General features: G+C 35.8%; 1 protein-coding gene across 2 annotated transcripts; it reads left to right on the top strand.

Moving 5' to 3' along the window:
• Positions 1-17790: 17790 nt before the first annotated feature.
• Positions 17791-71378, top strand: LSM14A (LSM14A mRNA processing body assembly factor). Of its 2 annotated transcripts, XM_001362307.5 has the most exons (10): positions 17791-18222; positions 51835-51998; positions 53964-54093; positions 60772-60894; positions 63136-63312; positions 63599-63664; positions 65127-65309; positions 65485-65656; positions 66498-66729; positions 69453-71378. In XM_001362307.5, exons 1-10 carry the CDS (start codon positions 18102-18104, stop codon positions 69474-69476), a joined length of 1392 nt encoding a protein of 463 aa, XP_001362344.1. In that variant the 5' UTR covers positions 17791-18101; the 3' UTR covers positions 69477-71378. The 2 variants fall into 2 exon arrangements, with proteins under 2 accessions (XP_001362344.1, XP_007474819.1); XM_007474757.3 differs by lacking the exon at positions 63136-63312 and having other exon boundaries at positions 17803-18222.
• Positions 71379-72089: the final 711 nt, after the last annotated feature.

The following is a 72089-nucleotide window of genomic DNA, read 5'->3' as shown; positions in this document are numbered from 1 at the left end:
TTTCCCTATTGTCTTCTGTACTGGGCTGCTCCCCTTTGCCCTTTCATTATCTCAGGCCACCTGGAAGCACTACGGCTGGCACTGGACTGCTCCCCACTTTGCTAATTTGTTGCCTCAGGCTATTTTGGCTGTTCCCCCTACTCAACCCTTTACTTATCTCAAGCAATGTGAAAGTGGAGGGCTGGTCCTTATTCTGTTGGATCCTTCTGATGCCACACTCCCTAGACTACTCTCCCTTCTGTAAAAATGGAGATTTGAACCCCAGAATTCAATCCCCAGAAGTCCTTGGTACTTCCCAGAATTCCCTATAATCTCACCTGGGTCTCCACCTGGGCAAGAACACAATTGAGTATTTAACGGACTCTCTGCCTCCCAAGAGCCTTTTCCTCTACTCAGACCTGGCATGCAAGATGTAGTAAGTAGCTGTGAATGGGCTAATGTACCCTAGGCATGTTGCTTTTCTTATTTTGTATTTCTTTATCCTTGATTTCTAATAATCTTTAATAAACCTCATATAAAATATAATACTTTTAGTAGAGAAACTAATTTAACTGTTACAGTTAATGGCAACCACTAGATTGGATGAGAACTTCTCAAAAAAAATTTTTTTAAACAGCCTAGATAATGATTTCTAGGCCACGTTTCTCCAAGGCTTTTTTGCAAAGCCTCTTGAATCAGTTCGAGCCTGTGCTCCTGTGCTCCTGCCTGCAGCCATCTGCTTTGGACTTTCTTGATTCAGATCGCTCACCTGGTCCCAGCCCCGCCCAGCCCGGCTCCTCTTGCTGCCTGATTCTGCGCTCCTGCAATCCGGACCCAGATAGCTCTCCCGGTCCCAACCCAGAAGGCTGCTAGTAGCAGATCCAATTTCTTCAGGATCAAAAATCAGCTGGTAAAAACAGGAGTGTTCTTTCCTTAGCCTCCATGTGGCAGGGGACAGGGGACAGGGGACCACAGGTGGGGAGAAAGAGGAGAAGGAAGAAACTTTCCCAAGCAGGAAATTACAAGCATGGCTGCTTTAAAAGGATATCTTTTGAATGCATTGATCCTTTTATTTATATCACCTGAGATTCAAGGGAGAAATTCAACTCCCTGCAATTCTTTGGCCCAATTTGAGATTCCAAAAACCCACCCTCACTATGGGGAAGCAGCTCAGTGGCTCAGTGGATTGAGGGCCAGGCCTAAAGATGGGAGGTCCTGGGTTCAAATCTGGCCTCAGACACTTCCTAGCTGTGTGACCCTGGGCAGGTCACTTGAACCTCATTGCCTACCCCTTACCAATCTTCTGCCTTCTGACAATAGGCATCTAAATGGATAAAACCCAAGGAACTTTAAAGAGCCTGGAGGGTATATATTTATGGCTTTTCAGACTCCAATGTTTTATAAAAAAATCTGTATTTTATTGCATTTTGCTGATTGTTTTGTTTAAGATTTAATTTTGTTGGTTTTAAGTTCATATATTAATGTGTTCAATACTATTCTGTTACACTGAATCATTTTAATGTAGTGGGTTTTAACTACTGTTATATTCTGTTGCTTTTCCCTTATAACTACACTGAAACAAATATTGAATAAACCTATATAAAAACAGCTTTTCTATTTTTAACTTTGTAAATTGTCACAAAGAGGATAGATGGACTCCATCAGAACATTGCTACAATTGTATAACAACCTTTGGAAAATTTAATGAGCCAAATATCTCAAATTGATTTTAAGGGGTCTTTTAGACATGATTTTTATATTTTTTCCCCAAGAACTCTGGTCATTTTGCCTACCCCTAACAGGAGGTAAGATCCATTTTAGTAGCTGAAGTGAAATACAATATTAATCCCCACCTCCCACATTTATAACAATGTGAACAGATGGGACATCACAGTCTTATACCAAGGAGTTGGGAAGTTAATCCCAGGGCATATAGTACCCCAGGAGCACTCCCAAATGAGGAGCATCTCTCATTTATAACTCTTCAGTTCACTTTACCCAACATCAACAGTACAGAGGTTTGAGTTTTTCCTAGACTCCTCTGCCACATTTCTGTAATGATATCTAGATTTCTTGATGATGTTCTAAACCCAAAATGAGTTTTACTTTGTTTAAAAAATATGTTTACAAGATTTGCTACGTTTGTAAAAATTGTGACAAATATCCATCAGTTCATAGGTTTTAACAGCAACTTATGTGAAATATGATAGTAGGTTTATTTGTTATTGTAATTAACTGGACTATTGAGAAATTTGGGGATATTGATACCTACATATTTGTACTACTGTTCTTTATTTTTAAAAAACTGTTACTTTGTAAAATTCACTTGCGTGTATTCACAGTGGATCATGGCCAGGCATGAAGAAGAAATGGATCTAATTTTTGGTGAGAAAGCCTTGTATTCTATATTTCCTTAGCTGACACAGTGTGTCAATGAATATAAGCTACATTTTTGAATTTTAAAACTCTTTTATTATTATATTTTTATTGCATGTGCAATATACTATTTCAGTCTTTTTTATTTTTCTCTCCTTTTTATATTTGAAGCACATGTCACCAGTATTAAGATTTTCTTTAACTTTTTGATTTAGCAGTAATATAAGTTTAAAATATATTTGCTATAATGTCAATGCATGTGCCAAAAGCTTGAGACTATAAAAATGATGCCACTAATTGTTTTTTTTTAATTATGGGACTTTGCTTAATGATTCTGTCTGATTCCAGGGCAAGATATACAAAAGAGCCATTGCAGAGGCCAAAGAAACCAATCCAGGAAGGATTGATGCACTTCTAAGCCAATACGAAGGGCTTGAACCTAGTTTGAAGACTCAAGGTTGCGATGCTTAACATACATTAAGACATAAGCCTTCCTTGTATCCACACTGAAAATACTTACAGACGAGTATCCCAAACTTGGCTCTTACCTGGCTCCTATAATCTAGTCCTTTTCTGTCTTTCATAACATGGCAATTTTTTATTGTCCTGGCTACTTACTGGAAAAAATGCTTAGTTGCTTATTAATTGGTCCCTGATTCAAGGACCTGTTATAGATTTATTTTTCCTTTACTTTGAATTTTTACACATAAGACTTTTGATAGTCTATATTTTCATCCAGAAATTATCTGTTTTTTATTTGGGTTTTTCTGATGTCTTTTTAATTTCTCTTGCCAATTGATTCATATACCTCATAACTCAGCCATGCATCCCTAAGTGATCCCTGTGTTTTTCAATCACCCTCTTCAAGGGGGGAATGTAAAAATATTATTATTTTAAATTGCAAAGTTTAAATTCCTTTTGAGAAGAATTTTAGGTTAAGAAACATGATACCTCTCCAAATCCAGAAATTGAACTGTTTAGAGAAGACACCATGAAGATGCCTCCAGACCACAAGCTGCACAAGATGATCAAGAATGAACTTTGGGTGTGGTTGATTGAACATTTATTTGTATGTATACTTTCATGCCAAAGGGGACTGCCCCCTAACTGGTTTTTGATCTTTTTTCCTCTTATCCTCAAATTATTGTAATCTGTAAATTTATTATGTTTTTATGATCCTTTTGGGGAAACTGGTTTCCCAATAATGATCAAAGGGGAAATGTAAAAATGGAGATTTGAACCCCAGAATTCAATCCCCAATAGTCCTTGGTACTTTCCAGAATTCCCTATAATCTCACCTGGGTCTCCACCTGGGTAAGGACACAAGTGAGTATTTAACGGGCTCTCTGCCTCCCTAGAGCCTTTTCCTCTACTCAGACCTGGCATGCAAGATGTAGTAAGTAGCTGTGAATGGGCAGAAACTAATTTAACTGTTACACTTCTCACCCCAGTGAAGCATATCTCTCCTGCTTTTCTTTGTTTTGAGGAACTTTATTTTCTATTTTTGTGTGTTTGGGGGGTTTGTGCACACTCCACAATCTTAGCTCCCACCATCCCAATGATCTCTTAATTATCAGATTCAAGGACTTTTTCTCAATCCTCTTTCTTCTTAACCTATATTTAAATGTCCAATTGTTAACTACCCTTTCCTCCTAGATATTCTTTTCTCTATGGAAATGATCCTTTATGAGTCTGAGAAGTGATTAAATCTCCAAATGAAATAACAGAGGGAATTTTTGGTGACAATGATCTCTCTTGGTTTTCCTATTCATCTGAATGTTTCTTTTTATTCTCTTTTGCTGAAATAGCATTCATATTACACTCTCCTATGCAACTATGGGTATACCATATGGTGCTTTCAGCTCTACTTCATTCACCCCTTACTTAATAGTTCAAACTGGATATCCTTCAGGGAACTTAAAATCACCATAGTCAAAAGTGAATCCATTAACATTAACAGCCCACACCTCTTTCTGAATTCCCTATTTTTGCTGAAGAGACTACCAACCTCCGAGTCATCTGAGTTTGCAATCTTGGAGTCATCCTTGACTCCTCACTCTCTTTCATCCCCTATTGTCAGTCAATTCATTTACCAAATCTTGCCCACTCTAGCTCCACAACAAGTCTGCCATTGGACCCCTCCTCTCCAATCCCAAAACTATCACTCTAGTTCAGGCTCTTGGGACTTCCTATTTTAACTACTACAAGAGTTTCCTAGTTAGTCTCTTTGGCTCAAGTTCCTCTCCATTCTAATTGATCCTCCACATAGCTGCTAAAATGATTTTCCTTTTAAAGTCTATGTCACTCCAGTAATCAACAAACTTTAATAACATTTTGTTATCTCTAGACTCAAACTTATCCTCATGGTTGGCATTTAAAGCCTTTCATAACTCCCTCTCTTCAAAAGCTATTCTGGGTCCTCTTTTCCCTCTATGTTATTCCACTTGGTAACCTAATCACTTCCTATAAATCCAACTTTTTTCTCTATGCAGATGAGTTTCAGGTTTACTTTTCCAGCCCTAACACCTGACCTCTAGCCTCAGAGCTAAAATTGCCTATTGTGAAAGGAAATTCTTGGTTCTCTTTGTCTATTCTGAGTTTACACTAGTGAAAAGGGAATTTTTATTCTCTTTGCCTAGTTGGAGTTAAAACTTTGCTTAACACTAATCAGTACTTCACTAGATTGTGAATACAGGATTAATTCTCCTTTGTCTACCTTTTGATTGAATCAACACAAGCCTGAACTCGGTCAGTGATGGGCAACCTTTTGAGCTTGGTGTGTCAAAATTTGCCAAACAACCAAGCATAACTCAAGTGGTGTTTCTCTTTGAGGAAAAAAACACATAATTTTACAATATTTATAATTTAAATAATAAAAATGTATAATTGAAATATATAACTGTATTTAATAAACCAAAAATGAATTATTTCACTTACCTGCTTAGTGACTTCTTTGTTCATCTGTCAGTTGGTTTCTTTTGTTGGTCTTGATATCATTTAACTTGTGTGGGGTGCCATGAACTAAGATAAGTGAGGGTGAGGGGAATTCTTTAACTAACCTGCCTATTAGTGACTTTTTTGTTGCTGAATTTCATTGGCTAAATCTTCAATTGGAGGTTGGTATTTTGTACACTTCAAGCCCAAGTAAGTGCTACTAACTTCACCGGTCAATATTTCCTTTGTTGGTTTTGATATCATTTAAACCTGAGAATAAGGTCTCACAAAAGTATGTAGAGGGAAAAATTGTGAGTAAAGCCATTGCTATATTTTTCAGGGTGCTAAAAGTGTCTGGTAACCAGTTCCAGGCACTCCTCTGTTGCACATGGGCTGGAACCCCACCCAGTCTTCCAGTGGTCTGGCCCTGCCCTGCCCCTCCCCAGCTGGCTGGCCCAGGGGGCACTATGAGAGCAACGGCTGCTACCCACCAGCCTGCCTGCTTGCATGCTTCCCTGCCCCCATGGGAGCTCCACATGCCCCACCCACTTTCTTGCCCCTCACTCCTGTGGCTCTATCCATGCAGAGCAGCCCTCCCCTTGTCCCTGGGCCCGGCCAGGGCATGGCCACAGCCATGGCTGTGGGTGGCTCCTTGGACAGCTCCTGGGCCCCGAGGCACACTGAACCTGCATGCAGCCATATATCATTGAAAATGGCTATGTGTGTTAGTGCTGACACATGTGTCATAGGTTCACCATCACAGAGGAGCTTACAAACCACTTAGTGAATTCATACCCTACTTAGTGCTAGGTGAGAAGCCAGTAAGATACTTGAGAGCTCCACCCTTTTTTCTAACTCAAATAGCCAGAAACTTTTCAATTCTTTTAAAGAGTTCACCCACTCAGAAACATGTGAATCCAAAGGTGACAACTCAGAATCCTGTGAATCCTAGGAAGAGAATTAATACCTTTAGAGGTGAGAAGTCAATCCCACAGAGACTAGCCCTGGGCAGTGCTGGACCATTTGGAAACTGTGATTGGCCCCTGGGAAAAGGGGCAGGGACAGGAAACCACCATAAAAGCCACAAAATCCTTTGGCTGGGGCAATCTCCTGAAGTTGAGTCTCATGGAGAGTGTCTCCTGGAGATTGTCTTCCCGTGAACATTAGAGACTGGGGCATGGATTGTGACTTCAACTTTGACTCTTGGACTACTTCACTTGGTGAGTGAAAAGGCTGATTCCCTTCCTAATTTCCTAAGAGACTAGCTTACATCTTGGAGGAGGCCAAGCAGTTACTCACTACTGGCCCTCCTGGCTGAGGACTAGTATAGGTATTTTCTCCAACCTCTTTCACATTTCTCTACTTTATTGTTTCCCCTCTATTTTTGTAAATAAACTTTTGACTTGAGATATAATCATTTCGGTGACCACATTATTTCATATAAGTCCAATCACTAAATTTATCCCTTACACTATTGGCCATCTCAACTTGGATTAAGTAGACATCTCAAACTCAGCATGTCTAAAACTGAACCCATATTCCTCCTTAAAACTTTCCACTCTTCCTAAATTCCCCAGTACTATTGAGGGTACTACCAACATCCCGGTTACCTAGGCTCAAAACCTAGGTATTATACTTGACCCCTCACTCTCAGGCTCTATAGATAACCAGTTGCCAAACCCTGTCATTTCTCTCTTTGTAATATCTCTCATATACATCTCAATTCTCTTCTCTGATACTGCCACCACCCTGGTACAGGCCTTTATCATTTCATATCCACATTACTGTAACAGCCTGCTAGTTGGTCTCTTTACCATAAATCTATCCCCACTCGGGTTCATCTTCCACTCAGCTATTAAACTGATCTTCCTAAAGACTAGGTTCTACCCATGTTGCCCTCTCCCAGTCAACCAACTTTAGTGACTATTGCTTCTAGGATCAAATATAAAATTCTATTTGGCTTGTAAAGCCCTCTATAATCTGTTCCTTTCCTACTTTTCCAGTCTTATACTTTATTCCCTTCCAACTACTCGACAGTCCACGGACATTGGCCTCCTTGCACATGACATTCCACTCCTATTCCAAATGTTTTTACTGACTGTCTCTACCATTCCTGGAATTTTCTCCCTTATCTCTCCTTCCTATCTTCCTTGGTTTCTTTCAAGTTGCAGCTAAAGTAGCAGTTTCTGCAAGAAGTCTTTAATGTTAGTGCCTTCCCTCTGCTGATTCTCTGAAATTTAGCCTGCATAGAGCTTGACTATACATAGTTGTTTTCATGTTGTCTTTCTCATTAGAATAAGCTCCTTGAGAGCAAAGAATGTCTTTTGCCTAGATTTTCTTCCTTCAACTCTCAAGGTGGCATCAAGGAACTCCGACTTCCTGTGAAGGAATGAAAGATGGTATACCTCCCCCTTTCTGGCCACATGACAACTACTCCTATTTGATAGTTAGAATAAGACAACTCAAGTAAAGCAAGCTTATGCCTAGGATCATGCCTGACCTTTCCATTTTGTGCTTTTTTCCTAATTAGGTGACAGATATCAATCTTCTTAATTATATATTTTTTCAATCAGTAAAATCTACTATCACTCCTTCTCACTCCCCTGCCACTACCTCAGTTGTGACTTTCTCATCACAACTGAGAAAGAAAAATAAAACCATTACAAATATGTATAGCCAAGCAAAACAAATTTCCACACACTGGCAATATCCCAAAACAAAAAAATAAAACAAAACAAAACTCTCAATCTTTCACCTATCAGAAGGCAGACAGCATATTTAATCATTAGTTCTCTGGAACCATGAAGTTGACTACTACTGATCAGACTTCACATCAGTTTATACAACTCTTCCCAAGCTTATCTGAAACCATCCCCTTCATCACTTCTTATGATACAACAGTATTCCATCATATTTATATTCCATAACTGGTCCAGCCATTAATAGGCACTCCTCCCTCAGTTTCTGATTCTTTGTCACCAGAATAGAGCTATAATTTTGTATATCTTAAGTTAAAGGATGCTTAGGACTAATCCCTCCCATAATCTACCCTTTAATTTCCCCTTCTCTCCTATTTTCCTGTTGAGTAAAATATATTTTTGTGCCTGAAATGTTCTTCCTTCCTTTACCCCATTTAGATGAATGAGGTTCAAGTATCAGTAATTCCCCCCAATCCTTTCTTCCTCTTTCATGTAGCCTTCTACTTGCAAACCCCAGATAAATCTTCCCTAACTTTCCTTTCCCCTCTTCCCTCCAACATTACCCCCTACCCCCACAACAGTGTATGTCTCTTCCTATCATTCTCCATTCTTCTTTTAAGGTCAAGACATAATAGAACCACTCCCAATCTTTCTAATTAGATTCCTTCTACTACCACTGATAATAGGGTTCTGAGAGGACACATGCATCATCTCCCATATTAGAATGTAAGCGGTTTATCCTTTTTTAGTCCCTTGTGATTAACTGGACATCTATCCTGAGTGGCTATATTTAGGTGTGGAAATGACACTGTGAGTTCAAGAGGTCCAGAAATATAGGTACAGCTAATTGGCAGTCAGAAATTCCTACTTCAGAAAAAATAATAGCAGGGAAAGCAACTCAATTCCTGGCCTGACTTACTAAAAGACATGGACTTCGAGGGAGAGTAAAGATTTGAGGTGAAATATGCAATCTCCAATTAGCAATCCCACAATAACATTAGTTGGTATTGTCATTTATTTAAGTTTATTCTTGCCAATTACATGCTTGTGGGTGTTCTATGTACAGCATTTCTTTCACATATAGCAAATAAATACCCAACCCATTCTGGATTCTTACTGTACAGAGTATTTTTCTATACCTCTCTTTTGGGGAGATCCTAGACATGAGCCAGAACCTTAATTTTAAACTATTTTTTCATAGAGCACAAAAGTGGGGGGTTTAATGAGTCACTGAATGAGAAAGGGGAATCTAATCCCTCTCACTAGAGGCCATGCTCTCATAGGACTGAATCCTATCTGGCCTACATACCTGAGAAGCCATTCAATGGAGAAATGAGAAAGGCAAGTGTCCCATTTCCTTTGCCTGAGAAGTGGTTCTTAATGCAATAACATCATATGGTACAAAGCAGCTGAAAGAAAAATTTCAATATTCAGATACTACAAAAACCTTTGAACAGATAGTTTGCTAGTATTTGGGACAATAAGTCTATGGAAAAGCAGCTCTATTCTCTGGAGAAATTGTCTTATATTGGGAGAATAGAGGCAGGATGCTTGTTTCACTTTATTTTGTATTTAATGATTTATAATGTAATGAACACTACATTGCTCAGCTGCAATTATGTTCAACTCAGCAAACAGAGAGTATCAACTCTGAGGCTCAAACTCTATGCTTGACACACAAAGACTAAATAAGAGTTCCTGGTGTCAAGAAGCTTTTACCATTCTATTGATATTCACCAGGTTTCATATATATATATATATATATATGTTTATATATATATATATGAATGTATGTATATATGTGTGTGTATGTGCAACATGTATGTGCACAAATAAGGACTAGATAACCTGAAGGGAGAGGGAGAACTAACAACTTCAGATTGTAAGAAAGAGCTGAAAGTAATGTGTAAGGAATTATTCTCCTTTGTTTCTTTTTAACTTAATCAATCAGGGTCTTGGACTTCCCCTCCCTCTGTTTTAATTTAATTAATCAGGGACCTGGAGGGTCTTTTTACCATTGAGATGTACAGAGATAGACCAGCTCACATTGAAATGAAGTAGAAACCAGAGACAGGAAATGACTTGGGGAAAGGGGCTTATAAAAGGCTTGACCAGAAAGGTGAACATTCATTCCGCATTGGTGATTCTGTATTGAAGATTCTGTCCTTGGTAGCTCTTGCTGAGAGAGGAATTCAGCTTCAGTGACTCACTTGGGTTGAGGAGACTCTGACCAGAGACACTGGCTTTTCAGCTCTTCTCCTGTCTTCAATGGGACGCTCTCTTCCGTGAGACTCTCTTCAGCGGGACATTCTCTTGGGCATGAGACTCTCTTTGGCAGATCAGGCTTGGCAGCATCAGACTCTCTTTTAGTTAGTTGATGAAATGCTTGGCTAAAGACACTCTCATGGGCTGGTGAGATTCACATTTGGATTCACACTTGCAATCTGGAGGCACTTGGATCTGAACTTAGGGTATTTAGCTAGGCAATATTTTCTACTTCCTACATTTCCCTTTCTTTACTATCTCTACTTTGCTGTAATAAATTAACAAACTAAAGTTACTAACAGACTCATAGTTTAATATTTAATTATTATAAATGGTAACTACAATTTTTTGTAACTCTTACAATTTGATAACCTTTTAAACTATTACAGTAGGTAAAAGCTGACCTAAGCCTTATGTAGCTAGGGGTTCTAAGAGGTAAAGGAGCAAGGAGTCCATCCTATGCAAAGGACACAAAGCCTGCAGAACAGCTAGAAATCCTATTCAGTTGGAACATAGAAAATATGAAGGGGAATTATCAATCAAATATTGTGGTAGGTACTAGGAAAATAAGTACAAAGAACCAAACAATCCCTATTCTCAAGGAATTTACAATATAATGGAAAGTATTTATAAACATATATACAGTGTAAATATGAAGTTAAAACTAAAAATACATACACAGTATATACACTTTGTTACAAGGTAACAACCCAAGGTAATTTAGATGGGAGAACACTAGCAGGAGGGGAAAATCAAGGAAGATTTCTTGAAGATGGTGCCAATGATGTACATTAAAGGAAGAGAGACCAAATGAAGCTGAGTGAGAAATGCATTCAAGGCATGTGGAAAGGTCAGAGAAAAGGCAAAGATGAGAGTATTGTGGTCAGGTAACAGAGAGAAGACCACATAAGATCAAAGTATAGGAGTAGGAGTAATGTTTAATAAGGTTGGAAGATAATTTTGGGCCAAGTTATATAGAGAACAATTTCATCTGAGTTCTACAGCTGAGTTATAAATTAGCAGAATGCAAAGAGCTAAAGACTATATGAGAAGAGAGGAAGTAAAAGTAGTGAACATAAAGAACTATTTTAAGAAGTCTGGCAGAGAAAGAAAGGAAAGCTACAGAGAGACAATCTGAGAGTACTGTAAAGTCTAGTAAAGTTTTTATTAATGATGGGAGTCATTTCAGAGTGTGTGAAGTCAATAGGTAAGAAACCACTTAATACATATATCATAGTCAGAGGAGCCTGAGGAAACAGTCTGATGAAGATGGGAATAAAGAATATCAACTACACATGTAGAGGAGTTGAAATTGGCAAAAAAAAAAGGGCTACCTCTTTGTCAGAGAGTGGGAAATAACATGGGATTTTAAGATAAATGGAAGGGAGGGCTCACATTCAATCATTTCAATTTTCCTAGTAAAATAAAAGACAAGGTCCTTAAATCTGGGGATAGGGTATGGTATGAAGGTATAGGAGGCTTAAGGAAAAGAAGAAAAGGTCTGGAACAGTTTTTGTAAAGCAATTGAATAGAAAAGAAATGCTGCTTTGCTACAGAGATAACCCACTTACAATATAAATTGCAATGTTACAATTTAACATGATTGTGAGATTTTTTTCTCCAGATATGTTTAGCAAAAGCTGATTAAGAGTTAAAGAGGTAGATGGTGGGAGTGATCCAGGTTTGATGTTTAGCAAGAGAAAAGAAGTGATAAGACAAGAACAGAAGAAAGTCTAGAAATAACTACTCATTGAAGTTGTAGATGAAAGTGAAAGTGCAAGCACAATAGCTTGAGTAAATACTAAGGAGTAGAGAAGCTGGAGGTCTTAAAAAGGGTTAAAAACTGGTTCATGAAGGGTTGTTGCTTGTCCATTTTCAGAGGACCAGTGACAGCATGGGGTGATGTCTTGACTTGCACATGAATTTAATTTTAGTGAGGCAGAATTGCACAAAGTCATCAGTCTCACTCTCTCTTCCACAATCATCAAAGTCCAGTGTGGCAAGCCCAAAGTCAGGAAGAATTGTGATCATCATCCTGGTGATTATCCAGGATGCCCATTGGATGACCCTGGCATCTTCAATGTCTGACCAAGCTCTAAGTACTCCAGAGCACCTGCTTCAGCTATCTTCATGGCTATTGGAACAAATTGTTATCTGTCCATTCCATTAGGGTAAGTCCTCACATGCCTGGAGTAAACACCCTCCTAACTCCCTGATAGGCTTGTGATCAACTGATTGCCCTCAACCTGGTTTAGCCCACCTTTGGATACAGTTTTACCAGTGTGTGGGCCACTGTGCATGTGTGTGGCTCCAAGAAGCCACAGGTGAGAGATAGTTGAGTGCCAAGTGGGCACCAAAGGTGAATAAGCAGCCCTAAAAAGGTTCGGCAAGCCCTCACACCAAAGATACTAGTCCTCCTTGAACACCCATACAGTTAGGTAGAACTGGAGTCAGGAGGACCCGAGTTCAAATTTGACCTTAGACACTATTTGTACGTCTTTAGACAAGTCATTCCATGAGAGGTAAAGAACAGGGAAAGATGGAATGACAGGTTACGTTCTAATAGGAGAATGTTAAGGTTTATGAATTTCATAATATGCTAAAGTGAACTTTAGGTGTAAGTCATTGGACTTAAGGAAGCTTATGAATTGGGAAGTTAAGGATTTGGAGAATGCATCTCCATAGCAGGGGAGAAGAGGAAGATATTGAATTCCAGAGATGTTTCCATCTATAATGAAAATATTGTAGAGGGCTTTCTTTATATGTCAGATTGAGAAGTTTATATTTGTGGTATAGTGGATTTGAATCCTGCTTCTGGTATTGTAAATCACTTAATCTCTCTCATCTTCAAGTCTAAGTAGAAACTCAGAAGAAAAACATATGCTTGATCACATGGTTCAATGGGTATATGATTGGAAATGTTGACTTTAAATGATCACCCTATTGCAATATTAATAATATGGAAATAGGTTTTAAACAATGAAAAAGATGTGATATTCATACTTGCAGTACCTACCTTGGGGGTTCTTGTGAGGACCAAATGAGAAAATATATGTAAAATGTTTTGTGACTTAAAGCACCACACAAATGCTAGTTGTCATAGTATACTAAACTCAATAGGAAACTACTGAAGATCTTTTAGCAGTTACTTTGGCAATTATGTGGAAGACAGTTTATGGAGAAGGAGAAGAATAATATAAGTATCTACAAATTTAACCCATTCCAAAAAAGTTGCATTAAAATCTTATTGTTCCCTAACTATGTCTTTATATTAAAAATTTTATCAAAAAACTTAACATAGTCTCAAAGGGACCGTTGGGAAAAATCCTAAGGAAGACAATTTCCATTCTTCCAGAATAAATAAAACAGATAAGTGCAGTATTAAATCTCTAAGGGATTTGCAAATATATACTGGAGGCAAGGTGGGATTTTTTTTTTAAGTTGAGTGTCTAGGGCATCCATATTCTGCATCTCTAAACTGTGGGCATACCTTGATGTTCTATCCTTGGTCCTCTCTCAACTCTCTTCATCCTTCTTTCTTTAAAGAAAAAAGTTGTGTTGCTGTCTGTTGTAACACATTTTCAAATATACTTCTCTGAAAGGCTTTCTTGTAACATAAAAAAGTTAAGCAAAGCAAACCAATACAACACAGCAATACTCCACATCCACTGTCCTATACCTTTCAATGGGGAAAAAGCAGTGTTTTATCAGCTAGAGACAAAATGGATCATTACAATTTATCAATGTTTGCCTGACTTTAAATGGTATTATAATTTATATTATGGTTCTCACTGTCCATACCTTCTCTTTGAGATCTCACCAGCTTTCTTCACTCATCTTCTCTCTGTTAATAGCTTCCAAAATGAAATATCTAGTCTTAATCTCTTTTCTGCGCTCCAGTCTGACATTACCAAATGTTGGAAATCTTGACTCAATATATCTAAAGTGGAACTCAATACCTTCTACCTTATGCTGGCCTGTCCTTAAAATCTCATTTCTGTTAAGAGTATCACCATTCTTCTTTGGATCCTTGGTTCTCAGCATCAGAGCCACCTTCAACCACCCCATACCTCTACCTCCATAAGCCAAGTTCTACCTCCTATTGCCAAGACCTGGTGATTATACCTTAATCTTACCACTTCACTTCATTTACATATCCACTATCCTAAATTAAGCTCTCACTTCACTGTTTTTTGAGGGATTTCTTTAGTACCTTCTTCTCCTATTCATCCTCCACACAACTATAATTCAGTTCTAATGTCTGTATGATCTCATTCAACTGGATGATGCAACCAATGATGCCCATTGCAAACCAACCATGCCTGATCTCCCTGTGGGCGTCTATCCTTGTCCTCCCATAAATTTACCACAGAGGGTCCAACCTATATCCTGGGTCTTCCTTGTGTTCTCTTAACAGTATATGATTTACATTTGCCACATGACCAGTTTATCTTTGTTTATACTTATACATTTCTTTAATTATATTTTTTACACAGCTTCTTCATAATTCTTTGTTTTAATGTATTCCAACCTGTTCATACCCACCATACACCTCCTCACTGCCCTTTAGGTGATCTTCAACTTAAAAATGTATGGAAACTATAGTATCCTATGAATTCCAGTCATTATCACCACCAAAAGAGTATTGGTCTTAAAAAGGTAAAACTTTTGTTTCTGGGAGAAACTTGGGGTCATAGCTGTACTGGGCTATATATCACACAAATCCAATTTCCTGCTCTTTTCAATTCAAAAACTAATTTTCCATTTAAACTGTCTGCTCCAGAAATACATATATCCCAAAGGGCAAGCTCCATAGGTTGTCCATGCAAATAAACATAATCTGAGTAAAAATCATTTATCTACTTAACTATTCCCAAGTGGATAGAAAAACTTTTTTTTTTTAATAGATGTTATTTAAAAGGCTTTGCGATGTTCTGGAGCATAATACATTTAGCACAATGTCAAATACAAACAGGACATCTGGAGTACATCACCATCTCTATAGAGACTCCTTTTCAATTTGGATCTCTTTCCATTACAGTGTTGAACACCTTTGGCAAGCAAACATAACTTATTTTATGCTTTACTTGATAACTTATTTTATGCTTTACTTGATATTTCCAATCAGGCTTCTCAAGTAAGATTCTAATGTCAAAGAATTTTGTATAATTCTGACATATACATATTGTTGGAAGAAAAACTTTTAATGTTTAATTTTGCTCCATCAAACAAATCAATCAATCAATATGCATTTACTCAGCATTTAATTTGTGGTGGGTACTAGGATGACATGCTCAGTAGTGACAGAGAAAATTTTGAGGACCAATAGATAACAACTATAGAAAATAGTAATTCCATTTTCGACATACTGAATTTGAGATGTCATCTCTAAACATTAAAGACAAAAATGAAACAGTTCCTGTCCTTGAGGTAACTTAAGATTCTCAGTGGAAACATATACACCTACACAAAATAAACAGAAGATAATTAAAGGGAGGAGACACTCAAAGGAAAGACTTCATGCTAAAATAGTTCTTGAGTTTGATACAAAGACAAAAATAAAATAGGCTTTGGCCTTTTTTCCCTCTTTTTTTTTGTTAAGAAATCAAAACTAACACAATACAAGAAAAATAAAAACTAGAAACGCATACAACTAAACAAAGAGAATCTGATGTTTAAAGTTGTGGATGCAAAAAAAAAAGGAATGGATAGAGGAAATCGACAATGATAACACTTTTCAAAAGAAGTTTAACTAATATAAAGTATCTGCCAAGAAGCATAAGGGATAGTGGAAAGTTGACCTCCCAATCCAAGCTTAAGTCCTGACTGAGACAGTAGGCAAGTAACAACCTGAAGAGATACCAATCCACCTTAGTAGAATTTACTGGCTCAGGAGCTATATCAATCTAGCAATGAAATCATGGCCAAGTATAATTTAATTAGTTATCATAAAGAGAAGAACAACATTTGATCTACTTGCCAGGTGAAGAAAGATGCCAGCACATTACAATTATTTAGAATAAAAACTCTTTTGTAAAATCTCACAGAAAAGAATGGCAGATTATGTGCTGGGTTCTCATAAAAGAAAACTGGAAAGAAAAAGAAATCTAAAGAAAAACTGGTGAGAGATTGAACCAATCAATCATATACACAGCTAACAAATTAATTTTCCTGAAACACAAGTCTAATTCACTTTTCTACTTAAGTGTCTTAATTCACTTTTCTACTTGAGTGTCTTCACAAACTGCCTAATACCTAAAGGATAAAATATAAAGTGTTAGCTTGACATTTTAGGCACTGCACATTTTGGATCTAGACCTACCTTTCTGGATTTATTTAATACTAATCACCTTCAAATCCTTTTATTTTCTGGCAAGCTGATCAATTTTGCTTTTCCCCAAATTTGTTGAGTCTGAACCTTTGCAAAATGTTTCCCCACGGCAATGCTTAGTTCCCGTATCTCAACATCTTAGAATCTTTGGCTTTCTTCAAACCTGGGTTCTATAACCCATAAAGGCTCCCTACCTTGTCTAAATAATCCTCTACATGATTACAGGTTTTATTTCCCGAAGAAGACAAAAGCTTCTAGAGGGTAACCTGACAGGTAGTCCCTTTTTGGTTTTTCCCCTGCCCTCTAGTATAATGAAAGCACACCGTAGACATTTAATAAATACGTGAATCAAATGTCCGGTGTGAACACAGGCAAATCATTTCTCATCTATCCCAAGTCTGTTTCCTCATTTCTAAAACAAAGGTCTCTTCCAGTTCTAAATCCTACCAATCAAGCCATTGAATGAAACATGCACTGCACACAAGCTTACATTCTACTAGGCGGAAAAGAGCACAACATGTACATAAGTATATTCCAAAACGCACGGTAATTTCTTTTTTTGAGAGCAGGCACTGGCAGCTGAGAGTCCAGACAAGGCTTCAAGAATATTCCATCATTCCCTCCTGCCCTCCAAAAAAGGTTTCTAGGAGACGCTGGAGAAGAAAAAAGTATACTCCATACATGGAATACTGCCAGTGCAACGATAAGGAGATGGGGGATGAGAAGTGTGAGAAACAGCAAGAAAGCTAGTTTGACTAGGTCGTAGAACCCGTGAAGGGGAATAATGCATAAATGGGTAAGAACGGTGGGTTGGGGGACACGTGACGAAATGTACTGGTTACCCCCGGTTTAGAACCGAAATCAAATGTTTAAGAAGAGCGTTCTTCCATTCTCCCCGAAATGGGCCCCCGAGGAGCTGCCGGCCAAACGGAGATTTGTGCCCCACCGGGAATGTGCTCGCTAGGATCACAGGCTGCCCAGAAATAGGAAGAGAAGCAGCGCGGTGCGGGGCCCCAGTAGCTCCATTTACCGTAACGCATTTCCGGGGCCCGGAGCTAACAGGCTTTTAAGCTCCCAGCTAAAGAAGTAAGTCAGCTTCCCTTTCACCAACCGGTTGCTGCGATCACCCACAGTAGAGTCCAACCCGAAGATATCTCGCGAGACACAACGGGATTGCTTCCTCCCGGCATCCTTCTCGGCTACCGCCGCCGCCGCCGTCGCCGCCGCTACCGCCGCCGCGGCTTCTGGGAGGGGGAAGGGAAGGTACTTGACTGGTTGAAGGGGGCGGGGGAGTGATCGAGCGAGCGGAGCGGGGCGAGCGGAGCGGAGGGCGGCCATGTTGGGAGAGAGACGGCTGCAGTAGACGGCAGAGCGGGCCAGAGCCGAGGCCAGGGAGGCCAGGGAGGCCAGCTCGTCTTGGGACGGAGCTGGAGGTGGGAGCGGGAGCAGCGGCAGCGGATCGACCTCTCTAAGGATCCTGCCCGGGCTCCGGGGGCGGCGGGGGCCGGGGCGGCGCCATGAGCGGGGGGACCCCCTACATCGGCAGTAAGATCAGCCTCATTTCCAAGGCGGAGATCCGCTACGAGGGCATCCTCTATACCATCGACACGGAGAACTCCACTGTGGCCCTCGCCAAAGGTACGGCTGGGGCCGAGGACAGCGGGCGGACAAGATTGGCGTCCCCGTAGGGGAGGTGGGAGGACGGGAGGACGCCGCGCTCTGGTCGGGCCCATCAGGGTCGCTGCTCCGACCTCTGGGCGGGGAGCCGGCCTGCCTTCCTTCTCCTCCCGCCGCCGCCGCCCCCGCCCGGGCTTCTGGGGTTATTGATTGCATGGGGGCCTCCTCACCGGCGGCCTCACCCACACAATGTGACGCCCACTTGGGGGTTACCGCGCAGGTTCGAGTCCGCGAAAGCAGCGGCGGGCTCCGGAGTTGCCTTTGAGCTCCCTCCCATCCCCCGAGTCTGGCAAGGCCTAGGCATAAAAGCCACTCTTTGAAACATTGAAATTGCAGGAGGTCAGCGTGGTCGAGCTACTTACTGAGAAAGAGTCACTAAAAACAGTCAAAGATGATCCCCAAGGCCCTTTTCAAGCTCAAAAATTATGCTATACTGCCCTGCTGAAATCGAAAAACAAAAGCTAGGGCATTTTTAAAGAATTTCCCCCCCAATTTTGACCTTTATTTTTTACAGCCTTAATAATAGTTATAGATTCTTGTGTCGTTGTTTAGAAAGAATTAGAAATATTTCAGCGTACGAAATTTTAAGAAAGTATGTGCCAAGATTTAGTGTGTACCTTGTAAGTTAAAGGGTCTAGAAAGACTATAAATAACACATTAAGCTGCAACTTGTTTGAAAAGTAATATTTATCTGCTACACCAGAATAGTTCCAAAAGCTTATGCAATGACCCATTTAGGGTGTGTATTAAACGTACTACTCTGATCGAGACTGGAGTTCAGCTTGCTCTTGGAGTCCATTTCACTGCTTTGGAAGAGAAAAGACTTTGAAACATTGAAAGAGAGTTTGAGTCTAAGAAGAATGTTGGAAAAGCAGATCTGAATAGACAGTGTAGTGGTAATGTAGATCTTTGTGAAGCCTTCTGATGAAAAAGGGGAAGTTTTGAGCTGGAATATATATGAGACTTGTCCTACTGGTAGCGTTTAGCATTGCCACAGGATGTCTGTTTTTTGTTTCCTTTCACATGTTTTTGCTCCCTAGACTGGAAGAAAGAAATAAAGAGAATAAATCTAATCATGTCTTTTGACATAGACACTCACAAACTACTCAAAAGTAATGGTATTGCAAACTGAAAAGAACAGCTTGGTGTGCTCTTGGGAAGCAAGTAGGGATGACTCTTAAAGTTTTGTCTCAGATTCTTTTGGGGGAAAGGGAAGGGATAATTGAGATTGTGAAGATAGATCAAAGTTTTTTTGTTTGTTTTTTGCCAATTTGTCTGATGTAGTCAGCTTCTAATGGAATGTGCACTTAGAGTTGCAGAAGCCAAACAAAATTTCCAATTTCAGCAGAACTCCCCCTTAATTAAAACTTTCTATTTTACACTGATCAAAGGGGGGGAAAATAGAATAAAAAGAAGAAGAAATAGAATTAAAAATACTTTAGTGAACTTCCTTTTTTAGAACACCTCTGTATGACATTGTTAAGGAGTAAGGATAACTGTCAGATTGTCTTGTAATGAGAGATTTAAACTTTATGTCATTGTGTATAATTGGCACAGTTTGACACTGTATATTATAATCAAATTCATAGTGTAGAGTGCTTTTTTATGACAAAGCTATACTGTTCGGTCTTGTACTTTTGTTCTTAAGTTGGTGTTTTAAAGCCATTCTCTTTAAAAAAATAAATTCCTTCCAAGAGCAAAAGTAGTACAAGAAATAGAAAAGTGTCATAAAACTTTCTAGTTAAAACATTGCATCATTAAAACAATTTTCTCAAAAGGGCTTCCAGGAAAATAATACTTAACTACTTTGAGTGGAGTTTGTTTAATAATGATTAGAAAGCAGGATACCAGGAACTCTTATTTTGGTTTAACCATGGTATACTTGTTGCTTCTTTGGGGATACTGCTGACCTGACACAAATTTGTCTTGTTTTTACTCTTTGAGTGTTTGGAATCCTAATATATTTATAAGTTTTATATTCATGCATTTTCTATACATTTTCATAGTTGAGATACCAATTGAAAAATAATTCCAAATTGGAATCAAACTCAAGCTTTGGCGGTTTTTGAAAAATACTGTGTCCACTTTCTTTCTTATCACTAAAGGTCTATTAAAACAAATGAAATAAACAATGCAAATTTACCTGATTTCACTATCAACAACTATTCATCTTTTCTCTATTCTGGACACCCACCAAAGATTACTCATGAGGATGAGTCTGATTTTAAAGCTTGATCCTAACTTCTTCGATTTGTGCCAAAATTACATTCTTGTCACAACCCACATTTTCCCTGGACCAGCATTACTCTTAAATTGACTTCTAAGCTGCCTAAAATATGGTTCTGTGCTTTATCTAAAGTTAAGATACATTTTATGTTTTTTTTGTTAGCAACTTTATGTACTTAGAACCCTACCCACACATAATTTCTTCTTTGTATCTTAAGTATTTCAATGCTTACTGTTGTTCCACAGTTAAAAAATTATATTGTCACATGTACTTATGATTCTGCATAAGAACTTTGTAATAGAAATTCATCTATCTCACATGTATCACTGGAAGTAGTGAGAATATGTATTAGAGGTTTTTGCCTTTATTTAAGAAAACAAGTTTTTGTCAGCTTTGAAAAAAAATTAATTTGTTGCAGTTGTTTCATGCAATAATATAGAAATTAATACTATTATTTAGCAAAAAAACACTTGTAGATAGCTACATATTTTTAGCCTAATGCCTTTTTTGTTTTCCTGTTTTAATACATCTGATTTTAATAATATATTTAGTTTGCTTGAAATTTGGAAATTTCACAGAAGAGTTGGAAGGCACCTCAGTTCATATAGTTCATAGTAGTGGAACATGAATCCCTTCTCCACCATACCAGATGAGATAATCCAGCCTTTGCATGAAAATCGCCAGAAAAGAGAAACTTATTATCTCTTTGGCCAGCTCATTCTACCCTTTAGTTAGTGCCAAATGCCAGAAAATTTTTCCTAAAATCAATCCCAAGTCTGCCTCTTTGCAGCTTCCACATAGTTTTGCCCTCCAGGGCACAAATCAATCTTCTTACGTGACATCCTTCCATATATCTGAAGATAGTTTTTAAAAAATAGATGAGAAAAGTTGTGATTTTTTTTTTGTCATGTAAAATTTCAACAAAATTATATTGATCATTATTAACATACAGTACAATATAATTTCAGTTAAGACTTCAGATTTGTTACTGAGTGACTTACTAAATTGTCATTCAGTCCATCAAAATTACTAGCATTCATTAAGTATCTCTCATCTGCTAGGTCCTGTGCTTAATAATGGAGATACTGTGACCAAAAAAAAAATAAGTCTCTGCATTTTGAATAAGTAAGGGGTTCTATGAAGTGAAGGTGAGAAGGGAGTACATTCCTGTTAAAGGGGTTAGACAGTGCAGAGGTTGAGAGAGTTGAATGTAAGAAGAAAAGACAGAAGGCAATTTGCCCTTAGAGTAAAAGGAACGGGAGGAATATATATATATTATGAAACTAAAGTTTCTGTTAGTTTCAGGACAGGACAACAGACCTATCATCCCTATTTGATCCTATAAGTGATGGCTATTAGTTATAGTTAATATCACCTGTGGAGTTATCCCCCTTGTAATAAGCTAACGATCTTATATCTTTTTGTTTCTTTAAATATTTTCTTAGAATCAACTGTCTCCATGTTAATGTGTATTACAAAGTTTGGTTCTGTTTAGTTTTAGGTGGCCTAATTAGATTTTTATTTAGAGTTTATATTTGTTAAGATGTGTTTTATTTCTTATGGTGCCCTCCCCATTTTTTTTTTTGCCATTGTAATGGGAGCACAGAGTTGGGGTTGCAGCTCATCTATAGCAGAGAAAGAAATGAACTTGGTTGTTTTTTTCCCTTCAACAAATTCACCTCATATAAGTAAAGATTTCCAAGCTATTAGAAAATGAGAACATTTTAACTTGGCAGATTTGTATCAGGCTTTTTTTTTTTACTTAGATACAAAGGGAAGCATTTTATACTACCTAAATGTGAACTATCTTTAACATTTTCAGGATCCATGATTTCATTGGTATAGGGGCTTCCTTTACTGCCTTGGATCACAACCCTACAATGCCATAGTAGGCAACATTCATACATTGCTTTGAAAGAGGAGGAAAAAAAAGCATCATCTGTAGGTACCCAACCTTCTGGTGATAAATATCTCCTGTCCCTCAGATGGCAGGAATAAAGCCATCCCCCCAATAAGTACTTGTGCTCCTTTGGCATACATAGCCCTTGAAAATCCAGGGTCAACTCCCTGTCATACTGAGGCATCAAAGGACTTCTTTGATGTTTTCAGTTCAGAATACTTACCCCCAAAGGATCTACTGGGTAGATGATACTTGTTACCCATATAAAAGAAATGTCACCCTAGATTTCACATACTAGGACATCTGCAAAACTAAAATCAAAATGAACTAAATAAGTAATTTTCTATTACTTATAAACAGATATGTAATATCTCAGTGACAGCCCAGAAAACTTCATTAATAGTCACATCCTTTTCATTTGATAGGTGATTTGTAGGTTTTCAGACAATAGAAATTATTTTAATAATGTAGAGAATGGGAGGGGGAGAGACAGAGATAGACCCAGACCATATTGGGCTTTTAAATTTTAACTTAAGACATAAGTGCCTTTTTAAAATTTTTATTTTTCTGAATTTAACAAATACTGGAACAAGTACATCTCAGTGTACAAAGTTGAACAGGAAAGGAAAATTATATGTGAAATTGCAAATTTATTGCATACCAGCTTGCTTTTTTTTAAGCATGTATGGTATTAAATTTAACATGATACTTTCAAAGGCTTCCAGATGCTTTTTTTTTTAATCCATAGCTAGATAAGATTTAAAATTTCAAGAATTTTTATCCAGGATACATGATTTTATGAATATGAGTATTCCTTCCAGTGATGAATACTGCAACCTCTTCTCATTAATAAGAATTCTTTTTGAATTGATGGGGCTGAAAAAATGTGCTTAATACCCAGCTTGCTCAAAACTTGCTTCTCCAAACTTAGCTAGACTGGTACTCAGATAGTTGTGAGGTCTGGTTTCTGCCCTGGTAGAACCTACTGAATTTTGTCAGTTTTTAGCCTAAGTACACTCTTCCTGACCCTCTGATATTGGAGAAGGCCTTTCATTAGAGAACATGTGTCATAGGAGTAGTAAAAATGGTAGTAGTGTTCATATTACTGAGGTGATCATGTGAAGCTTATGATCCTATATATAATTTTAAGGTTTATAAAAACCATTATTCAGTCCTCAAAACAATATTGTGAGTTTGGAACCAGAAGTAATCCTCATTATACAGATGAGGAAATGGAGTGTCTGAGATGCTGTAAGTTCATTATTACCTGGCTAATAAGCTTTGTAGGAAGCCATCAGTTTAGATCTCTTCTAGCTCCAAGCCCCACACAATTTCCACACTCTCAGTTGCTACAACCTTAATATTTAGTCAAGGAAATTCAAGATAAAGTGAAAAGATGTCTTATGTTGTTTGTGACTGACTATAAAATTGTCTTACTGTTTTATTTACTTATTATCCTTCTAAGTTTTTAATCCTCTAAATTAAAGTTTTGTGAAAGAGTTTTAACACATACACTGATGTTGCCTGGAAGTTTTTTTAAACAGTAATCTTCCCTTTATCAGTGACAGATCATCTGTTCCAACTATGACTTTGTATGAAGGCTGAGCATGGATGGGACATAGTTATATTAAATATCCCCAGTCATAGAGTAATAGTATTGGAAAACATTTCCTGCAAGCATTGTAAATGGTGGGGGATGTTAATCATTAGCACCTAAGTGGGTTTTAAAGATGAGACCACCTGTTTAGTTAAAACAACTTCAAGCTGCCAAGTAAAGAACCTAGTCCAAAACATTTTTGTAGTAGTTTGAAGTATTTAAATGGGCAAAGCTAGTTCCATTCATTCTTACCCTGATGCATTAGTGACATTATTTTGGGTATTATAGGATACTGTTTCATGGAAAAATAAAAGGTAATGGTAGCCAGGTTTCACAGGAGATAAAGTGCACAAATGATCTGAAGTCTAGAAAGATAGGAGTTGAAGTCCAGCCTCAAATACACACTGGGTGAACCTAAGCAAAGTCTCTGGTCTGTCTACTTTAATCTCATGTAAAATAGGGACGATAGTGATAATAATAGCGTATTTATATAGTGTTTTAAGATGTGAAAAGTATTATACAAGTAATAATCTCATTTTTATTTTCACAACAATCTTGAGATAGTTTCTATTTCTCTTCCTCATTTTACAGATGAAGAAACTGAGGTGGACAGAAATAGGTTAAGTGATTTGCCCAGGGTCACAGAGCTAGTAAGTGTGTAAAGTCAAATTTGAATACAGGTCCTCCTGATTTCAGGTTCAAAGCTCTCTATTCATTGAGCCATCTTTACAACCTACCTCCTAGGGCTGTTGTGAAAATAAAGTAAGATGAAAGTTGAAGACCTTAAAATGCAAACTGGTATTATTAAAATAAGAATGATTCATTGTGGAGAAAACATACTAAAAAACAATTTGCTTTCAAAATTATCAGTCCTCAAAATCAAGACATTTGTGACAATTTAAATATGTTGCCTGTAAGGTTGCTTAAGCAATCCATCCTCCTTATCATTGATAATGATGTAATTTTAGAACTGAAAGAGGACTTAAAGATCATTTAATTCACCTGTGGCTTCATTTTACAGGTGTGGAAACCTCCCCTCAGAGGGGAAGAGGCTTGCTTACAGTCACATAGTAATTTAGTTTCAGAGATGGAACTGGAAACCAGATTTTAAAGAAAAGGTGGTAGTTTGTTTGTTTGTTTTGTTTTGTTTTCCTTTAAAAACTATGTAGGTATATAACCCAAATTGAATTGCTTGCCAGTTCTAGGAGGAAGAAGGGAGACTATTTGGATCATATAACTTCCAAAAACTTATGTGAAAATTTGTTACTCTATGTAATTGGTAAAAATAAAATAAATTAAAAATATGTAGGGGACAGCAAAGTGGCTCAGTGTATTGAAAGCCAGGCCCAGAAACAGGAGGACCTGGGTTCAAATGTGACCTTGGACATTTCATAGCTGCATGACCCCTGGGCAAGTCACTTAACTCCCATTACTTAGCCCAGTGATGGCAAACCTATGGCATGGGTGCCAAAGATGGCACATAGCTCTCTGTGGGCACTCAGCCACCCCTACCCTTACTCCACCCCCAAAGTTAATTACTGGAAAGGGAGAGGAACTCAGGAGGAGGTGCTCCCCTCCTCCTCTTTACCATGCCTGATGACATTTTTTCACATCACCCATCCCTCTCCCCAGTAGTCCAGTGGGAGTGCATAGGGGGAAGGTGGATGGCTCACCAGCAGCAGAGCTAGAGGGGAGGGGAGTGCTTGGGCCACTCCCCTCCCCCTCTCTACACTCACTGAGGACATTTCTCACTTCATCCACCCTCCCTTGTTGGGGGTGTTTGATCTGGGGGTGGGGGCAGTGCCCTGCTCTCTGTCTCTAAAAGGTTTATATATATGTACATACTGCTATTTCTTTTATGCCCCCTTAATTTCCAAATTTCTCTCCCTGAGCCAAAGAAGTGACTTTAATAACAAAGGAAAAAAGGCAATTCTAACATAGCATCTCTAACCTGCAGTATTTCTTCCCCTATAGTATTCTTAAGCCAATTCCTATCCAGCAAGCCAATTGTTAAAATTTCAATGTGAGCATTAAACTTTGGAAATTGTCAAAATGTAACAGATTGGGGCTTAATTTATTGTTTTGTTGATTGTCTAGACTCCTGTTTGCAAAGATGTGACACACATGCCCCGCCCAGTGTGCCAGAGGGGGCTGCTCCCCTTCCCCTCTCTATTGCACCAGAGGACATTTTTTGCATGTCCTGCCCCTTCACCCAACAGTCCAATGTGAGCACTTCCCCCTGCTCTCTAGGTAATGTGGACCAGTGAAGAGGGGGCTGCACACAGGTCACTTGAAGGTACAGTTTGGGTATTCGATCTGTACTAGTCTAGATTTAAAGTGTTTGGAGAAGATTTTAAAGTATATCATGTACACATTGTTTTCCCCTGAAGAGCCAATTGTTAAACATCTATTAGCACACCCTTTCCCATAGTCTCCAACTAAGGTAAGGAGATGCATTCATATATCCTTTCTTCTGGACCAAATTTGGGCTTTATAATTATACAGCATTCTTTTTTGGTTTTGTTCTTTCCGTTTACATTGTTCTTGTGTATCTTGTTTTTCTGGTTTTTCATACTTCATTTTAAATAAATTTGCATGTTTTACTATGCTCTGAATTCTTTATATTCATACGTCACAATTTGCTTAACATTCCCTAATCAATGGATATCTACTTTCTGTTTTTTTGTTTTGTTTTGTTGCTACTGCCAAAAGTAGTATGGAACTTTTATTTTTGTCTTTGATCTTTTGGCATATATTCCTAAACAGTGGAATCTTTGGATCAAAAAATTATGGAAGTGCCAACTAGATAGCACAGTGGATAGAGTGCTAAGCCTGGAGGTAGGACCTGAGTTCAAATGTGGCCTCATATACTTCCTAGCTATGTGACCCTGGGCAAACCACTTAACCTAGTTGCCTAGCCTTTCTTGTTTTCTGCCTTGGAACTAATACTTATAGATAATGGGGTATTTTTGTTTGTTTTTGCTTACTTGTTTTTTAAATAAGTATGGGCAACTTAGAATATTTCTTAATATAATTTGAAGTTTCTTTCTAGATAGGTTTGACTAGTTTATAGATCCCTTACTGTGTATTTTGATAACCCCACCAGAATTGTTCAAAAGGGCCAAAATCTTTTAAGGAAAATAGTAAAATTAGGAAAAATTGGAGTATAGCACTTCCAACAGAAAAAGAAGTATGACTTTTAGCTAGTCACTGAATCTTTGTAGGATTGTTTCCTGATTTGTGAAATAGAAATAAATACCTGATGTGCCTAAACAAATGAAATTGGACCACATGACATCTCCCTGCTTAAAATATATATGATTCCATGCTAGTATACATCAAAGGTTTGAATTTCTAGTTTTATCCCTTCAGTATAAACTTTGAACTCTTCTAAAGATAATGCTTTAACAAACAAAATTTTTACAATAGAAAAATACAAGTAAGTTATTGACCACTAGTATGTATCAAAGCTCATAAGAAACACCCCTGGGGGAAAAATTAAAATTACTTTTAAGATATAATTTCCTATGGCTACTTGACTCAGTGGCACTTACCATCAGCCCCACTGATGTAGCTTTTTAATGTTTTATTGAGAGGCATCATGGTGTAATGAGTCAGAAAAGTATAATGGAAAATACTGAACTTGAAATTAGGAGAATCTTGGGTTCATGGCCTGCTTCTAATATTTATTATTAACTAGGCGATTATAAGTAAAAGTCTTTCAGACTCAGTTTCCTTTTCTGTATGCTTTTAAGGGTCATTTGTGTGTGAAGTTATTTGCAAGCCTTAAAGTACCATATAAAGTTTAGCTGTTATCATTCTTAAAGCTTCTTAATTCCCCCTAATCCCCTCCTCTTCCCCCAAACTCAAAACTAGAAAACTTGTGAAGATTTAATTCACTCTGAAATTAAGTAAGAGAAAACATTTTTGAAATTATCCTTGAGCTTCAGTAGTATCCAGGCACTGTTTTGTTTTTACACTACTAGAATCATTATGTCTAAATCATATAAAGGCAAAATTGTATAATGAATAGAAGACCAACCTCAAAGTTAGAAAGACCTAAATTGAAGTCCTGCCCATTTTTTGACAAGTTACTTTCTAATATAATTGTAGATTGATCTAGGGAGTTTTCCCATAGTGGTTTTTATAACATTACAATTTGAAGCCATAAACAAATAAATAATTAGCAAGGAGATCTCTAACTTTAGAAGCAGTGATAACAATTTTTGCTCAACTTTTTCAAGAAAAAATGGAAACTCAATATGGTTCTAGGCTTCATTTTTCAGTGCTCAATAGACATTTATATAGTATTTATGCCATTGTTGGAATAACAAACAGCCTAATAGAATTCAAGCAGAAAAAAAATACTATAAATCAACTCTGCCTCCTTTTATCCAGTCTTTACTGGGAACTTTGTTTTAAAAAGGTAGATGTGTGGTGGAGGAGACAGGATAAGGCTGCTCACCTTCTTTAATCTTTAAGGCTTGCGTACTGACATCCTACCATTGCTTGATTGTTACTAGGCAGTGTTTCTATACTCTTGGCACCAGCTGCCTTAGGGTAGCTTGATGTTCTTGTGATACTTTATTTCTGCTAACTGACTTAGGAACTAAGATCTTGAAATATAAGGAAAAGTTGTAGGAAGTTAGTGTAGGCTCTGACTTCAGCTTCTTCTGTAATAAGTGTAAGGTTACTGAAAATTAGGATCCTATAAGAGCTTTCTTATTGTCCAGTAATTTTATCCATAGGAAACTTTGAACCAGAATTCCTAGAAAAACTGTTCACCATTCTGATAGGATAACCTTCAGCTAGGACCAAAAGTAAGAAAGAAATTTTAAGAGATGGTGAAAAATTGATAGAATTTTGAAAGATGGAAGTGAGAAGGAACCTTCCCTATTGGACTGAAGTAGAGACTTCAGCTTTGTATTTGACTCTTTCAAAATAAGAGTGTAACTGGTAGCAACTAATTTGAATTTGTTCCGTAGTGGGTCTCTGCCACATTCCTGAATGAACATGTGTATTTGACTATATTTTTTTTCTGAAACATTAATATAGTTAAACAAATTTAATCTCTTTGGCAAAGTGGTCTTTGAGAGGTGTACATGCAATAGAAGACAAATATTTATTGTATACTCTATGTAAGAGCACTGGACTAAGGTGCAAAGTATAGATAAGATACAATCTTAGAAAAAGATCCTATTGTCTAAGAGAGGAATACATTGCAAATATAGAGAGCTCTAATACATAAAATTACACTAGAGAATTACAAAATAAAGGGTTTTGTGAGGTTTGAGGATAAAATTTTTACTAAGTATGGAGATCAGAAAATGTTTCATGAAAGAAGTGGCATTTGAGTTGGGTTTTAAAAAATGGTTATAAATTCAGCATGTAACTATATAAAGATTTTTGAAATGGGATGTACACATGTTGGGGGAGGGGGTTGAGGTATTTTATCAGGTCACTGAAATTCTTTGTATCATATTCTGTGTATCAGTATTCTCCTGACTCTGCCATTTCCTCATGCTATCTTCTGACTCTTCAACTTCCTAACTAAACTCGTTTCTAGAAAGTGTTGAAGGTAGTGTAGGGGTAAGTGGATAGAGTACTGGACTTAAAATTTGGAAGAACTGTCATAATTCCACTTGAGCACTTATTAGTTGTGTATGACCTCTGACTTCAGTTAGCATAAAATCATGAAGTTGGACAGGATGACTTAGAAGGTTCCTTCCAACTCTTTTTTTTTTTTTTTTTTAGCTCTTACCTTCAACCTTGGAGTCAATACTGTGTATTGGCTCCAAGGCAGAAGAGTGGTAAGGGCTAGGCAATGGGGGTTAAGTGACTTGCCCATGGTCACACAGCTAGGAAGTGGCTGAGGCCAGATTTGAACCTAGGACCTCCCATCTCTAGGCCTGGTTCTCAAGCCACTGAGCTACCCAGCTGCGCCCCCCCCCCTCCAACTCTTAATCATTTATGATATATGAACTTAGTCTCTACTTGTTTCTTCCATTTCTTTCCACTTCTTGCAATCTGCTTTATGATTTTACCACTTTATAGAGATTGCCCTCTCTGAGATCACCACATTTTTTTGTTGTGTAACTGACAAATGGCATCAAACATTAGAATTCCCATGTACAGAGAAGAAAAGAAAAAATAACAATGGCCTACTAATTGCTTACTTCCTGAAATTTTCTCAGTGACAATTCTTAGTGGTTCTGTTTTGTCTGACACTGGTCATCACTTTCTATTGTCGTTCTCCATCACCCCACCCCCCCAATACTCTTTTTTCCCCCCTTTGAGAGTCCATAGCACTTCCTGTTCCTATCTCTTCTCTTAGTCACACTGACTGATTGATCATCTTCTTTCTTCCCCATTTTGTTGAGGTTTGGTACCACCATAAAGTTTTGCCTTGTCTTATTTTCTTCTCTCTATATACACTTTTCCTTCAGTATCTGTTCCCTGGATCCAGTAGGACTTTTATACCATTGGTCCCAACTCTATTATTCTTGACCCATCCTCTCCAATAGAAACCCACCTCCAACTATATATGTCTACCTAGAGTCAAGTCCTTGAGTTGCCTCAAATTCAACATATCAAAAACTGAATCCATCTTAAACTTGCTTCTGCCTCCCAGCTTCCCTGTTGCTTTTGAGAACACCATCATCATCCCTCCTAGGCTAGAAATTTTGGAGTTGTTTTGATTCTTCACTTTCCATCACCCTTTCACATCTAGTCAATTGCTTCCCTTTTGATTTTTACCTCTACAACATCTCATTCCATCTGTCCTTTCTAATCACACTACTGCTACCACCCTAGTTCAAGCTCTCATCATCTCTTCCTTGTACTATTATAAGAATTTCCTGGTTGTTGTCCATTCTTCACACAGTTATCAGAGTTTTCCTCTTGCCTTCTGAATAAAATACAAGCATGTGCCACCTAAGACTCCAGAGACTGGTTCCAACCTACTTTTCTAGCTTTATTTCACATTATAAGTTGAAGCATGGCATTGTAAAAAGAGCACTAAATTTGGAATTAGGGATCTAGGTCCAAATCACCATGGACACGTCACTTAACTTTTCTGGGCCTTAAATACTCGTTTATAAAATGAGGGAATTGAACTAAATGACCTCTAAAGTCCTTCCAGATCTAAACCTATGGCTCAGTTCCCATTCACCCTATATGTACATGTATGTGTATCATTGCATATGCATATATACCCTAAAAAGTACATTGTAAGACCTTTGAAGTCAGGAATTGCCATTTTGTATCATTATGTCTCTAAGCCCTATCATAAGACTTTCAATCAAAAAGCATTTATTAAATAATATAGATTATAATAGCTTTACCTTTAAAGTACTCTGTTGTGTGACAGATGTTATATTAGATGATGATCTAAGGACAAAAATTAAAGTCTTTTCCTTCAAAGAATTATACTGTTATCTGAAAAACAATATAAATACATACAAAGTTAATGTGGTACAATTTTGAGTAAGGGAAAACTAATAGCTGAGGAGGGTCTTACATATAATAGATAAATAAATGTATGTTAAATGTAATTGACTCGAGTTCCAATTAAGATGACAACATAAATACGTTCAAAGGAACTTAGCTCTCCAATGTATTAGTATACTCTACAGATCAAGAAATCCAAAGAAAACTATTTGTAAGCACCAAAGCCTGTCTCCCTATTCTTATTCTTTCTCTTTACACTCACTCTCTCTCACTTACACACACGCACATGCATGCACACACGCACACACAGCAGCAACATCACTACAATAAACTTAATTCCGCTTCCCTTCCAAGGCCAAGAAAATTGGCATAAACTCAAATGAACAAGCTAGAAGGTGAAGGTAGTGCCCTGACCAGGAAAGGCTCACAGAAGATAAGAGAACTGTGGCATTACTTGTCTAGAGATAACTTGTCAGCATTCTAACCCTAGAATTTATAGCTTAAGAGGATGTAAAACGCTTCAAAAGCTCAGGAAACTGAAGTAAGGATCAAAAAAGATCTGACTCTCAATACAAGAGTATAGAAGAAGGAACAGTTACTTAACCCCTAATCCAAAGTCCCAAATCATGTACTGAAGCTAGAGGAATGAGTAAACAGAAGACACTAAAAGATTTTGAAGATCATGTGATGTGTGGATCATGAGATAACCAAAAGGAAAAGCCATAAGAAAACAATCCATAAGTCAAGCAGACTCAGGGGGGTGGGGAGGAGCTAAACTAAATGGTTTGACTAGGACTATAAGAGTACCTCAAAAAAAAAGAAATAAATAAAAAATTGTATGAGTTTTAGAGCACAAGTTCTTTGCTATTTTTGTTCTGTGGACCCTTTGGGATCTGGCAAAACCCATGAATTCTTTCTCATGATAATATTTTGTTGCTTGTATTTGTAATTAAGGGAAACACCAAATTTCAGTGTTAGGCAAGTGAAAATAAAGGTATGCTTTTGTTTTCACAACCACATTTACAGAACTCCTACAATCTATTCATGAGCCTATTGGGGGTTCCTGTAAAAAAATAGCCTGAAATAGAAGGTGGAAAACCTTACCTTAGTAGTAGAATCCCTGAAAATTAGAATAGAACTATCTAAGAGAGAAGACCTATTAGAACAACGTGGAGGAAGAAGTGAGAAGAATGGTCATCAAATAAACTTCACTCTAATCTGAAATGGACAAAGGGAGATGGAACAGAGTTTTTATAATAGAAATATATGAAACTCCAAAGGGAACCAAGGGTATTATGGGGGTGGGGGAAAGACTTAGAATAATAAAGAGAAAGAAAATTCACAAGCAAAACAAGCTTTCCCGAGTATTTTTAAAGTGTGTATTTCTAATTTTTATAATCCATTTTATTTTGTACATTGTCATGATAGTAGAGCTCTGTTTCCCTGGCTGTGTTCTAAATCTTGGAGAACTATGTCTTAATGCATGTGCCCATCCTTAATTGTCATTCTATTTATGTCTGATTTCAGATACACTGTGTTAAGGAAGTCCTTCTAGTACTCCCACACCTGTATAAAAAAGCATAAAGGAAGGTTTACAATTGAAATAGTTGTCATTTGCCAGTCATCTCAAATAATAAAATATTATTTTCTAATAATTTGGTTTTTCAAGTCCTAAAATCTGAATTTAATGTTTCAAATTCTGTTTTTTCTTTACCACTTTATAAAATTTTATTTTTACATCACCTTTATTTTTTTAACATATCTCTCCTTCCCTAACCATCAAGTCATCACTTGTAACAAAATTAAAAAGAAGGGGGTGAGGTGGGAAACAGTTTAGCAAAAATAACCAACTCCAAGTTCAACATTATATGTGGTATTTAGCACCAGTGTTCTCTATTTCTTTAGTGAATAAAGGAAGCAGCCTTCTTTCATCTCTTGTCTCCAGTCAGGCTTGGTCATTATAATACTTTATTGTTGTAGTTTCCATTTGTTGTCCTCAAGGGTATTGTTTTTCTGGTCCTACTTACTTTTCTCTGCACTTATTCATTTAAGTCTTCCCAAACTTCTCTGAATTATCCCATTTGTTTAGCCATTGCCCAACCTATGGCTCTCCTTTGTTTCCAATTCAGTGCTATCACACATAGTGTTGCTATAAATATTTTAATATGCATAGAAATTTTTCTTTCTGTTTTGGATGCTTTTTAATACATTTTTATATAGCTTATATAACATGTATATAATATAAATTTTTATAAATAGGTCCAATAATTAAAATAAACCCTGTTCAAAATAAATCATATCTGTGCTTAAGCTATCTGTAGCTGGTTGATGACTTCATAATTATGTATCTGTGCCTCAAAATTAACATAACAGCTGCTATTTATTAGTACAATATTTTAAGGTTTGCAAAGTGCTTGGAAGACATTGTCTAATTGGAAACCTCACAACAGCATTAAAACTTGGATACTACTACCCTCCCCATTTTTACAAACTAGGAAACAGCAACATTTGAGAAATTAAGTGAGGGGACATCTGGGTGGCTCAGTGGATTGAGAGCCAAACCCAAAGACGGGAGGCCCTGGGTTCAAATTTGTGTGACCCTGGGCAAGTCACTTAACCCCCATTGCCTAGCCCTTACCACTCTTCTGCCTTGGACCCAATACACAGTATTGATTCTAAGGCGGAAGGTAAGGGTTTAAAAAAAAATTAAGTGATAAACTTTATTGGGATTTGAACCCAGGTCTTCTTAATTGTAAATCTTATTCTCTATCCATTGCATCACATAGCTTCATAATGATACTGAAAAGTAAACACTGCTCTTTGTTTTCTTTCAAGGACATTTAATTTGGTAGATTTAACAGAAGGTCATACTTAAAGCAGTATGGCATATAAATTGAGAAACTTAAGTACCACTTAAAATACCATATTCAACATATATATGTATAGCTTAACTTTTTGTATATTACATGTGTAAAGATTAATTCGGATAAATTCTAGCCTGTTAATTGTTGTAGAGGAGAGAAATAAGGCACTTAAGTAATACTGCAATTACTTTTCTTGCTTTTGCTTCACCTTTGTTTTCTTTTTTCTGCCTTAAATACCAGAGGAATATAGACTTGCTATGCCATAGAAACTAGTTTAGAATAACAGAAATACAGGCATTTGGCAGAAAAAAATAATTATATTTAATATTGTTCATTTTTAAAACTATGTTAGCTGGTTCATTTCCTTTCTTTTTTAATAATCAGCCCTTTACTCGGTTATTCTCCTGGTAACAAAGAAAATTTTCAATTGAATTTTTTTCTAATTAAAATAAAACCAACTAAGGAACTACATCTAACAGAGTTGACAAACTTGTAGTCTCTCACTTTTCTTTAGAGATAAGCAAATTGTTTCATCTCTTCTCTGGGTTCAAGATTGGTTATACACTTAATTAGAATTTGACTGTTCCCTAGTGTTCTTTCCATTACTTCTTCTACTCATTGTATATTCACCTGGTTCTGCGTACTTCATTTTACATCAGTTTACAGTATTTTTCTGAGTTCCTCATATTTTCATTGTTCAAGATATAGTAGTATTCATTCATTACCTTCATATATCCCAGTTTATTCAACTGTTTCCCAATCACTGGACATCTACTTTTTCTTTTTTTTCTTTCTCCTTTTTAAAAATAAAGTACCTTTAGTTACTTTGGTGTTTGTGCATAGGACTGTTGTGTCCTTGATTTCCTTGAAACAGATATGTCCTGTAGTGGAATCTCTGGGTCAAAAAGTATGGACTGTTTTCCCTCATACTTACAAATTGTTTTTCAGAACAGTTGTGGTTAGCCAGTTTTTCAAATATAGCTTTTAAAGTTTGACAAATCTACTCTTTAGAATATTTCTTTTAGGAAAAAATTGACTAGCATGATTCTAAGTACATTTTTTAAATCAAAGATTTCTGAAATTTCTTAGAGTCAGCTTTTTTAAATAAAAGAATGAATAAAATACAGTATTCACAAGAGCCAAAAGGGTGATATAAGGTGGAACAAAAACAATTTGACCTCTTGACAAGGCAAAACAATGCCTTTCTTGCTTTCCTATTCTCTTTGTCCCCTAAACTCTTGTCTCCTACCAGCTGGGAGACTATGATGACCTGTTATATCACTTGCACTAATCTATTGCTTGGAAGAAGTAATAATAACCAATGTTCCCAGGTAGATTCTGGTAAAAGTAATCAGTGGTTTACATCAGTGAACTTAAAAGCATTCAGTGGCAGGGCTCCAAATGGAGGAGAAACCGTTAAAGGTAATGTGTTTGCTTTCTATATCATTTAAGCACATATAATATGTCTTGAAATGGCAATTATAAAATGCAACTAGCAAAAAGTTATTTTTAAATTTCATTAAAATTGAAGGAAAAGAAAGAAATTAGATAAGACAGGGTGAGAGAAACAAAAGAAGTAGACTCTAGTTGGATTTGATGTTTTCTTTAGACAGCTAGACAGCCCAGTGAATAGAGTGCTGGTCCTGTAGTCAGAAGACCTGAGATCAAATGGGACTTCACATACTTGCTGTTTTTGTGACCCTATTCAAGTCACTTAACCTCTGCTACAGAGTCAAATGGGGATGATGATGATGATAATGATAATAACAATAACAACAACATCTACCTCCTAGGGTTGTTGTGAAGATCAAATGAAATAATTGTAAAGTGCTAAGCCTGGCACATGGTAGATGCTTAATAATTGCTTATTTCTTTTCTTCTTTCCTTCCTTTATTTAAGGGTGTCAAGACAATTTTAGGGTTGTGACTTAAAATCTAGATTTAATTGGTTGCTGGGGAAAATCCCAACTAAAATACCCAAGTCAGTCTGGAAATTTATGGTAATTTAATTAATATAGTGGGAAGGAATTTAAGGAGAAGGAGAGAAGAGGATATAGGATTCCTCCTGCCTGGCCTGTGCCAGGGGGAGTTTAAAATTCCCGCCTCTAGGTCTATGAAGAAGATTAGAGGCTTCTAAGGGGATAAAGTTGGAAAAGTAAAGGAGGAAACTCAGCCAGAAACTCAACACTGAACTGGACAAATAGTTTGTAGCCATGCTAAGATGCCGGAAGGCTCAGCACACTGCTCTCAGCTAACTCTCCACCGCCAATAAGGTGCCAGAGAGAGCAAAAATCCCAAATATATAGAACTTTCACTCTTATGTCTCCTCTAAATTTTCATGTCTACCAATCATATCAAAGGCTTTGCTCCAGGACTGCCCATACTTTTAGTTCTCATCTTCTTTGATTTGATTATATCTTTAGAGTTACTTAACACTTCATTGTTAAGTTCACATTTTGTGAGTTACTTGACCTTTTTGTGATTAATTTGACCTTTATAGTTATTCAACACCTTTTTGTATTAAGATCTAAAAATAGACTTAGCTTAAAGTTCTAGCTTCACTATAAGGTGAAAACTAAGTACCTTCATTATTCAATCAGGAGATTACAACTTTATCTTCCCCTAAAGTACAGTCTAAGTAGGGTGGAGTAATTTAGAGTTCCCAAGACATTCCTGATTTTGTTAAACTAAGTATCTTCATTGTCACAAACAGGAAATAGCTAAATCCAGTCTTCATAAGGGTAAAGCCATATATTCATTTTTTTAAGTTATATTCTTCTAGTTCTTTTTTAAATGTTATTTTAATTTTGTTTATCAATACATATTGGGGAAAGGAATGAAAGAAAATGTATGGTGAAAACAGTTTGTAGGCCTTCACTAGTGTCGAATATATTTTTGAGAATAGGATAATTAAACATAATTTAAAAATCAAAAACAAAGTAATAAAATAAAACAATGCCACATTCCACAATAAATTCAAAAAGGATGTCACCTTAATATTAAAGTTTATAGCATTTTTTTAATTGAAGAGAAGCAGGTTGCTTTTCACAGATATGTCTTTGCTACACAAGAAATAGAGGCAATTACAAAAAAAATAGATAATTTTGGTTACATGAAACTGAAAGGCAAACAAAATTCATCTAGGATAAGAGAAAGCAGTAAGATGGGGGCAATTCTCTGTATGAAATTATATAGCTTAGTTTTAAAATGATGTACTGATGATGCCATTTGAAAGTGATGTTGGACAATGTCAGACATTGCAGCCAAACTGCCCATTTGTGGTTCCTCTAACACAGTTTCTCACCTCCATGTCTTTACACAGGCTAGTTCCCATATATCTCCAGGACTTACTTAAAGCAGATATAGTAATATATGCTTATTTAATTATTATATTTGTGATCTCTGATGTGATAATTCTCTATTCACTTAGGACTCTTGTCCATGTGTTCTCCAGTATATTTTCCACAGAAAGTATACACAGTATGTGGAGGCCTTCTCCTATGTCTCTTAATATTAAGCAAGCACAAGTGTAGTAGCTTATGCATTTTCCATCATTCCCCCTACATGAATGACCCACAAGCTTAATAGTCATGTCATTTTGATGTTTTCATTTTTACATAGTTTGTCATTGATGTAATATGATAGTTACTTTTCTCACTATGCATCTTTCAGTTGATCTTTAGATAACCAAAAATTATTATTTTCCAAAGATTGTATCCCACAATTTGCAGCTATATCATGGGGAAAATGTAGGGTGTTGTTGTTTTGTGTTTTTTTTTTAACCTTTATCTTCCATTATTCATGGAATAAAGAGCAGTAAGGGCTGAGCAGTGGGGATTAAGTGACTTGCACAGGGTCACACAGCTAGGAAGTCTGAAGTCGGATTTTGAACCCAGGACCTTCCATCTCAAGTCCTGGTTCTCAATCCACTCAAGCCGCCCAGCTGTCCTTGAAAATGTTGATTCTTAAGAGGTGAAGTTTTGTTTCAGGAAGAAATTTGGGATTATCGACAATATTATACTATTTCCCAGTTACAAATGTAAATAAGGTACAGATCCTTAAGGACCTGCTTATTATCAGCTATTATGAATTGATACAATATATAATCCAATAGATGAATTTACATTCTAATAGTTTGAAGTATGAGAAACCAATAAAGCAATCATTTAATAAATATTTGTTGAATTGATTAGAAATAAAATAATAAATTCTAGTGTTCTCTCCTGTATATTTCTCTATATTCTCTTGAACTTAATGTGGTTTTGATAGCTGGTATTTATACTGTATTGAAATTTAAAGTTTGCAATGCACTTTATATATGTTATCTCATTTTAACCTTACAGCAATTCTATGAAATAGGTACTATTAACCCTGTTGTACAAATGAGGAAACTGAGATAAAAGGAGGTTAAGTGGATTGCCATAGGTTACATAGCTAATATCTTGGGTAAAATTTGGACTCCCATGCTTTATCCACCTTGCCATCTCACTGCCTCTATTACAATTTTTTTTTTACAATATTACAATTACAAAAAAATCTACAACTGTACTAGTTAATTAACTTACGCTTGTTCTTACGTTTTAAAATATAATGCCATTTTTCTTATCACTTTACTCTTCCACTTATATACTAGACCCTCCTTCCCAAAAATGCTGTCTCAAAGTCCATACCACAGACTCTCATAAAGGTGAAAGCCCTATAATGGAATCATTTTGGTGGTTGAGTTACTAACTTTCTTTAAAAGGTAATTACTTGCCTGTACAAAATTCTCCATTTCAGAAAGGGAACTAACAGAAAATGCCTTGGCCCTCGGCTTGAAGCTTTTCTTCACTACTAATAAGCAGTTGAGCTTGAATAAGACACTTTTCTTCTCTGAGCCTAAAATTCTTCATCTGTAAAAAAGTATTTGAGATTCTATGTTCTTAAAGTTCCCTTTGATAAAAACTATAGATTTATGGAGTTTAGAAAAATTCTACTTCGTGAAATATTTACATTTACCTCCCTCCCTCAAAATGGAGCTGTAAAAGAGTAGTCTATGAAACATACCACAGAACAATGTAAAATGTTAATCTTGTCAGCACTTTATTTTAATAAGATATTACTTATTTAATTACATTTAATAATTCAACAATTATTTATTTGCTACTAATACTAACAATTTAACTTCTGTTAACTAATTTTTTAAAAAGGAAAATATATGACTAACCAAAATCCCATTTCTTACAGAACATTAATATTTCATTACATTCCCTCTACTGCTTTCACTCTTTTAATCCACATTTTTCACCCATTCAGCATTTTGGTAACTATCATCTACCCATCCCGGGATATTTTTCTTCCTTAATGAATCAGTACCTGGCTTATAGTCTTTTCTCTACCCAAACTTCTGCTCTCAGACTAAGGAACTTCCATTCATACTCCCTCAAGTATCCAGACTTCTCATTTCCTCTGTCTACTCATTTTCTAAGATCTGTTTCTCGATATCAATTTAGCTATACCAAGAGAGGGTTATACCCTTGATGTTGTTGTCACCTACAACTGTAGGTTCCATGTTCATGAACTCCATATTGTTTTGTTTAATCAATCTGATCTACTTTACGGCTGCTAACCCCATTTTTTGTCCTCTTCATTTTTTTTTCCAGGCCATCATCACTCCACTAGCTATACTCACCTCCCTTTCTCATCATAATATCTTGGCAAATCAGTTCAGCTTTACACTTAAGTTCCTTATCCATTTGTCCCATCATCAATCATACCGTACCAGCTTCTACCCCATTTCTCCCACTGTTTATCTTCTTTGTTCCTATCCATGTGATTCTGACCAGAATTGAAGAAAGTAAAAACCAGGTTGTTGAGGTCTGTTACAAATTTATCACATAATCTCAATTGGGTCTTTACTACAAGACAGTCCTTTTACACCTCCCTAATTAATTCACTCATTCACCACAGTGGCTATTCCAAACCTTTTCATCTCTTTTCAAGCCTTGCAGGACATTCACTTGCCTTTATCCTCTCACCTGAGAGCTTTTCCTCACACTCCACACACACCTCACACACCCAAAAAAAAAAAAAATTGAGACTTGTTCCAAGAGTTCACATCATTCAAAATTCTTCCCTCATTATCTCTTCTATTGCTGCTATCCCTCATTAAGAGGTGGCCTTCTTCTTGGCAATGCAAATCCTGCCACATTCATCATTGCTTGACTCCATTTCATTCTATATTCTTGAACAGATTGTACTGCTATCATTACCCATCTCTCACTAATCTAATCTCTGTCCTGTCCATTCTACCTCCACAGTATCTTTCCTATCTATCCCCTTCTCTCTTCTCACACAGCTACCACACAGTTCTTTATAACCTCTTGCCTGGTCTTTTGCACTTCCTAATTGGTCTCCTCTTTTCCTCATGTCTTTCCCAACTCAAATCTGTCCTCCTTTCAGCTGCCAATATGCTTTTCCTAATACATAAGTCTGACTTTGTTACCCCCTACTCAGTAAACTCTAATGGTTTCCTGTTGCTTCCAGGATCAAATATGAAATTCTGTTTAGCTTTTAAAGCACTTCATACCATGGCCCCTTCCTACATTTCCTTTGTTCTTATTCTTTAGTCCACTTCACATACTCTTTGATACAATGACATTGGCCTTCTTCTTATACTTCACATACTTGTTTCCCAACTTTGGTTTTTCATTGACTGTTCCCATTCCCAGAAGGCTATTTCTGCTAATGTCTTCCCTTTGAGATTACTTTCCAACTGTCTAATCTGAAATAACTTATTTGTACATAGTTCTTTAAATGTTTTCTCCATTAAAATGTTAGTTCCTTGATGGCATGGACCATGTTGTTGTCTTCTCTGTATACTCAATGCTTATATAGCACAGTTGTCTGGCACATAGTAAGTGCTTATTAAGTGCTTGTTGATGAGCTAATATTCATGTACCTCAGCTTGTTTGGCCATTCTTCAGTTGATAGGCATCTACTTTTTTTTCTGGTTATGTCCTATTAAAAGTGCTGCTATAACTAGTTTGACCTTCAAAGAGACATTTTTATAATGAATTTGTTCCAGAATAACAGATTATTCAAGCAGTTTGGAGGATTAGCTATCAGGAATATTATAGGGGGAGCTGCAGTGTTGAACAGAAGATTAGATCACCTTTGAGATACTTATATTACAGCCTAAAATTCTGGAAATGGTTGAGAATTAAACATAGGCATAAAGCCTGCATTTGATGAGCTCTTTTTATTTTCATGATTCTCCAAAGTCTCATACAGTAGAGTAAACATTTTTTTTCCTAACAAGGTCCATTGATCTATAAAGTAGGGGATCAATCAGTCAGTCAGGGGCTAAAAATAGTATTTTTGTTTCCAGTTAAAGAAGTAAAAAACCTTTTTAAATTAAGAACAAGTATAATGTTTAACAAAAACTTTAAAATGTATTCGTTGCTTATGTCAATTAAAGGAAATAGGAGACAGGGAAACAAGGAAGAAACAAGGCAACAGGGGAGAGAACAGAATGTGTTGGAGACACACATGCGGGGAGGAATAGACTTTTAATTTTAAAAAATTATGATGTTTGAAAGTTAATACTGAGAGATTTGAATTTTAGAAAGCCTAAGGTTTCTAGATAATGGGTAAAAAAAATTACCTTCCTATCTCCCTTTCTACTAATTGCTTCATTCATTTAAGAAAAATTAATGACCTTGTACAGTGCACTATGCCAGGTTGGGGAAAGAGAAGAGGATACAAAAGTAAATATGAAATCATCCCCTACCTTCAAGGAAGTTTGCAAACAAGCAAGGAGAATAAAACCATATATAAATAAAGAAAAGACTTCATACTCTTTCCCCCCCCCCCCATCCCTGAATGTGGGGGAAGGGGCCGCAAGACTAGGAAAGATGAAAAGAAGATTGTTCTGTAGAACTACTACTAAGTCATTTTTGTCATGAAATTCCATAGAGAAAGGCTAAATCAGGCCTGGACACTAGTTAGGAAAGGTGCCTAGCTGTTTGTTTTTTGTTTTGTGTTGTTGTTGTTGTTGTTGAATTAAAAAGCACTTTTACTCTTCCTATACACGCACTCACACACACACTCACACAGCGAATATATTTAGTTAAACAAACTAGATTCCTACATTGTCCAAGTCCAAAAATGAATACACACATAGATATTGGTCTGATCTGAATTTGGAACTGATTTCCTCAATTCTCCACCTCCAAGTGCTAAGGCACCAGGCATACAAAAAGAGACAAACAATATTCTTCTCTCTGTTCACCATAGAAGTTATCAACCCACAAAAAGTATGTATGCAAATTATCTTTCGTGTTTGTGTTTATCAATTATTTCTCTGGAGGAAGACATTCATAAGTTATTCTTCAAGTATTTTGTAGCCATATAATGTTCTCTTGTTTCTACTCATTTCACTCTTCATTATTTCATATAGATCTTTCTAATTTTTTCTAAAATTTAACTTGCTATGGCACAGTAATATTTCATCACAATCACATACTACAACTTGTTCAGTATTCTCCAATTGATGGATATCCCCTCAATTCCAATTCTTTGCTACCACAAAGAGAGCAGCTATAAATATTTTGGAATATATAGGTTCTTTTCCTTTCTCCCCGTTGTCCCTGGGAAACAAACCCAATAGTGAATTGCTAAGTCTAAGGGATCAGTTTTTTAACTGATCATAATTCCAAATTGTTCTCCAAAATGGTTACATTAGGTTCTAGTTCCACCAACAGTATATTAGTATTTCCATTTTTCTACATCCCCTCCAAGATTTGCCATTTTTGCCCTTTTATCATTTTAGCCAGTCTGGTATAAGATGATATCTCAGAATTGTTTTGATTTGTATTTGTCTAAGTAGTAATGATATAGAACAGCCTTGGGGAACCTCTGTTTTGAGTGCTGAGAGGGCAAATTCAAGCTGTCTGTGAGCACCTGCATTACCTAAAAGAGCTGTTGGAGAAAGTGCTTGCAAAAAAAATGTCCTTGGGAGATATTAAGGGAAAAGACTTGTACAAAAATATTTAAAGCCGCGTTCTTTGTGTTGGCCAAAAAATTGGAAAATGAAAGGATGCCCTTCAATTGGGGAATGGCTGGACAAATTGGTGTCTGTTGGTGATGGAATACTATTGTGCTCAAAGGAATAATGAACTGGAGGAATTCCATGGGAACTGGAATGACCTCCAGGAAGTGATGCAGAGTGAAAGGAGCAGAACCAGGAGAACAATATACATAGAGAGTGATACACTGTGGTACAATCGAATGTAATGGACTTCCCCATTAGTGGCAATGCAGTGATCTGAACAACTTGGAGGAACCTACGAGAAAAAACATTATCCACATTCAGAGAAAGAACTGTAGGGGCAGAAACACGGAAGGGAAACAACTGCTTGATCACATGAATCGAGGGGGATATGATCGGGGATGTAGACTCTAAATGATCACCCTTGTGAAAATATCAATAATATAGAAATAAGTCTTGATCAATGACACATGTAAAACCAGTGGAATTGAGCGTTGGCTATGGGAGGGGGGTGGGAGGAGGGGAGGGAAAGAACATAAATTATGTAACCATGGGAAATTGTTCTTAATTAAATTTTTAAAAATAAAAATCAATCTTCACGGAAAAAAATGTCCTGGGGCACTGGGAAGAGGGGGAACAGAGTAGCTCCCTAGTGCTGTGTTCTGGCTCTGCATGCCTGCCAGATCTTCTCCAAATTGGATATAGAACTTTTGAATATGCCAAAATGTATGGCTTTGGTTTCTTCATCCAAAAACTGTTGATATCTTTTGACCCTTTTTTAGTTGGGGGGGGGGGTGACTTGTTAAAAATTTGACAAAATTCTCTATATTTTAGATATGACCTCTAGTTGAGAACTTGTTTATTAAATTTTCCTCCCAATTTTCTGCTTTTGTTCTATCTAATCTTAGCTACATTGATTTTATTTGTACAAAATCTTTTTTGTTTAATGTAATCAAAATTATCTATTTTTTATCTCACAATTCTCTATTAAAAAATTCTTCATCTAGCAATAAATAGCATGGGTAATATATACCCTGTTCTAATTTGCATATATATCTCCCTTTATTTCTAGGTCATACATCCATTTTGATCTTAGTGAATGAAATAAGGTATTAATCTGTACCTAATTTCTGCCAAACTACTCTCCAATTGTTGCATCAATTTTTATTGAATAGTGAGTGGTGTTGTGTTTTTTTGTTGTTGTTGTTATTTTTTTAAACCTAAACCTTCCTTTTTAGAATCAATACTCAGTATTGGTTCTCAGGCAGAAGAGAGGTATGGGCTAGGCAATGGAGATTAAGTGATTTGCCCAGGGTCACACAGCTAGGAAGTATCTGAGGTCAGGACCTCCCATCTCTGGACCTGGCTGTCAATCCACTGAGTCACCTAGCTGCCCCCAGCACAGTGAATTCTTAACCAAAAAACATGTCGATTAAAGAGTTATTGATCTTTTACTGCTGTTTGTTGTATTTCTCTTTCATTGATATACCCATCTTTTTCTCAGCAAGTACCAGACGGTTTTGTTAATTACATTATAATACAGTTTAAAATCTGGTAATACTAGACCTACTTTCTTACTTTTTTTTTAACTAACTCCTTTTATAGTCTTGATCTTTTGTTCTTCCAAATGAATTATTGTTTTTTTTCTAACTCTGTGAAATAATTTAATTGGGATGGCATTGAATAAACTGATTAGTTTAGGTGAGATTGTCATTTTAAAAAACAATGAATATTTCTTCAATTATTTAAATCTTAACTTTACTTGTGTAAAAAGCATTTTATAATTATGTTCATGCAGTTCCTGGGTTTGTTTTGACAGATATACTCCCAGATATTTTATTCTTTCTGTGGTTCTTTTAAATGGATTATCTTTCTCTTCTTACAGGTCTTTGTTAGCAATATATAAAAATGCTGATGATTTATGTGGGTTTATTTTATATCCTACTACTTTGCTAAAATTAGTTGAATCTCTAGGATTTTCCACATACACCACATGTTTTCTTTTGTTAAACAACATTCTCTAAGATTAGTATACCTTTATTTATTTACCCATTCCCCAATTGATGGGCACTCTGAAATTTTTGTAAAGAAGGGCTCTTTTCCTTTTTTTGGTATTTTTATTTTTTTTATCTCTATAAGAGGAGTAATAAAGAGTCAAAAATATGCATGGTTTAGTTATTTGGGGGGCATAGTTCCACATTGTTATCTAGAAGGCCTATAATCAGTTCATTGGTCCAGTGACAGTGTACTAGTAAAGTTATTTTCCTGTACTTTCTGCAGCAGTTTTTTTTTGTTGTTGTTTTTGTTTTTTGGACATCTTTGTCAATCTGATGGGTGGAAGGTAAAACCTTAAAATTGCTTTAATTTGCATTTCTCTGTGTTTTTCATATAGCTATTGATAGCTTGGCTTTCTTCCCTTGAAAATTGCCTGTTTATATTTTTTGAGTTTATCACTAGTTAGTTTATAGTTATTTTATATGCTGAAAAAAATGGGAACTGTGTATTTTAGTATAGTTATTTTATATAGGGGCAGCTAGTTGGTACAGTGGATAGAGCCCTGATCCAGCTTTGAGTCAGGAAGACCCAAGTTCAAATGTGGCCTCAAGTGCTTACTAGCTGTATGACCCTGGGCAATTCATTTAGCTGTTGCCTTGGTTTCCTCATCTGAAAAATGAGCTGGAGAAGGAAATGGCAAACAGTATCTTTGCCAAGAAAACTCCAAATGGGGTCACAAAGACAACAATTGTATATGAAGAACAGCAATTTCAGTTTGGTATACACAAGAGAAAGACCTATAAAAAGCAAATCAGAACTTCTTTCAGTGGTGATGATTTGCCTGTGATCACACAGTTAGTTAGGTGGTAGAATTTGGTTGGATATGAATTCCAGTCTTTCTGACTTTAAATACATCATTCTATGTATTAGATTATACTATCACTACACTTTCTTAACCAACTTGTTTATCCAGCCCAAGCAAAAAGTGATGAAAAACGCATCTACTCACCTCTATCAAATTCCTCTTTAGAAAGGGAACAGATATTTTCTGTTTAGGGATAAGGCCTGGTTCTTTTTTGAGGTTAAGAATTTGGGTCTGGTTGCATTGAAAACTATTATCTCTTCTTCCATTCATTTTGCAATCTATATAGTGCAGAGATACCATTTTTTAAAAATGAATATTTCACAACACTATTTATTATGACTTGTTTGATAAATTCATCTTACCCTCCTCCCAGAGCCAAAGCAGATTTGTTGAGCTCAGCATTATCTTAAGTTGATCCCACCAAATGAGGTAATAAGGATTATACAGGGAGGATTGAGTTTCTGCCCTGTGTTTGTAGTCTGTCTGTCTCTGTCTCTGTCTCTGTCTCTCTCTCTCTCTCTCTCTCTCTCTCTCAACCCTGTTTTTTTTTTAATTTGAGTTCCAAATTCTCATTTTCTCTTCAGCCCCTCCCCAACTGAGAAGGCAAGTAGTATATCAGTTTTACATGTGAAATCATTCATAACATTTCCATACTAGCCATGTTGCAAAAAAAGGCAAGAAAAATAAAGCAAAATGTATATTTTAATTTGCAATTTTTCTGGAATTGGATAACATTTTTCATCATGAGTCCTTTTGAATTATCTTGGATCATTGTAGCTAAATCTTTCGCAATTGATCATAATAATAATATTACCCTGATTGTATATAGTGCTCTCCTGGTTTTGCTCACTTCATTTGCATTAATTTATATAGGTCTTTCCAGATTTTTCTGAAACTGTTCTGTTAATCAGTTCTTATAGGACAACAGTTTTCCATTACAATTCTATTCCACTGCTTGTTTTGCCATTCTTTACTTGATGGACACTTGCTGAGTTTCCAATTCTTTTCCACCACAAAAAGAACTGCTCTGTGTGTGTGTGTATGTGTGTGTGTGTGTGTGTGTGTGTGTGTGTGTGTGTGTGTGTGTGTGTGTGTGTGTGAGACCCCTTTTCCTTTGATCTTTTTGGGATACAGACCTAATAGTGATGTTGCTGTGTCGAAGGGATTGAGTTCCAAATTGTTCTCCAGAATGGTTAGACCAGTTAACACCACCAGTACTTCATTTTGCCATATACCCCTCCTGCATTTGTCATTTCCTATAGGTGTGAAGTGGTACCTCAGTTGCATTCTTCTTTGTTGACTATATATAGCTTTGATCTGAAAACTGCTCATTAATATCAGTTGGCCAGTGGCCCTTTTTGTTATAAATTTGTTATATATTTGAGAAATGATGCTTTTATCAGAAATTTGCTATAAAAATTTTGCTATTAATTTCCTATGGTACCTTTTAGCAAAATGTAGAGTTCCCTAATTTCCCCTTTTAATTAGATCTATTTTTGCTTTTGCTTTGTCTGGAGTCATGATTACTACCCCTGCCTTTTTTATATCAACTGAAGCATAATAGATTCTACTCCAGCCCATATTTTAACACTGTATCTTTCTGTTTTAAGTATCTTTTGTAAAATGCATATTGTTGGATTCTGGCTTCTAATCCATTGCTGTTTTATGGGTGAGTTCATCCTATTCATATTCACAGTTATAATTACTGGGTATTTCTTTCCATTCAGTTATTGTTTCTCTTCTCTCACTGGAATGCATCCAAGGAGAAAAGAATCAGAACAAAAGAACTGGACCTGGTGAACTAAGTACCTTTTGAATGTACCCCAGGTTCTGCTATATTTCCAGTCAGAGGCTTCTCTTTACTACATGATTAACAGACTGGAACTAGCTACCAAATGTCTATGCATGCTCCATATCTATCAAAGACACTACCTTTGCACATCATGATGACTCTAACCAAGCCCCCCAGTCTATTCTCTGTGACGGATTGCAGCAGTCAAATTTGCTGATGCCTGTTCACCAGCCACCTATTCACATTCTCTCCCATGTCTAGGATGTGCTTTGAATATGCTATCCTTTCAGTTTCCTCTCCAGTGCCATACAGTAAAGTCTCAAAACAATGTGACACAGTCTAATACAGTCCTACATATACATGCAAAACCATCATTTTCCCAAATACAAAATTATGCACATACAACAAAGGACATGTTATGAATGTTACTGCTTGCTTAATCACCAAGAGGGCTTGAAATGGCCTTCAATTCAAATGCAATAAAGAAAATCAGCTTCATACCTCAAAAGGAAACTTGGTATCTATAGAGCTTCCCAGGCCCTGTGATTTACTCCCCAAAGAGACTTGGGTCCTGGAATTGACCCTCAATTGACAAACCCAATTTGACGTGGTACTTTCAAACTGGCTCTAGATCTCAGGACTGGGCCATTTCTTCCTTTTCCACCAACCCCTCCAAAGGAAAAGAAAATTAAGCTTCCTGTTTCCAAAGGAAAACCAAGTTCCTACAGCAATCCTAGAGTTTGTGGGCCCTTCCACAAGGAGTACCAACTGTCTTAGGTAAAAATTCTCCCATGATTCCAACCAACATCTGGACAAAATTTTCTGCATGTCCTGTTCTATACTGTTTCTAAAGATCCTTGTATCATAGGTAATCCCCACATTTTTGTCTGGATCTTTATTCTAAAAGGCTCCCAAAATTTCCTTCACTGAATCCCTGCCACTGCAAGGACATTTATTTTTTCTGGAATTCCAGACTCATCCAGTAACAGGACAAGGAAGCTTCATTAATTCAAATGAGTCCTAAATGGGGAGAAGCTTTCCAAGAAAGAGGATTAAACACTTAAGTCAATTGGGGTTTCTAGGCAGGTAAGCAAACATTAACTCTTTGGACTTAAGGACATAAAGATGTCACAATAAGGCAAGCAATCTAGTTATGTTTAAAATGCAACAACAAAAGAAACTTTTATCTCCCAGACACCAGTATTCAATGATGGCAAGTCCATTTTTTTTTTATTTAAACCCTTACCTTCCATCTTGGAGTCAATACTGTGTATTGGCTCCAAGGCAGAAGAGTGGTAAGAGCTAAGCAATGGGGGTCAAGTGACTTGCCCAGAATCACACAGCTGGGAAGTGTCTGAGGCCAAATTTGAACCTAGGATCTCCCGTCTCAAGGCCTGGCTCTCAATCCACTGAGCTACCCAGCTGCCCCCTGCAAGTCCATATTTTTATTAACGATGCTTATATAGGATTTGATAATAGCACAAGTACACTAAACTGTGAAATTTATCTTGAACTGTGTTTCATGGTGAACACACAGCACAGTAATTTTTTCCATACAATTACCACCTAAAACAACGAGGGGGGCTTGAAAATATAGGAACTCATGTTAGGAAGGTGTAAATGACATAAGGAAAAATTACTTTTCATTGTGTTAACTGTCCCTTAAATGTAAATACGTTGTTTTGGGACCCTAAGAAAATTATCATTTTCCTTTTAGAATTCTAGAGTTAGAAGGGAACTCAAAGCTCTTGTCCAAACCATAAGTGAGTGGGAATCATCTCATTACCATTATTCTTTTGTTCAACAAATGTAATATTAAAAATGTTTACTCAAAGCAAAATTATAGCTACATAATTTAAGATTAACAAGTTGGCTAAATGTTCTATAATAAATCAGACCAGAACTTCAAAATCAGAGCTTTTTAGGGGTGAACTTTTTCTTACCTGAAATGAAGTCAAAAGTTTGAACAATTTCTCTTTAGCCAAATCTAGTCCATAACTGAAGAGTAATAAAAAGGTTAAAAATTAAAACTGATTTTTAACCCCTGGAGAAACCATTACTTGTAGCCACTTAGCTATCAGCTTTATCTTAATAGTTGTTATTTTATAGGAACCAGAATCAGCAGAATTGAAATATTATGAAGATAGGATAATGAAGATAATGAACACTATGATATTAAAGTATCCAACTCAAGTGACATTGAAAAATAGAGAATTTAAAGCAAATTTTATGTCATTCACATCTTTTCTTCTTGTTCTAGAGCACCTTTATCTTTTTTTTCCCTTTCTATTTTATTGTGGCTAAAGAGACTGACATTTCAAGACATCATGTAACTTACTTAAGGGCACCTTTATTTCCTAAATGATTATTGGATGGAATAGTAATGTGATTATCTTGCAAGTCTTAAATGTTTTCTCCACAAAAAAAACCATGCCATGGAAATATATCCTTAAATTTTTATTTATTTTTATATGTTCATAACTACTATGTACTTTGAAGATTATTGGTCATATGTCATTTGAGAGTATTATAAATATTTTTGAATATAACAAAAATCTGTTAACTGCTTACTATGTAAAAAGCACTGTTTAGGGAGAGGATTCAGAAAAAATAAAAGAATATTTGCCTTGATAGACTTTATATTCCAGAAGATCTATAGATTATATATACAAATTAGCATAACACAAAATCACATAAGTATATTAGAAAATTTTAAGTAAATTGCTTTTGTGTGAAGTCTTTTTTTTTTTAAGACCCTAATCTTCCACCTTAGAATCAATACTATGTATTAGTTCCAAGGCAGAAGAGTGGTAAGGGCTAGGCAATGTGGGGTAAATGCCTTGCCCAAGGTCACATAGCTAGGAAGGGTCTAAGGCCAGATTTTAACGTAGGACCTTCTGTTTCTAGGCCTGGCTCTCAAGCCACTGAGCTACCCAGCTTTCCCCTGTGTGAAGTCCTTCAGGAAAAAAGATCATTAACAGCTGTTAAGATTAGGGATCAGAAAAAGGCTTCTTGAATAAGGCTTGCAGCAGTGTAAAGGATGAATTGGAGGGTGTAAAGAATATTGTTTATTGCATTTTTCTAGGCAGCTTCCCTCAAACTAGAAAGTAGCAATTCATAGAGAAAGAAGGGCATGGATTTGAAAGCTGTCACAGCTGTGACAGTTCAACTGAAATAACTTTAATCTATAATTATAGAATGATAACTCAAACAATTCTCTTCTGCTATATGCTTGACATTACAGTAAGGCCATTTAATTCATTATGGTATTTACTTATTAGGGGTGGAGTGTAGACCTATGATTTCATTAGAAAAGGGATCTTCAGGTATGGAAATCCCTTTTGTTATATGCAGATCAGGAACTCTGTCTTCTGTTGCCTGGGACACTGAGAGGTTTTGTAATGTGTCACATAGCCATTTATCTATCCAAGGCAAGACTTTCAAAAGTCTTTCAATTCCAAGGAGAGCTCTTTATACTATTTATCTCTTAAATTTTCATATTTTGAACCAGAATGTAGATAGTCATTCCTATTGCAGTCCTTTAAGTTGTTTAAGAAAGCTACATTTTTCTTGGGATTGATTCTCCAAAGGTGTTAACTTTTATTTAAGGTCATAAGCCTAATAAATACTTTGGTAAACTTCTGGAAACTACTTGCTAGTAGGACTTGTTTCCTTCTTTGTATCTGTATCCCCATTATCTGGCACAACTTGTGGTGAGCATTTAAATGTTTGCTGATTTGATTGTAGGACCTAGAATTTGCTCCATTTTAAAAATTAACATGAACAGCAATATGCAGTTCTGGTTATTAAATGTAATCTAAATCACATCTTAGACTTCTTTTCTTCTCTTCCAGTTCGTTCGTTTGGTACAGAAGACAGACCAACAGATAGACCAATACCACCTCGTGATGAAGTTTTTGAATACATTATCTTCCGTGGTAGTGACATTAAAGACCTCACTGTTTGTGAACCACCAAAACCACAGTGCTCTTTGCCTCAAGACCCGGCTATTGTCCAGGTAAGACTTAAAATAGTTAATCAATTAATCCATACCGGAATATAGGTAATACCTTGAAAATTAGAGAATATTTAAAGATAATAAAGTTTTATTTTTAAGTGCATACAGTAAACTAATATTATAGGAGATGTTAAATAAGATTACATAAGGCAGTGAAAGAATGAATCCTAACAAATTATTATAGGTAATAATAGCATGAAACATGAAAGTACTTAATAATTCAAGAAATTATAATACATTCACAATGTATTCTTGCTCTAAGGGAATCCACTTTAAAATTAGTAACTTGCTCAAACTAAGAACTAAAGGAAAGAATTGAGGTTTGTTAAACATATCCTTTACTTAAGAATCCAAAAATCATATGTCAAATCTAAATGATCACAGATTCTAAATTAGAGCATATTTATTTTACACTTACATTCTATATGATTGCATACAAAAGGTTACCTGAAATATGTAGACATTTGCTGAATCATAGACATAATATAGCTGCAGGATCAATCACTTAAACAAGGATATATTCACATAGTATAAAAGACATTTTACTTGTTGATCTATCTCCTTAACACATAATTTTTTTTCTTTAAAATTCACCATTCTGTATTATGAATTAACATTTCCCTACTCTTCATTTGTCATCAGCTTGATCATTTTACATTATTTATAGTAGAAATATTTCTTTGTTTACCTACAAATGGTGGGAAAACATTGGAGACCTAGATTCTAGTCTCAGCTTCATTGTTAACTCACTATAACCTGGGCTAAGCCATATTACCTTTCTGAACTCTTTGAAGTTTTCCCAAAGTAAATATAATGTAGGGTAATTTTCTTGAAGGAAAAAACAGAAGAAAAAGAATTTGAAAAAAATAAAGTTTTAGGTGTTTTCCCTACACATCCAGACAGTTTCAAGTAAGATTAAAATTAAAATCATCCAGAGATATGTTGATTTTCCACCACATGGATTGAAGTAAACCTGACAAAATAGTTGTCTTTTAAAGGAAACCATTACTTACTAGGGAAAGGAAATTGATGTTCTGTTGAAGCTATCCTCCATTTCCCCTCAATAAAACCTAATGGACCTGCCATGTTGTGTATATAATATTAAACTACAAAATTTTTTTTGCTTAATATTATTTTGTAAGGAAATAATCAACCAAGTTGATGTCATATCTCAGTCTTTCAAGAACTAACAACAATCATTTGTTAAGCACTTCATATATGCCAGGCACTGTGCTAACCTCTCAAGATAAAAAAGAAAAAGAAAAATGATCCCTACCCTCAAGGTTATATTCTGGTGGTTGAGAAACCATGAACTACTTGTTACCTAGAAATCCTAATCCTGGATTTTTGGGTATCTATAAACACTAAGCATACTACAAATAATTGCTGAATAGAATATTTGACAATACTAATTCTTAAATTTTTGCTATGAAATATAAAAAGTATTAAGTTCAAGCACATAAATAAGTCTAAACTCCATGATATATTTTGTTAACTCAGAAAACCCTTTTTCTTCCAATTAGGATTATTGAAAATCTTGGACTTTATTGCCAATACAATATAATAAGGTTTTAAATTATCTCTCATTTAATCCTAGAATAGAGGTGCTGCAAGTACTCTAAAGTAGATTATTTTGAAGTATAAAAGTGTTTGCATAAGGTATGCAGCTCATTCAAATACTTTTTCCCTAATTCATGTGTCCTATAAGCTAGATATTTTGATTACTAATTCAAAAAGGACATTGTTGCACAAAACACATCTGTAAATCGTAGGTGAAACCAATAATGAAATGAGAAGACTGCCTAAGGGTTCACCATTTTTATATTAAATATGTGTTCTGAGTATTCTGACTTTCATTGCATTAAGATTTTAACAATTGCCATTTTAAAAAATTATAGAAAACAAAATTTTCCTTTTTAACAATGCTAATTTTGAAATTTAAAAATAACATTTTTTTTTCTTCAGTCTTCACTAGGATCATCTACTTCTTCATTCCAGTCAGTGGGTTCCTATGGTCCTTTTGGTAGGATGCCAGCATATAGTCAGTTCAGCCCAAGTCCATTAGTCGGGCAGCAGTTTGGTGCTGTTGGTGTTGGTATGTGGTGTGTTTTTTGTTTTTGTTTTGTTTTAATTTTCTCTTTCTTATGAAGATATGAAAAAATACAATCAATAAGATATTTTGTCTAAAATTCACATTTAGAAACCAGGCTTGTACTTTTTTATGTTAATATGTTTGCTTTCCCCTTCATTCTTAATACAATTATGAAATCATTTTACTACATTATACATGATTTGTAAGATATTTTATTTAATTTTACTAAATTTTACTGATATTAACTGGTTTTTCTTATTCTTATATCACATATGCTAAACTAAATTTTCTTAAATATCTAGAGGTTTCTGAACTACATAAATCTTACTCAGAACAATTATAGATCTCTTATACCCAAGTTCCAGATTTATTTGAGTGTCTGTTAAAACAAATGAAGTAAGAAGGTGGTATGGTGACTTGAATACTTTATTTTAATTGGGCACTTTTTTTTTCAGGATAGGACAAGAAAGTTTGACTCACAGTAAACTTTTCAAATCTAATTATTTTGGAACTCTTGATTTCACATGAAGATTGAAAAACAAATCATTTTAATAGCATATGGCTTACTGCAAAGCGATATTAGTCTCTTGTTAATCTTTTTTTTTTTAAGAATCTCATTTAACATAATTTATTTATAACATCTCATCCTATTTCAAAATAAGACCACAACAGTAAAATGATATTTTAGGCTTGCAAACCACATGAAAAGGTTACTTCTTATTTTCATTGTTTCAACTATATTTTAAGTTAGATATGACATAAGGGCAAAAAGTTTTGTCTACTAGTTCTAAAGATTTATTGAGTCACCAGACTATTTTACACACTTATTTTGTGGTGGTTTCCACTTAAGAGAAACCTTTTCCCTAATTTTACTGTATTTAAATTTTTATTATGCTTAAATGTGACAGGAAGGAAGGTTTCATTTTTTGCTGTTTTAATTTAGATGAATCCTGAAATATTAGGCAACATTATGTATTCTAAGAGCAAAGAACTGTAATAAGTCTAAGTTGTTAAGTAAGGAGGACAAACACCATAACTATAGCAACATTCTTTTTGGAAAGCAAGGTAGGAACTAACAGAAATACTATCTATATTATTCAAATAGGCCAAGGTGGATTATAACCATGTTTTAATTTTTTTTTCTTTATCTGAGTCAGAGAAACAGTTATGCCAGGATCGAATATCTATAGAGTTACTATAATAAAGGAAATATTTTCTAATCTTTAAATTCACAGGTTTTTCTTATAGCTTCAAAATGAAACTGCAGAGATTATTTTACAACTTGTCATTGCCTACTTTGGGGTATTTTATTTGCGTTAACCATTTTGTGAAGGAAAGATGGACAGATTTGGAAGGATGAAAGGAAAAACAGAGGGAGTTTTGAAAATAGCTATCATTTCCCTGAAAGTTCCTATGGCTATCACCTGTATATAAACCTATGTGTCCAGCCATAAATTTGTCTGTCATTACTAAGAGGACAGGAGACTTAAGTCACTTTTTTTCAAGCTAATGCTATGGGGAAAAGGAAGAAAGGGTGCTGACTAAAGTTCATCCTTGGAATTAAAAATACATTTTTTTTAAAATATCAGCAAATTTTTAAACTTTATAGCCTTCTTATGAAAAATCTCTAGGCCTGAGAGTTTTCTGGTTCTCACTCAGTGATATGTGAAAAAATTCTCTTTAATAAACACATTAAAGAGAATTTTCAACACTGAGTAATTAGTTTATATATTTTGATATTGAGAGCTCTTTTTAAAATTACTTTAGAGTTTATAATCAGTCAAAAATCAAGTGTTTTACTATGTGCCAGGCACTGTGCCAATAAACACTTTGAATACAGAGGAAAAATAAAAGCAGTTCTTGCCATCAAAGACCTTTTATTGGGGGGCAACTGGGTAGCTCAGTGGATTGAGAGCCAGGCCTAGAGGTGGGAGGTCCTAGGTTCAAATCTGGCCTCAGACACTTCCCAGCTGTGTGACCCTGGGCAAGTTACTTAACCCCCATTGCCTAGCCCTTACCACTCTTATGCCACAGAAGGTAAGGGTTTTTTAAAAAATCTTTTATTGTAATAGAATAGATAATATGCAAGCAACTATTAATATTATTAAAAATGAATATTAAAACAGACAGACAAGATCTAGGGAGAATAGATGTTAGCAGTATAGGACTCCAGAAAGGCCTTCAGAAAGTAGAATTTGAACAATCTTAAAGGAAGCCAATGAAATTGAGAATCAGAGGTGAAGAGGAAGAATGTTCCGGGTAACAATCAATGAAAATACATGGAATGGGGTAACTAGTGGGCTTGCTAGATAAGCAGGGCCAGACCTGAAAACTAGAAGCCCTAGACTGAAATCTGGCCTCAGATACTTAGTAGCTGTTGTGTGATCCTGAGCAAGTCATTTAACTCCTATTGCCTAGCCCTTAGCACTCTTCTGCCTTAGAACTGATGCTACAGTTCTAAGACTGAAGGGAAGAGTTTGAAAAAAAAATGCATGGAACTGGAACATTCAGTGTCGTGTGTAAAAAAAAAAAAGGCAAATAGTATATCTTGTATGGAGGGCAGCAAAATGTAAAATTAGAAAGTAAGGAAGAGTCCTGGTCATGAAATACTTTAAATGCCAAACAAATTGGACTCTATATTTAATCCTGGAGAGAATAAGGAACCACTGGGAGTATGGGAGTAAATGGTCAGACCTAAACTTTAGGGAAATCACTTTTGCAATGAAGTAAAGGGCAAAGTGAAGAAAGACTTGAAGCAAAGATACCAATTAAAAGGCTATTAAAAATAGTCCAGGCAAGAAATAATAATGACTTGTACTAGAGGGTAGCTGTATGAGTAAAGAGAAGGAAACATATATAAGAAATGCTGTGATGGTAGGAAAAAAAAGTTTTTGATAACAGATTGCATAAATGTGTTGAATGTTAGTAAAGAGTTGAGGTTGACAGCAAAGTTTCAAGCCTGAGTGACTGGGAAAATATTGGTGCCCTCAACAGTAATAAGGAAATGGGGAGAAAAATAATCACTTCTGTTGTTAATATGTTAAGTTTGAGGTACCTACACAACATCCAATTCAAAATATCTAAAAAAAAAAAACTTGGTGATTCAGGACTGGAGCTGAGGAGAGAGATTAGAGGAAATATAGCTAGATATTTTTTGTTTTGATATTCTATACTTTGTGTGTGTGCGTGCGCACGCATAATGGAAAGAACAGTGGACCTACATAGGAGAGCTAAGCTCTACTTTTAGCTTGTCAGTAAATATCCATGTGACTATAATCAATTTAATAAGTGACTCTAGTTTCCTATTTAAAAATGGAGATTAGATGAGAAAAATATCTTAGGTCTCTTTCTAAATATAAAATTCTTAGAAAAAGAAATTGAAGGGATTAAAGTAGGCAATGAGGAAACTTAAACTATCACTCTGAAGATGATCTGATGGTATACTTAGAGAATCCTAGAAAATCAACTAAAAAGCTAGTGGAAATAAAAACTTAGCAAAGTTGCAGGCTACAAAATAAACCCACATAAATCATCAGTATTTCTATATGTTTCCAACAAAACTCAGCAGCAAGAGTTACAAAGAAAAACTCCATTTAAAATCACCCTAGACAATATAAAATACTTGGGAATCTATCTGCCAAGACAAACACAGGAACTATATGAACACAACTACAAAACACTTTTCACACAATTAAAACTAGATCTAAACAATTGGAAAAACATGAATTGCCCATAGGTAGAACAATATAATATAATAAAAATGGCAATCCTACCTAAATTAATATACTTATTCAGTGCCATACATATCAAACTGCCAAAACACTTCTTATAGAATTAGAAAAAAAATTATAACAAAAATCATCTGGAAGAACAAAAGATTGAGAATGTCAAGGAAACTAATGAAAAAAATGCAAAGGATGGAGGCCTAGAAGTACCAGATTTTAAACTGTAGTATAAAGCAGTGATCATCAAATCAATATAGTACTGAATAAGAGATAGAAAAGTGGATCAATGGAATAGACTAGGGGGAAATGACCTCAGTAAGCTAGTGTTCAGTAAACCCAAAGGTCCTAGATTTTGGGAGAAGAACTCACTATTTGACAAAAACTGCTGGAAAAATTAGAAAACAGTATGGCAAAAATTTTAAGTTTAGAACAATAAAAAAAGTTTAGATTAAAAGTTTAGATCAATATCTCACAGATCAAAATGGGTATGACTTAGATATAAAATTCTTAGTTTCAGACTTTTCTACATATTAGATTAGTACAATGACAGTATATTTATCTGTTTTTTATTAGATATAATCTTCCTAAAATAATTTGTTGGTATAAGAAAAAATATTATATAGTGACATTGTTTTCCTTAAATCTTGTCATATTTGGAATTGATTCCTAGTCCTAATTTATTTCTATTTATTTCTATGGCAAGGACCAATTAATTTGTCATGTTAATTTTCCAAGACTGTTGAGTAATTCCCTCAATTCATTTATCCTCAGTTTTAACTAGGTCTCAAACTGAAATGGAAGAAATGCATTATGTATTTCTGTTATGCTCTTACCTCTTTGTTTAGCACAGGCCTGTGCACATAGTAAGCATTTAACAAATGCTTAAAATAATATCATCATCATTTTTATTGCATTATTTTTCTTTCACTTCTTATTTTTGAATTCCTCTTTAGTGCAAGAACTGCAATCATTACTACTTGAAACTATTTTTCATGTTTTTGTCCTTAGGGGGAAAAAATGAAGCTCCAGATATCAATTCAGGATTAAGTAGTCTTTTTTCTCTAATTTGGAATTGATTGTTCCCATATATATGTATATAAAATACAAATAAACGAATGAATGACCCTATTACAAATGAAGCAGACAGACATTAAGAAGTTTTTCTCCCTTCTACCATAAATAGCTTATTGAGTAAGAACTTGTGGGGGCAGCTAGGGGGCTCAGAGGATTGAGAGCCAGGCCTAGAGATAGGTTATAGGTTCAAATCTGGCTTTAGGCACTTCCTAGCTGTGTGACCCTGGGCAAGACCCTCATTGCCTAGCCCTTACCATTCTTCTGCCTTGGAACCAATACACAATATTGATTCTAAGACTAAAGGTATTTTTGTTTATTTGTTTGTTTTTAAAGAACTTGTGGCTGATTTACTAGTAAAGTAGGAGGTGGCTTGAACTGGCTAGCCATGTGGATTGGAAACATGTCAGGGGTCTAGCCATAATGGTTATCCTGTATAAGACTTAGCTCTTTTTTTGCTCACATTAACTGATTGGGAAGGAGCTTGCAGTTCACATTTACATTTTGCAAGTTTTGAACCATTTAATTTATCTAAATTTAGAGAGAAGGAGAATGATTATTTCAATAATAAATGGTAAACTAGTGTTTCCTAGATGTAACAGCATACTTTTATGCTGTACCAGGAAAAAAAGGAAGACAGATTTTTGACAGATATCTCACAGAAAATCAATAGGCTACCTTTAAAGGGTACTGATTTTCCCTGTCACTGGAAATGTTCAGGTAAAAAATTGATGACTTTTATAATATAGGAAGTTGGACAGGATGATGACCTTAAAAGTCTCTCTCAACCATATTCTGATTAGAATTATAGCCCCTGATATTTATGTAACATTAAGGGTTGCAAAGCATTTAATATGCTTAATCTCATTTGATCCTTATAACAACTTTGTGAGGTATATGCTGGGGTGGGGTGGGGAGGCTTTTATAGAAGAGAACATGGGTCCATAAAGGGTAAGTGACTTGCTAGTCACCCAGCTAGAATTGTCTTAAGGTGGAATTCAGATCCAGATCTTTTTGATTCCAAATCTAGCACTGTGCCTATTTCAGTGCAATAGTGATGCTAATTTACATGGAAGCATCTTGAAATAAATGGATGCCTTATGTTTATTCATTTAAACAAGTGATTTTTTTTTAGCACCTAATTTGTGGATAGCATTGTGGTATAAAGATAATATAAAAGGTATTGTAAGGCACCACTCCTTTCCTCTAGTATTTATAATTTAGTTGAGGAGCCAAGACAGTTATATAGGAAAGTTAAATAATGAAGTACATTATAAGATTAAGAACCAAAATGAGTGATATAATTAATGCTATAGTAATTCAGAGAAGTGGAATATTAGTATGACTTGCCAGAGATCTACTATGAATCCTGTCTAAGGTTCCCTAACACTCAAGGCCTTAGAACTTCCTACCAAAGCCTCAGCATAGACCCTCAGGACATAGTCATAACTGAGGGCCAACATTCATCTAACTAGAAATGTTCCTGTAGAACATTAGTACACAGATTAGCTATATGGACAAATCCTTCTCAAAATAATTCTACCAATAGTGTTAATAACTTATTCTGGTGGACTTTCCTTTTAGTCACCAATTCTTTCATAATCTCTTCCCATTTTTGGCCATTCTCTGTCCCTATGATCCCTTACCCCCAAAACACATTCACACACAGCAAAACAACCCTCTTTCAACTTAATATCAGCAATTTTGCCAGAAAAGTTACAAGTAAAAATACATATTTATATTCTTTTTAAAAGTAATGGTTATTGATTTTTCTAAATATTTGCAAAAAAGAATCATCTTGTAAGCCTGAATTAAACAATCATAAAAATGGAATGATCACTTCTAAATTACCTTTTAAAGGTGTTTGCTTTGTTTCCTCTTTTAGCTGGTAGCTCCCTGACTTCTTTTGGAACAGAAACAACAGCCAGTGCTGCTTTATCCCAGAGCAGTGCAGTCGGGTCTGCCTTTACACAGGATTCAAGGTCTTCAAAAACACAGCCATCTCAAGGTATTCTTTTTATTCCGTAGGTGTGTCTTTTTTTTTTTTTAATTAATCCAGAGTGGGTTTTTGTCTTTCTCTGAATAAGGAACTTTTACTTCTAAAATTAAATTTTTATGTGGATTTCAGTGTCTAGATTTCTATAACAGTGAAAATTCTGGATAATCTTAAACTTGCCCTATTGAATTATGCAAAATCTTTCATAAATAGGAATCATTCTTTTACAATATTCAGGAAGTGGAATAAGAAAGCATGAGGACCCTGGTATTGTAAACTTTACTAGATTATTTTACAACACAATGAGTATTAATTTTGCATTTTAAGTATCAGATTTTTCATTCACTGAAGAAATATCACTGATGAATCCTGACTTCTTTTTACCGCCTTAAGCAAGCCCCCCCCCCTTTTTTTTTTATTTCTATAGTATTCTCACAGTGCCATGAAAAGTACCTTGTATGTTTAGGCACTAATAATAAGTATTTATTGACTGGCTTCTTTTAGCCCTTTAAAAATAGGCATTTTCTCAAACATATATTTAGACTTTAAATGCTATTTACTATGTACTGAACCATTTTAATGTCCATATTATATCTTTCACTACTACCTTGCTATATGATCTGCAGCACGTATTTGAACTTTTTTTCTCATTCTCACCCATTTTTGTTATGGATTCAGCATTAAGCCAATTCCCAGTTTTCATGAAAATATGGAGAATTAGATTTAAAACAAAAAATGTAATAAATTAAGCTTGTTGACCTCAAAAAAAGGTACCATATGAATATGATTATAAAATATTGCTTCAAAAATGCAAGAAAAACAACTCTAATCTTGTACAAAACTCATTTGGCAATTGTAGAATAGCATAAATCATTGTCATTCATACAAAATGTCTGGGGGGAGGGCATTGTTTTTGTTTGCTGGGGTTTTCTGTTGTTGTTTTTTTCCAAAATAATATCACTGTGGGAGTTGAACTGGGTTAGCTACTAAAGACAAATTTTCATTTAAAGCCAACTAGTTTCATTTTGACAGCAATCATCATAAATGTTTTTAAAATAAGCCTACTTAATTTGGATGAAAATGAGGGTGCAAGTGAATATCCAGCCTATTTTACCCATCATTTTCTGTTAATTGTAGAAAAAATATGAAAGCAGACAATAGTTATTTTGCCTTTTAAATGGTAACCTATTTGTTGTACTATGTTACTGATCTCTAAATTTCATCTTCTGAAATTATTAATTCTTACTCTCAGTATACTCCAACTTGTGGTTCTTCCATACTTTACTGCAATATCCTTTTTTATTGACACAAAAAATATAAACTTACTGAAATTCCTTAAAAGTAGGGAAAATGTTAGACCATCTATAGCCTCATGATAGTAGTTAAGGATGTGTTTCAGAGTTTTTAGTGAGCTTTCTACAAAGATTTATACATTATGTAAATAAAAATTTGGAGGTGAAAATTTTACTTTTCTACGGTCTATATTTGTACGGTAGCCTTCCAAAGGAAAAGTAGAATGTTTGCAACATTGTAAATTTGTTCAAACTTTGTTTTAATGTTTATCTCAATAAAAATACATCAATTGACCATCAGGTTTTGATTTGGGATTGTAATGAAATGTGCTTTTATAGATTTTTAGTAACATTTTATTATATAAGTAACAGTGTTGGCATCATTTAAGAAGTTTGGTGGGTGGGGGGCCTCAAATGTGATATGGGGGAAATAATTGTATTTGGAGTCTGTTCAAATTCTAGCTGCCGTTTACTACTTAATGACCTTGGGCAAGTCATATGACCTATCTGGGCCTCAGTGTCTTCATGTGTAAAATAAGGGTGTGGCCTAGATAAACTTATGGTCCTTTCCAGCTATAAATTTATGATTATATAGTTATGTGATACTTAAATGATAAGAATTCCATTCCAGGAAAGAGCTTTTTTAGGTAGTAATGTACCTCAGTTTTTAAGTCTTTAAAAGACTGTATAAAAGTTATTTTTCCAGGTCAGATTTTTATGTGATGTGAAGTTAACCTCAGTTGAAATGCACTAATATTCTACAGCTGACCAGTTTTCAGCTTTGGTCTAAGTAAGACATAATTGCCCCCACCCAACCCTTTCTATAAAAAGAAAAATGATATCTCCCTTCGGTCTGGATTAGTGGAGCTGAGAATGCAAATATTTTTCTTTCAGGGTCTGGATTGATTAATTTGAAATCCACAAGGGTAGGGTAGTTTCTTATCTTTTGGTTACATTTTAGGTCGTTCAAGCCCTCAGTTAGACCCTTTGAGAAAAAGCCCAACCATGGAACAAGCAGTACAGACCGCCTCGGCCCATTTACCTGCTCCAGCACCTGTTGGGAGAAGGAGCCCTGTATCAGCCAGACCTTTGCCATCTACCAGCCAAAAAGCAATAGAGAATCAAGAGCACAGGCGAGGTAGAACTTTAGATGTTTATTCCTTTAATTGACTGACCAACATTTTCCATTAGCCCTCTTTTCATCCAAGGGATTTGTTTTGTGAGTTATCTTAGCAAACTTAAACTTGAACTTTACAATGTTCAGTATGTCGAATTTAACCCTTAAAGTGGGTGGGGGAAATAGAAAATCAATATGAGCATGACCATGACTTGATGGTTTTTTCATATTCCTATTCACAAACCAAGGATTTCAGTTATTTTTCATCTAAGTCAATTTGTTGATCTGCATATTTTTTGTTCTATAGCTGAAGCACACAAAATTTCCAGACCAGATAATGAGCAAATCAGAAATGAAAACAAGAGACAAACAGGTAAGTTATTCAGAGCTGAATCTTATATCCATTATTAAAGATCATAAGATTTTAGAGCTGGATGGGACCTTAAAGATCATCTAATCCAACTCCTGCTTCATTGGCTCAGAAACATGAAATATCTTGCCCATACTCATACAGTTGCTAATTAGCAGGACCCTTTAGCTCTTTACTACCATTTATTCTGAGTTAATTTCAAATTTACTTTATATAGAAGATACAGCAAAGATGTAAAACAAACTCACTTAATATAAATGATTAAATAAATTCTGATTTTTATATACATTTTCTGGTATTCCCAGAGTCTAGCCATGTCCTTATATCTTGTATTTTTTTATAAAATCCTTGGGTATGAGTAATGCACTATACACCGTGTTCTTTTAGGGGGTTTTAAGTGAATGTATTATTTTTCTTAAAATTTAGGCTCCAGTACTTCCAAAGATCTGTGATTTAATCAGTGTGGAGACTCTCCTTAAATGCAGGTTAAGTAGTAGAGAGTTAGAAGACTAAATAGTTTCATTTGCACAAAAATTTTATTACCTAATAGCTCTCTTTTTTTTTTTAAATCCTTACCTTCCGTCTTGGAGTCAATACTGTGTATTGGCTCCAAGGCAGAAGAGTGGTAAGGGCTAGGCAATGGGGGTCAAGTGACTTGCCCAGAGTCACACAGCTGGGAAGTGTCTGAGGCCAGATTTGAACCTAGGACTTCCCGTCTCCAGGCCTGACCCTAATAGCTCTCTTTTTGATGACATGTGCCTTTGAACTTGGAGAGGCCTATCATCAGAAAACTGAAGTTAAGTTTCTTGACAGAGCTATACTCATAAACTTAGGAAGTTTTGACCTTTAGTCACTAAAATTTACTTCCATACCATAAGGCAGGGGTCCACGTGCAGCCCCCTGACGCCATTTATTTGGCCCCCACCACACTTCCAGAAAGGGCACCTCTTTCATTGGTGGTCAGTGAGAGCAGCACTGCAAAGCCTAGCGTTGCTCACGTACAGTACTACTTCCAATGACATAATCCTTTGCATGATGCATTGTTCTGAGTGTAACTGAACGAGAATGAGGCTTCGCACAAAGGATTATGTGGCTGCACAATGGAAGATGTCAGCATGGTGAATGGCCATCTGGGGGAGAGGATTCCGCACTGTGTATACTGCTGCCCAGTATAGTGGTGGCAGTGATGGGCCTGTGTAAGGTGTGACAGGCCCATCACAGCCAGTGCTGCAGCCTCTGCTATCCCAGACAACAGTATACAGATTTGTTCATAGTTTTTTTATAGTCCAGTCCTCCAGCGGTCTGAGGGACAGTGAACTGGCCCCCTCTGTAAAAAGTTTGGGGACCCCTGCCATGAGGCATCAAAATAGAATTTTAGTAAAGGTTTGAATTATGTGACTAGAAGAATGGCATACCTTATGTTCAATAATGTATATTGAATACAGTCCTGTTCATCTTATTGTAGTTCCAGGTGGCCCTTCAGCACCTCGAAGAGGACGAGGAGGTCATCGTGGTGGCAGAGGAAGATTTGGAATTCGGCGGGATGGCCCAATGAAGTTTGAGAAAGACTTTGACTTTGAAAGTGCTAATGCACAATTCAACAAAGAAGAAATTGACAGAGAATTTCATAATAAACTTAAATTGAAAGGTAAAAATCTTTTTCTTCTCCAGAAACCATCTTTTATGACTTGTGAGTTAACAGTGGTTTGCTTGCTTTTTTTATAAATAAAATGTTTAGTTTTCTTAATAGGGATTTTTTTTTGTAAATTTTAATTTCTGCAACGTATGGTTATTTTGTTTTTTTGTTTGTTTTTTTTTGTTAGAAGATAAACTTGAAAAACAGGAGAAACCTGTAAATGGTGAAGATAAAGGTGATTCAGGGGTAGACACCCAAAACAGTGAAGGAAATGCTGATGAAGAGGATCCACTTGGACCCAATTGCTATTATGACAAAACTAAATCCTTCTTCGATAACATCTCCTGTGATGATAATAGGTACAGCCTTTTAGGGGGCTATTGTCTTGAAGTTGACTTAGTTTGAGGGAAAAATGTGTGTACTTATTCTGTTTCATGAAAAAAGCTAAAAGTGCCTATATCTAGTAATCAAAATTAGCTTTTTTAATTTTGTAGGAGGATTTTTAAACATTTTAATATTAAAAAGAATAGATGTGGATTTTGTAGATCATTTTTATTTCAAGTACAGGTTGAATTAGATTGCCTCTGGGTTAACATCTAGTTATAAGGTTCCATGGTATGTGTGTATACACATACAAATGTGTGTACACATATCAAATATATTGTTAAATTTATTTTACTATCATAATTTTGTAGAATCATTTTTTCATATCTGAATTTTTTCTTTTCAGAATAGCCTTATTTTAGGAATATAGCCTATATTTTTACCAATAGAGTATAAATTTTCCCTTGGAATTGTATTCACACTTAAAAATTAGTAACTATAAGTCAGAACTATTCAAATGGAATCAAAAACTCTTTCTATCCATGGATTTTGTTATCCTTTGCAAATTTCAGTTTTAAATGCTGGTCTGAAATTAGGGCATTTTTGTTGTGACTTTGCTGGCTTTTTTGCATAATTAGACTAATGGTGATACACATTTTCATGCGGTTAGTCTTTATTTTAATTAGAATGCATTGAATTTTTTTTAACCATAGTAGTTTATAGTAACTTCAACAAGGAACTCATTTTTATTGATCTTTTTAGAATTCAGTTTCAATTATTTTAGAAATTATAATTCAGTTTGTACTGGGGTTTTTTTTTAAACCTACCATAACAAAACATAGACTCAATCTGAAGGCCTATTAATTCTTATGATAGAGAAAGAAGACCAACATGGGCAGAGGAAAGAAGGCTAAATGCTGAAACTTTTGGAATTCCCCTCCGTCCAAATCGTGGCCGGGGAGGCTACCGAGGTAGAGGAGGAATTGGTTTCCGTGGTGGCAGAGGTCGTGGGGGTGGAAGAGGTGGCAGCTTCACCACTCCTCGAGGATTTCGTGGTGGATTCAGAGGTGGCCGAGGGGGCAGGGAGTTTGCAGATTTTGAATATAGGGTGAGTAGTATATGTGATTTGATTTTGTTTGTTTGTTTTCTATTGTAATATAACAATAGATCTATATTATGTGTGCATGTTCATATTAGGTATTACTTTAAAAGGAGTCTTAGAATTATGTTAATTTGTCTATAAAAGTGAGGGAATCACTTCATATTAACACAGTATGGTGGAAAGAGCTATGTACCTGGACAAGTCACTTCATCCCCCTTGATCTCAGATAAGTTTCCTTATCTGTAGGATGAGGAAGTTAGATCTATGGCCCAAACATGCCCTCTAGGAGAAAGAGGAAAACCCCACTTAAAAGGTCTGCTGTATACATAAAGGGAGTAACTGAAAGCAGACATACTGATAGCAGTACCAAATATTCAGCAGTTAAGAGCATGGTAGTCATCACCCCAAATTTTATCAGAGCTTTCTTAAGCATAATAATTAAGTAATATTAGCAGTCTTAAGATCTGAAATCAGCCTATTTGAACACTCCATCAAAATTGCTCCTCTGTGATCAATACTCATCAAATCCAATGACCTTTTTCCCAATCTCAATCATAGCTATTCTCTGTGCCACTCTTCTCACCTGTCTTTAAAACTTTCTCATCCCTTCATTAAATGATAGGACACTTAATAGGTCTGCTTTGATGACTAATCTTCCTCTTACCCTCTAAACAGGTATTGCTCCTTGGAGACTTTCCTGTCTAAATGTAACTTCATCTGTTCATCACTTCTCATTAAATATCCACAACTCTAGACCTCCAGATTTGTCTTTTCACCCATATGTTTGGCTTTCCAAAGCCAAAGTAGGACATTTCTAATTGGATATCCAGCCATTGTCTAAAGAGGCAATTTCATGTAGTAAAATGCTGTTCCTGGTCAGAGAGATTTAGCTCTGATACCATAGACACAACTAACCAAACCATTCTAAGCCTCAATTTCTTTTTTTCTAAAATGAAGTATGAATTGTATTACCAGCCTCACAGAATGTTTTTTAAACTCTTACCTTCCATCTTAGAATCCATACTAAGTATTGCCTCCAAGGCAGAAGAGTGATAAGAATTAAGCAATTAGGGTGACTTGTCGAAGATCACATGGTTAAGTAAGCCACTTACCTACCCCCAGAATGATTATAAGGCAAACATATTGTAATCCTTAAAGCTCTTACATTAAAAAAAAAAATGAATAGTTGCTGCTGTCTGCTGACATCACATCTTTATCCCAGCATAAAAGCATAATTTCTTCACATTTGACTCTTCCTCCCAACAATACATTTCTGACGATGGCACCTCTAAGTCTCCTAGACAAAATATCAAGTGGTCATCTTTGTTTCTTCCATTTTGAACCCATTCCATTGCTAAGTCCTTTTTTCTCTTGAATTGTTACTGTTTCACACTTACTGTAGAAATAGCCACTACTACCTTCCAAATCCAAACTTTCCCTTATTTCATACCCATTTGACTGTAACAACCTTTACACGTTTCAGATCTTTTAGCCGGGAGAAGAGAATATAGAATAAGGATCAAAAGACCTGGGTTTTTAGTCCAACCCTATGATCTTGGACAATTTCTTTCACTTTTCTGAGCCTCGGTGTTTTCATCTATAAAACAAAAGAGGTGTGTCAATTCATCTCAGACATTTTCTAGTTTTAAAATATTAAGGATCTCCTTTCTGACTTGTATAAATCTCTACACTACTTGTCCACACCTATACCTCACACTATTCTCCAACATTCATATTCCCCTATGGTCAGACAGATGTGCTGTCATGTAAAATATGCTTCTCTGTACCATGCCTTATGGTCTAACTTGGAATCCTGTGCATACTATCCCTTCCCTCTAGCCCCATCTAAGTTCAGTTTGTTCTTCAATGTCCACCTCAATTTCTATTTCTAGAAGACCTCTTTCGAATGATGTCCCCCTTCTCTAGCCTCATGTTGCACTGAAAACATACAACTGTTCTGTTCTCTGATTGTTTTGTGTTTGTATTGTCTCCCCAACTAGCCTATGATCTGCTTGAGGCTATTTTGTATACTTCCATACTATATTACCTTTCACACTTGAGAACATAGTGGGTGGGTTAAGAGGAACTAATTGCAGACTGACTGTAAGATTAAAGATTCCTAAAACTTTCCAGTCACTTCAAAGACTTTAAGCATGAGCTAGCAGAATTTTGGGTTCTGCTCCTGAATTTGGCCTTACATTATAACTGTATCCTGCTTAAAGCAGTATAATACTTTTTTGTATTTAAAATAATCATCAATGGTGACTTTAACTTAAATGTTTAAGAGACTCTTTTTCAGTGTGTGTTGGCGTTCCAATAGTTTCTAATACAAGCGAGTTAGATGTTTTCACTTCCCCCCCCCCCCAAAATGAATTTTTGACAGTTCTTCCATAGCAGTTGTTCACATTTAAAAAGGCAGTTCCTCAGGACCAGGGCCCTATATTATATGATAGCAACATCCCTGCCTGCTGCAGTACTACTACCCAAATAAATGTATTTGCCCTTAGTGATTTAGAACATGCATTAAACTAGAAGACCCTACTCTCCAACTGTGCCAAATAATTTAGGGATTGCTCAGTGTAGAAGATACAAAACATAGATATAATGAAAGGCATTAAACAGAGTGGGAAGAGGGGATGAATATAGACTACAAGTAAAGAAAGTTATACTGTAATAATAGACAAAATAATAAATTATTCATAAGACTTTTTTTCCCCTCCCCTTTCTAGAAAGACAACAAAGTTGCTGCATAGTCTACGGAAAAGTCTTGGAACTAGGTGAATGTCTATCTAAGTCTTCATGGTCCAGAGAATTAGCTTCAGTCCTTGAAAAGAATGAAGAAGTGAATTTGCTGTATATTTGTCACCAGCACTGGGGTTTCATTGCTTAATTTCAAAGGGTATAATGCAGTTACTTTTTGAAAAATGGCCATCTTCAGAAATGTCAAGCATTAAATATATTTGGAATAGCAGAAGGATAAGTAATTTCTTATATATAGTTAAACAAACTAAAACAGTACTTCGATGGAACTTATAAGTATTTTTTCATCACTGAGAGGATTTTTCTTATCATTAAATTGTATTTGATAATTACTGCAAGTTACCTGCAGATGGGGCCGTGATACTGTGAGTGTTTTGAGCCACAGAAGGTTGTTTTTTGGGAAATCCTGTAATATCCCTTTTGAGGTAGCTTATTTTGTCAACTAATTAGGGTGCTGGATGGTAGAGAATTTTCTTTGTCAGTCAACTATGTACACACAGTAAATACTGTTTCTTAGGCAAAGGTACCTTTTTTATATAGTTGTAAAATTCCATTATATCCCATTGCCAAAGAAACATTAAGAACTTTGTATAGCTGTATAAAAAGCAACTAATTTTTTAAAGAATAAACATTTTTAAGTCAGCAAACATACTGTGTTATTGCAAAAGTTGATATGCTAAGGAACAGAGTTAATAGTTGTTTTTTTCTTAGCTTTTCGGGCTTTAAATTGTTTGATTTTTATATTTGGAATATAAATGAAGATTTGGTATGTTCTTCCATTATATAAAAGAGGATAAATTCTTCATTTTCACTTGCAAGAACTTCATTTTGTAGCTTATGGCATATCACAGGATTTGTCCAAATAAAGATCTTTAAGATATAAGGACATGAATAATCATAGATCAGAATGCACTTAGCTTTACTTGCTGATAATAACTTTTTTAGAAAATACTAGGCATCAGTTAATATGTTCCTTCTGATATGCCTGGGCTTTAAAAAAAAAAAAAGTCTGTCACTTCTTAAAATTGTCTTTGTTGTGATAACTTGTAGACCCATTCCATTGGATTGAAAGAACATTCTGAGTGTTGAAAGTTGCTGCATTTTGATAACCCTTAGGACATTACAGTACTGGTCCATAGACCAGTGAACCTCAAGCAACTCAGTATGGAGTTCATTGCCAATTAAAAATTACTAGTAAATCTTTTTGATATGTTTAAGTTATAATGGAAAAAATGAAATCTGGCCATTCAGGTGTTTTTATGGAGGCCACAGGAATAAAGGGATCCAAAGATTAAAATGTTTTTATCTAATTTGCTGATTTTGTTTAACTTTATCCTCAAAATGTTCAGTAGTGATGAAGAAGTGGAGAACTGCAATGTAGGAAAGAAAATGGGAGTATTTAAAGGTGGTTGATATTCTTATCTTAATTTTAATTTTATATCTTTTGTATAGCACTACAAAGGAAGTATTTTGTAATTTGGTTTCCTTATTAAGGTCCAGTATTTGGCAGCCATAGTTGAGATAATATTGTTTAGTACTGTTTGTTTGCATGTTACCAACACAACCTTTTTGAGGACCCATAAATCATGACACTGAACAACTTTTGGGGGTTTTTGAACATAAAGACAAGTGCTGTACTGTTGCAATAACTATGTAGACTGTCTGAGACGTCCCAGGCTTATTTAAACAAGAAATTGTAAATAATACCAGTGATACATGCTGTGAAGGTAGGAATCGGTGCGTCTCCCTAGCCTTTGGGGTTAACTCGTGGGATGTTTTGTGCCCTGATAACTGGCAGCATGGCATACCTGCAGTGTACCTTGCAACATTAAAGCGAGGTTTTTATTCTAAGGCAGAATAAAACTGTTCAATAAAAAAAACAAAACCATGTGAAAGTTGTTTCTCCTTTCAACTTTATTAGTCTCTGAGAACAGCAAGAATGTGAAGTGAAACGAAGAAAATATCATTATTACTTCATTGATGATTGTCCTTTCAGATGTCTAGATTCTCCCAAATAAGTTTGATTTCCAACAATACTACCACCATCTCTTATTGTTTTATCTTGTATTTTAACAGGAGTATGTAGATGTTACCTTAAAAAATCAAGGTTTGGGTGCCTTTTTACTTCCCACATTTCTGAAATCTTGCCCTAAAGCATAAATTATTAGTCATAAAATCACAGGATTTTTGAGCCCAAAGACACCACATTAAAAAGCACATATCTGATCTACCTCTCCCATTTGGCAAACTCTGGGGAGTTTCTATACTGTTTTATGGTCCCACTTTCAGCCCCTGTTGACCCCACTTGGTATCCCCACACTGTCAGAGGTGGGGGGGGGGGTGGCACAGAAGGAGAGACCTAATAATCAGGAAGGAGTCTGTGCTGTGGTATTTTCATTGGAAACACGGGGGAATGAGTGACTTTACACTTGACCACAGTTTATAGCTGCTGGACTAATCTAGTTACCTTTCATTCCTTTGCTTCATTCTGAGAGATGTCCTGTTTTTAATAGGTCAGCAAATGAAGAAGCCATAGGGATAGAACTGCCTCTCCAGCCTATATTTGGAGAATGTCCTGATAAGTTTTGGAGAAGGCAACTTGACAA

Source organism: Monodelphis domestica, chromosome 1 (assembly GCF_027887165.1).
Source record: "Monodelphis domestica isolate mMonDom1 chromosome 1, mMonDom1.pri, whole genome shotgun sequence".
NCBI classification, from domain to species: domain Eukaryota; kingdom Metazoa; phylum Chordata; class Mammalia; order Didelphimorphia; family Didelphidae; genus Monodelphis; species Monodelphis domestica.
The sequence above is the reverse complement of the archived record's forward strand: the minus strand, read 5'-3'. Positions and strand labels throughout refer to the sequence as shown.

Excerpts from the sequence above, each read along its gene's own strand:
- LSM14A (XM_001362307.5), top strand. The coding sequence starts at position 18,102 with ATGAGCGGGGGGACCCCCTACATCGGCAGTAAGATCAGCCTCATTTCC. Across the intron at positions 54,094-60,771 it reads GTTTGGTGCTGTTGGTGTTG|CTGGTAGCTCCCTGACTTCT; the intron begins GTATGTGGTGTG and ends TTCCTCTTTTAG. Across the intron at positions 65,657-66,497 it reads ATCTCCTGTGATGATAATAG|AGAAAGAAGACCAACATGGG; the intron begins GTACAGCCTTTT and ends TTCTTATGATAG.